The sequence below is a fragment of the Dermacentor silvarum genome, chromosome 3, assembly GCF_013339745.2.
Source record: "Dermacentor silvarum isolate Dsil-2018 chromosome 3, BIME_Dsil_1.4, whole genome shotgun sequence".
Lineage (NCBI taxonomy): Eukaryota > Metazoa > Arthropoda > Arachnida > Ixodida > Ixodidae > Dermacentor > Dermacentor silvarum.
The window spans coordinates 112,337,478-112,409,566 of NC_051156.1; the positions used below are offsets into that span (position 1 = coordinate 112,337,478).

General features: G+C 47.1%; 1 protein-coding gene and 1 pseudogene across 1 annotated transcript; both read left to right on the forward strand.

Annotated features, from left to right (window-relative positions):
* The first annotated feature begins 3,979 nt into the window (after positions 1–3,979).
* On the forward strand, positions 3,980–29,405 carry LOC119445699 (techylectin-5A-like). The gene is made up of 6 exons (XM_037709977.2): positions 3,980–4,152; positions 6,260–6,464; positions 9,248–9,390; positions 10,251–10,356; positions 24,880–25,047; positions 28,415–29,405. The coding sequence occupies exons 2-6, from the start codon at positions 6,314–6,316 to the stop codon at positions 28,729–28,731; spliced, it is 885 nt and encodes a 294-aa protein (XP_037565905.1). The 5' UTR covers positions 3,980–4,152; positions 6,260–6,313; the 3' UTR covers positions 28,732–29,405.
* A 6,983-nt stretch (positions 29,406–36,388) lies between these two features.
* Positions 36,389–59,756, forward strand: LOC119443975 (techylectin-5A-like; annotated as a pseudogene).
* The last annotated feature ends 12,333 nt before the right edge of the window (positions 59,757–72,089 follow it).

Below are 72,089 nucleotides of genomic sequence, written 5' to 3' on the forward strand. Positions count from 1 at the left end.
CCGACCTTGTAGAGACAGAACGGTGTCTGTCGTCTCTACTTTGTCCGGTCTGAAGTGTTGTACGATTCCTTTCTAAGTATATTGCCAGGAGTTAGTTCCAGAAAGCTCTTTCCGTATTCATTGTCTCAGCGATGCCTGTGCCCAGTTCCGTATCTTGAGCATTTTATTATAAAATTCTCGTGCAGAGCCCGTCACGTACAACAGTCATGACATATTTACGCTCCTCTGTCTCCCAGAAAAATGTGGAAGCCTATGAATCCTTTTTTATTCGGCTTTAAAATAAGATTACGTGAATCCAGGCTAAATAAAAGCGAAAGAAACAAGCGCGACATAATGAAGAATTTAATAAGTGCTTCTAAATATCAAAAATTTCATTCAGGATGTGTTTGCCCTTGTTTTTTTGCTCAGGCAATAACATTTTGAATTGTTGCAGATAGTTTATTAGGTTTTCTTAAGCTTAACGACTTAGTCTACACATTGTAGTAGTTATTGCACTGGCGTCCACCCGCGCTGATGCCATTTTTTCCCTTTCATTTTAGAATTACTCATAATTATAACACCAACCACAGCAGTGATCACAAAACACTGCCATTCGTAAGCAATTGTGAATATTTTTTTCCGTACGGATCATAGACTTATTTAGGTAGTGAAATCCAACCAAACGTATTCTATAAAATGTTTGTTGCCTACTGCTGTGAATTACGCCTCCAGAAATAAACGTGGCATAAATAATTATACCAAAGGTCCTCTGCTTTAAAGATGTAGGACAATGTCAACAGCGAAACAAAGGTTGCATCGTGTACGCTTAATACTATAGGGTGGTGCTCAGGGAAAGACCGTGTTGCGGCCACTTGCTCGAACGTACATGCATTTTGCGAAAACTGCAGCGCAAATTATAAAAAAAATACTCTGGAGGCACTGCTTGGTCTTTTCTATTAGCGAGAACGATTTACTGTTAGCCAAGTGACAAGAAAATAAGAATCTGCGCAATTTACGCTTCCAGATACACATTTACAGAATGGAATCAATGAATGTTTGTGAGCACGACAACCGCTAATTCAACAAGCATTACAACAAACATCACAGTCAGTCCAAAGAACAATATTGTATATATCAATCAATGAATCAATCAGTCAGTCAATCAATGAATATATTTATTTATTTATTTATTTATTTCAGTTCTAATAGAAAGTGAGGGAGACAAAATGTACACCGTCACAGAGCCGCTTGACACACCTAGGTACCATAATAAAAACAGCATATATATGCTAACAACGTCTAGAGGTATAAGCATGAGGCTGTAATGCTATTTTAGGTAAGCATTGGCGCAACGGGAAGGCGTTTGGGGTTCGGGTCGAGTAAGGTGGCCATCTTTGTCGAAGCGTAAACCAAATCGCGGGAAACCTATAATTTCTCGCAAATGTGCTGAATATTAAAGCTTCAATAGTTGAGTTTGCACAATAACATATTTAGCTTGCTTGCAAGCTCAAGTACTTACTTGAGACGAAGGCGAGTGCATGAACAGCTGCTAGAAGGATAAGTGTGTTGGCAGCTACCATGTTAGAAATGAACTCCGCGGAAGAGCGCAGCGTACGGTGTGCCGCTTCCGGCGTAGCCACGCTAGCCAGCCCAGCCTGCGCAGCACGCATTTGAGATCTCAACGGATCGAAGCTATGTATACAGTCTCACGAACCGGCTGCCCTGGCAACCTGTAGTTATAGCTGCGCTCCTTTATCTGGTACGCTGATAATCCTCTAACTGGGTGTTATCTGCATGATATAGGTTTCCATATGCGCAAGCGAGAGCAAACACTCAATGCTTTATTGCGTCCTTGCCGCCGGAAATAGGCAACTGATATAGACGAAATCGTCGATGGCGACTAATGTATAGTACTGCTTCTATCCTTCAAAATAGAACATCCGTTTTTCATAAGAAACTAAACGCATATGAAAATTCCGAAGTGATACCGTTAGGTTTAGTGATCGACGAAAGACCAGAATTATTAGTAAACAGTCACACCGCGTTTTCAATACGACCTTCGTGGTGTTTCTCGCTATTATACAAAACACAGCAGCATACGACGACGAAAAGCAGGCGATTAATTAGAAGCAACTGCTTGCGCATGTTTTAGATTACCGCCAGAGGAGCTTCAGCGTGAATTTTTAGACCAGCCTGCCATTATTTAACGTGTAATCCAAGGCACATACTCGTACATGGTCATGTTGCAATTTCATTGCGAGCGCAAAATTTGTCTAGTTTTCGTTTTAGTTTTATTATTAATGAGTAGTCGAAGCAGTTAACAAAGCTACATGCTTTAAACCCTCAAGTATTGTCTGTGGTGGGGCACACCTCAGTTTTGTTCTGCACATGATATCTCTTGACTTTACGACATATCTCTCAACAATGTGCCATCTAAGACACATTCGCTCCATGTCTGACTTGTCTGGTGCACCGTGCGGTAGATTCAAGGCAAAGAAAGTATTGTGTGGTGTCGTTGAGGAGAGTGAAAGCAGAAAAAAACGATGTGGACTGGAATGACGCTGAGTGACAGAATATGATGCACCAACTGACCCAACAGTCGACTATACCGAAGGAAGCATTCGTGAATTTGAGAATACATACACCATTTCACTTCGTGCTCGTCCTTACCTGTCAGGTCACATATATGTTTTGAGATGAAAGTCTAATTAAAAAAAAGTAATTCGGGAATAACAACACTTGCGCGTGGAGAATTGTGTACCGGTGTGCACAGACGTTGGGGGAATCCCAATGGTGCGATAATCATCTGTTAGGTTCTGTAGACAATAACGTGCTCTACACGTGATGGTTTCGCGAATTTGATACTAAACGCCAGAAATGACCAGCACAATTTAACGAGCAACGCTTTAGCCTTATTGCAGCTGGTATTCAAGGCAATTTTGTGTATTTTAGAATTCGAGAGAGGATGTTGTATTCCTTGCACAGGGAATATAGAGTCCACTCGAGACGGAACGAAAATTAGGTAAAAATAGCATAAAAGAGCGGACCACTGCGATGAGTGCACCTTGTGACGTGTATTCAAGTCAGAAGTCATGAAATCAGTATCCGCCAAAATAAACTACAAGAGGGATAAAAGAGAGAGGGGCAGCGAATCGCAGGGAGGTTTACCAGACGCACGTCAAAATTTACATAAACCCCGCTGGTAATCACCATGCCACGCGCAAGTGCGACTACTGAAACAGTAATACCTCTTTAAAGATCATATCTATAAGTTATATCAGTGTAAACAAGCTAACAAAAATATCAGCGGCACTGTCCTGACTATAATTTTGCCCTTCCAGTTACAGTTAGCGGCATCGTTGGCCCCTACTCATATGCCCGTCAACTTTCCGTGGATGAAGCGCTTTTAAAACTCCACGAAGCGGCGTTACTTGTATATACACTTGAGGAATGGGAACTCAGTTTCGCACATTTTCAGTAGTTACTTATTGAAAACCAGTGGCCATTTCACTGAAACAAGGCGTATGTTTGAGCGCGAGAAATCGTTGGCCCCCCTTTGAGTTCCGTTGAAGCGCACTCTCCCAAAATTTCCTTTCCTTCAACAGCAAAGAGACCGCCTAGCCGCTCGAATTCGCTATAGCAGTGGTTTCATCGTGCGCGGTCCGCCTTCTTCCGCCGCTGCGTTATACGTAGAGCTCGGCAATGAACTCAGCGCGCGGCCTTAACGACCTATGCTTTCCTCATAACCGCGCAATCTGCCGGCCTTTCCCCGGTGGTCAGACGTCTTTACGGTCCTTGCGACCCCTCGGCGAAACCCCCGGGGCGCAGCACCCCGCCTGTCGATGCCCGAGTGTTGTGCGGACGGGCGTCAACAGATGACTTGGCTAGAGAATGAACCCCCGCGTATATGTTTGCCAGCTTCTCTCTCCCTTGAATATGATACGCGAAAGCGTGTGTCGACGGGCGGTTTTTCCGCGAATGCGCGCGCTCTAGGGGGATGCGTGCTGTACGCGCTTTGGAAGGGCATCACTTGCTTTTGGCGGGAAAGTTGTTCACACGTGCCGGAGAGAGGAGAACGATCGCGTCTTGGGCGGTCTGCTGCGGCCTCGGAGGAGCGTCAAATTCGAAGTCGGGTGTGTTGGCGCAGGTTCAAGACCGACCTATTTATTTCGGGTAAGTCCTTTTCTTTTTTATTTTATTTTTTGGAATTGCGGTTTTGTTATCTCAAGAAAAAAATTGCCTGCAGAACAGTACTTTTTATCCTAAGCCTTTGTTCGATTCCCCCGCGATGAGTCTGCTGTGGGGCAGGAAGAGAATTTGATGACGAAAGGCTTGAAAAAACCCTCTCGTCAATATTATACATTATTCTCGTTCAGAATAACGTTCGTTCAGAATAACGCGGCCTTCAGACCGAGCATGCTTATGAAAGTGGGACGGCTTAGCAAACGAATATCATTTGAGACAAGGCTGCAAACGTAGGCGGAGCACTGAGTGAAATGAAAAAAAAAAAACGGTTTAACTGCGTAATTGAGAGAACACATAAACGCTCCTATTAAATTACCAGTTAACCTGTTCCAGCAAAGGAGCTATAAGCGCTTGTGTATAGCAAGTAATTCGAGTAAATAACCCTTTTAAACAGATACCAAGTTACAGGAATATTTCCCTAAGAGCGTCCTGTGTTGCCAGTTTCAACTGCAGCGCCTCGCTATTATCCAAGTTCTCGTAACAGTACGCATCCTTCTGTAGGTCTGAATTAAGATAGAAAACAAACACAGAGGTGGCGACGGCAGCGGAGTCAAGGGACTAGGTATATATTTTCCGCTTTGGAGGTAAAAGAGCGGAGGAAAAACTCACTGCTCAGGCGGCCAAATACCAGCTTTGAATAGCGACTGACAACGTTGTAGTTGATGACTTCGCGTGTTGACCCGGTTTGTTTTTTACTGTACTATGGCGTGGGAAAAAAACTGTAATGTTCATCTTTTTTTCGGTAGGCAAACGCTTCGTGCGCTGACCTCATATCCTTCGTGCAGTACGAGCATCAGGATAGGTGCTTAAATGACGATTTCCAATCTTAACGCATCTGATATGATAAGGGTATCTGATTACGCGTTGTTTCTTTAAGGAATATTTTGTCGAGTGGCTATATTATGTGTGGTAAAGGCACAATATTCTGCTCAGAAAGCGGTGGTTATTCCTCGCGCGAAAATTAATTATTTTGGCTCACACGGACAGGCAGACAGTTTCTAGTAGACTTGACTGTTTCCATATCATAAATTTTTTTTCATGTGGCATAACCTGTTCACGTTGTTTATTCACTTACTAATATACAATGTTTTTGCCTGCGCAGCGGGACGGTTTTCTCACTGAGGTGTTGAAATACAGGAAATATATAAAAAGCAATCCATTAAAAAAAAGGAACTTGCCCCGCGATGCGTTAGTGTCTTGGTGGCAACGTTAGTGAGGGATAAATGGCTTCTCCCCTGTAGCTATCGTGGAGTGGCATAACCTCTACAGCAGTACAATCTATGTATTATGTAGTGAACTAGTATTTTGTAGTAGAGTGGAATAAAGTGCAACACGGTACAAGAAAATTATATAATACCGCTGCATGTTAATACCACTGCAGTATGCAAGAGTACGTTGATCCCGACCAAGTGGTCACAGGCCACTAGAATCATAACAATGGAACTTCGGGCCGCGTAAAATGAATAATAGCTCACATGACAAGCATTATGAAGTCATGAGGGACGACTTATACTTACCCTCGAAAATCGAAGGATATAATGTCTGCGTTCCACAAGGTTTAGCGTTAGAGGTTAAAAATTGAAGGAAGACAAAGACACAAAGAGGAAGTAAGGACCATAAACAAAACATTATATGTCAATGGTAGTGCTAGAAATGTACACAAGAATCGCGAAAAGAAGTCAGCGTCGTTAATTAAGCAACAAACGGGACATAATCAAGAAACAGAATTCAAGCGCAATCAGCGACTGACAATTTTGCTTGCGATGCGCAACAATCACTTCCTTGTTATCGACATGATAGCACTCAAGATTCTTGTACCAGCCGCTGCTGCTCTTGTTGGAGCGTAGATTGCGGATTTTTTTGTATCAGCGATAATGCTGCCGATTATTATTTTTTTTCATTAGAGTAGTGCTGGTGTCGCTTTTCTGTCATTACCTACGCATAGATAAGCTGCTATAATGGAGTGTCGCCAACTTTATCGAGCTGTTTCTTATTTCTGCTCTATATTGTTATTGTGCTTTACGCTGCCTTACAGGGGCCGATCGTACCTTTCACGAGTTCTTATTTCGGACAGAAAGGTTCAGCAACAATGAGCTGGAAAATTTCGTGCCTTTCCTTCGCCGTCAGCTGCGTGGTTTTATGCACGACGCGTGTATCAGACGCTACTACGGTGCCGTCTTCGATTGTGCAAGCTGAGGTGCGCGTCAACGAGCTCGTCAAGATTCTCTCCGACATCAAAAGTAAGCATATACGTGTTTCAACTCGTACGGGAAACTCCGCGGAAATGGACACTTTCTTCGTCTGAGAAACATCGATTGTGATTCTTGCACTATAGCTTTAGTGATCGCGCAAAGGTGCAACAAAAGGAAGGCGCCTGAACATGAGAAGCTTCCTTAAAGGAATACATGACAAAACGATACTTGTGTTTGAGGCTCTGAGATTTACAATGAGCCAGACAAACAGTATGCGTTTTCTTTTTTTTTTGTTGATCGTCATGGTGGAGAGAGAGAGAGAGATAAATGAGATGCGAAAGGCAGGGAGGTTAACCGGAAGGTAGATATCCAGTGTGCTGCACTACACTGGGGAAGTGATAAGCGGAGACAGAAAGATAATAAAAAATGCACACACACAAACACAAAGGAACTCAGGAGCGTCACAGTCGTTCAAACAGGTCGCTTGACCGGCGGAACTTCAGTAGCGCTCTCGTCACCTTCTTGTGTGAAGACCGTATCAGCCTGCATTCTAAGATCGTCTGCTCAGAAAGCGACCGGTCGTCGAGGCGTACCAACTCCGTTACGAGCGACTGTCTCTGGAGCTGTAGTGGGGACAATGACACAGGATATGTTGGACTGTTTCCTCGCTGCCGCAAGTATCACAGTCAGCACTGTCAGCCATTCCGATGCGACAAGCAAAAAAAAAAATCATTAAGGATACTCCAAGCCACAGTCGGCAGAGAGCACTTGTCTCGATTCGAGGAAGTCCAGATGGAATGCGTAGTCGCAGGGATGGGTCCAGGCGGTGCAGTCGAGTATGTTGGAAATCAGGTGTGTTCCACATGGCTCATGTGGAATCATGCGCGATTATGCGAAGCTTTGTTGCTGCATCGGCTCTTGATAACGGGATGGGTTCCTTCACAGCATTTTTGTGAGCCCTCCTCGAAGCTTCATCGGCCTGTTCGTTGCCCATGATGCCGCAGTAGCCTGGGAGCCACTGAAAAGTAATATCATGTCCTTTTTCTACTGGTTCGTGATATATCTGCCTTATTTCAAGCACAAGTTGGTCTTGTGGTCCACAACGCAGAGCGCATAGTAGACAATGCAGGGCTCCCTTTGAATCTGTAAATATGCTCCATCTTCGTGGTAAGTCTTCGTGAATCATGTGAAGTGCGCAGCGAAGTGCGGCAAGCTCCGCAGCAGTCGACGTTGTCCGGTGAGAAGTTTAAACTGAAGGGTCTGGGTTTTTGCGGGGAAGATCACAGCCTCTGTAGATCTGTCAAGAGTTGTCGAGGCCACCAGTGTAAATGTAAAAATGGTCGTTCTATTTCTCGTGCAGCATGAGTAGAGATAGCTGCTTGAGAGCTGGGGACGAGAGTCCTGCTTTCGTTCGAATCCCTGGTACCAAGAGTCGAACTTGTGGACGAACCAAACACCAAGGAGGTGATAGCAGCCTCCCGGCAGGCGTATAATCTCGAGGGAGACATGTCATGGTAAGCCGATATCGCCTGGCAAAAGGAGGAATTGGGTTGGTCTTTCGGCAGCGTGGCGAGGTGATAGAAAGGGGAGTGGGCAATGTGCCTGATATGTGCTCTGAGCACTTCCAATGCCATATGTGTTGTCACTGGGTAATCTTGAGCTATTGCAATTGTTTCTGCTGCGGATGTGCAGCGTGGCAATCCAAGACGAACCCTTAATGCCTGCCTGAGCACTCTCGATTGTGCGGATGCTGCTTCTGTAGGTATTGCTCAGTACACGTAAGCTGTACCTCAGATATCTGAGAAACAGCGCCCTGGAGAGTTGTAACATTGCGTGTACTGACGCCTCCCACGTTTTACCTCCAAGAAATTCGAAAACGTGTGAAATGGCCGTTAGTGGTTTCGTCAGGTAGGCCACATGGGGACTCCAGCTGAGGTCTTGAACAATGTTCAGCCCTATGAATCTATGCGTCCTGGCGTAACAGACGTGTTCCCCATTGATGGGTATGGCGTAAGAGGTCATTGACTTCCGCGTGAACGTGACGAGCACACATTTCTCAGGTGAAATCTGGAGACCTTGTTCGCGGAGATACCTGACGTCTACACGCAGTTGTCATCGGCGTGCATTGATATCTGGACAGCATTTGGTATGCGTTCCAGGAGACCGACAAGAACTAGGTTGAATAGTGTGGGGCTCAAGACGCCACCTTGGGGGAACACTACGTGCAGTGTTGAGACGTCGGACCGTACTCGGTCTGCGTCATGGAGGCTTGGTGACTATGGTGTTTCGCTGCTAAGCATGGGGTGGCGGCCACGGCTGCTGCATTTTGATGGCGGTTAAATACAAAAGTCTTAGCGTAGCGTGCACTGTGTGCACGTGCAAGAACCCTAGTTGTTCAGAAATAATCTTGAGCCTCCCGCTATGGCGTGCCTCAAAATAGGATCGTTGTGTTGGCACGTAATACCCCCGAATTAATAGAATATTTTCGCCTTGTCATCACTTAAAAAATATTTCCCATCTTGTATGCACCCTTTCTTTTCTTTTTCTTTTCTTTAATTTTTTCTTTATGCTACATCACCTGGCACGGAAAGTCTGTTCGATGGTGCAGGAGCAAGGCAGCTAAGTAGCTATGAAACCAAGCAAACAGCATAAGCAGCTGAGAAACCTCATCGTGACATTCTACTGGCATAAACTGTTTAAAAATTGGTGTCTAGTTCATATCTTAAGTGATTTTTCAGGTGTTGCTTGCTATAAAAGACACTTTTGAATCAGCCCAGAGCTTCAGTGCCACGTCCAGCATTGTAAGCTTCTTTATTGACGCTTTTTCGCAGACAGTATACGGCCACAGAATTGTGCCGACCATCTGCACGGCGGTCAGACGACGACTGGTCTCTACAACATCTTCCTGCGGGCGGATGACCTCACAGGGAAGGTGGTTTACTGTGACATGGAGACAGACGGAGGAGGTTGGACGGTGTGTGCACCAATTTAGTTTCCTTTTTGGGAGGAAGCTGCTACAAGTGGAAATGTTAAAACACAAGGCTTTTCATTAAATTTATCAGGTATAAAAGGCCTCTGTTTAAACGTCAAATGATGTTCATTTTGTTGACCAATTTCACGTGCGACTGGAATATTCTTGAATGTCTTTGTCCTTTGCTGATACTCTACGTGCGACAGGAATTCTCTTTAATTTCTTTGTCTTTTGCTGATACTCTACATCGTAACAATTTTTCTGGAATACGAATGCTAAGATTGCGGCTCTTATGTGTCCATATTTGCGCTCCACTAGCAGTGATATAGCTTAAGCAGTGCTTGTCATGCCGAAAGCGTTGAAATGCGCAAGCGATTTCAAACGGTACCATTACGTGTCTCAACCTATCGACCATGAAGAGAATTAGCACCTCATTCATCATACTGGCATTTTTACCCACCATTTGTTACGATTCTGAAGGAATATATGGCTACAGTCAGCCTATAACCAAGTATGCTTGAGGTATTCATAGGGATGTGTATTGTTTTTTCTATCTTTGTGGGAGAATAAAACTGAACAGAGAGAAAGTACAGGCCTCGGCTGATGCCTTTTTTCTCTGTTTTTATTTTTTTTGGGGGGGGCACAATGTTCCAAAAGTAGTGAATTATTGTTAGTAGTGAATTTCTTGGACTATACTCTGATTGAGAATAAGTGGGCCACTTGACTACGCCACGCGCCAGTGTATGCGGAGAACAAACAATGACGTTCGGGAATTGCCATGTTCTTAAAAGAGCTTGGCATCCAAAACCTAATGTTCGAAGTTGCAGCCTTCCTATTCTCTACTAACCTTGCACTTTACGCAGGTGATTCAGCGGCGCGGCCAATTCGGGAACAGCGCCTACTACTTCTACCGAAACTGGACAGAATACGCCACAGGCTTTGGTGATCCAACCAAGGAATACTGGATTGGTAAGGATGCACAAACGTTCATTCCCACGCACTCGCTTTAGATAGCCTCATTTATTCTTTTGTAATATTGTCACCCAGCTAGTAAAGCTAGAATAATTGGCCAGCAGCAGATAGGCAAAAAAAAACACGTCAGCCTTTAATAATGGCTGGACCTCGGAGAGCGCGCGCGCAACCACGAACTTCGTCGTTCTCGCCTCAAGGGGCCAGTGTCACCACGTGCCAACTTATTTCGCGTCATTGCTCCCCTCTCAAAAGCGACCGACCCGGTCGCTTCAAGGGCATGGGGCGAGCAATATGGGCAAGAGTGCCAACATGGAAAGAAAAAAAAGCATACAGGACAGTACACAATGCTGAAGCAGTTTGTGAGGGTTGCTTATCCCTCGCGTGCGTAGTACGGCTTCATCCGTACTACGTGGACGACTTCAGCACGGGGACGGCGTCGGTTCGAACTAGGATCAGAGCTTTGAGGCACCACCTCATAGTTCACATCACTGAGGCGGCGTACAACTTCGTAGGGGCCGAAATAGCGGCGCAACAATTTCTCCGAAAGCCCACGGTGTCGGATAGGTGTCCACACCCACACGCGGTCGCCTGGTGAGTACTGGACGTTCCGTCGGGTCCGGTTGTAACGGCAGGCGTCTGTATTCTGCTGGGTGCGGATGCGATTCCGAGCAAGCTGGCGAGCTTCCTCTGCTTTCTCGACGAACTCTTCAGTGGTGTCATTCCTTGTGGTTCCGTGGTCTACCGGGAGCATGGCGTCTAAGGGGGTTGTAACGCGACGTCCGTAAACGAGCTCGAATGGTGTAAACTCGGTGGTCTCCTGCACAGCGGTATTGTAAGCAAACGTCACGTATGGCAAAATTGCATCCCATGTCTTGTGTTCCACATCAATGTACATGGATAGCATGTCGGCCAATGTTCTGTTCAGGCGCTCTGTTAAGCCGTTAGTCTGGGGATGATAGGCTGTGGTCCTTCGGTGGTCAGTATGCGTCAGCGTGACGACTTGTTGCAACAACTCCGCTGTAAACGCTGCACCGCGATCAGTAATGAGCACAGCGGGTGCACCGTGACGAAGCACGATGTTGTGGACGAAGAAGCTGGCGACTTCAGCAGCAGTTCCCCACGGCACAGCTTTTGTTTCCGCATAGCGAGTTAAATAATCGGTTGCCACGATTATCCACTTGTTTTGCAAGGAAGACGTGGGGAACGGACCAAGAAGGTCCATTCCGACTTGCTGGAACGGCGCCGGAGGCGGATCCAAAGGCTGAAGAAGGCCGGCAGGCTTGACGGGTGGGACTTTACGCCTCTGACAGTCACGGCACGTTCGCACATAGCGCTGAACCGACGAAAATAGGTGTGGCCAATAGTATTTCTGCCGTATGCGCGCTAATGTCCTCGCGAAGCCTAAGTGGCCGGCACAGGGATCGTCGTGACACGCCTGTAAAACTTGCTCGCGCAGCGCCGTCGGAACGACGAGAAGGAACGTTTCTTGGCTGTTCTCGAAATTTTTCTTGTACAGCACATCGTTCCGCAGGCAGTACGATGTCAATCCTCGTGAAAGTGGGCGTGGGACAACAACGTCAGCTCCCTCGAGATATCGGATGACTGGAAGCAGTTCAGAGTCTGCACGTTGGTAGTCAGCCATGCGCACCACGTCGACGACACCAAGAAACGGCCCCCGCAGGGGCGTCTGCGTCAGCAGGCGTTTGGTGAGTTGCGCCACCACGTACCCCAGCACACGAGGGTTGGACCCTCCCGCGTCTAACCGTGCGCGGCTGAGCCGTGTCCGGGGAAAAGGGGATCCTGGGGGTTGATCCGATGCCGAGTGCTTGGACCTTTATGGCCCCTAGGCAGAGGCAACACACCTCTTTGGCCTCTGCTTCACGTAGACGGCACCCCCGGACTGACCCACCCGAGGGAAATCGGTAGTTGCCTTTTCCTGTCTCTCTCTCCAATCTTCGTCTTTTCCTCTCACTTTCAATCTCTCCTGTCTTCTTCTCTCTTCCATTTTCTTCCAACATTCCTGGCAGCAAGGGTTAACCTTGTGTGTCATAACCACCCTTGGTTATACGTATTTGGTTATAGCGGGAACGTACAGCTGGCGTTTCTGGGGCTTGTGTCTACAGGTCCTACAGCGTCCCCTCCTTGGGCTCCATGGTGGGTGGCTGGCGTTCCTGCCGAAAGATCATTATTTTTCATGGCTTTTTCTTTCCCCGCGTTACCCGATCGCCCCCTTAAGCGTGGGCGCACCGAAGACTTATTCAAATTTTTTGGCCGCCAAACTGAAAACTTTCCTCGGTTCCACGTTGTCCACTGTGAAAAACCCGAAAAGACGGTGAGAATGATCTCACCTTTCCTAGTTTCAAAATGTCTAACGGAAACATTTGGCGCAGGCTACAAAGCATCAAAGATGGCTAGCGGCGATCTCCTATTGGAACTCCGCGATAAGAACCAACATGACAAGCTCCATAACCTAGCCTCATTTGGGGACATCCCAGTGACAATTACCCCACACCGCACGATGAACACCACCCGTGGAGTGGTCTCCGATGACGACCTGATGCATCTGGAAGAAACTGAACTATTAGAAGGCTGGAGCGAGCAAAACGTAATCAATGTGAAGAGAATCATGCTACGGCGCGATGGAAAAGAGATGAAAACAAAGCATCTAATACTTACATTTGGTTCAAGTGTGCTTCCTGAAACTATTGAGGCAGGGTACGTGAAACTCCGGGTAAGACCATATGTTCCGAACCCTCTGCGATGTTTTAAGTGCCAGCGATTCGGCCACAGTTCGCAGAACTGCCGAGGTCGACAAACGTGTGCGAAATGTAGTGCCAATGAACACCTCGCTGAATCATGTGAAAACGTCCTCCACTGTGTGAACTGTGACGGGGACCACGCCGCGTACTCGCGGTCGTGCCCATCATGGAAAAAAGAAAAAGAAATTGTCGCAATCAAAGTAAAGAAAACATCTCATTCAAGGAGGCACGAAGGCGGGTATTATCCCTGCCCAAGAACACTTTTGCCGAAGTGGCGCGTCAGGGGGCAGCGCCACAACGGCTTCCGGCGGCTGTCCGGCCCACACGCAGTGAGCCGCCAGCGACGCCATCCGCCCCCTCGGCGGCTGCAGCTAGCGCTGCTCCGCCATCTCAGAACAAGGGGCCATCGACCTCCGGGCTGGTGGCCTCAAGGGTCTCGTCCCACGAGACGAGGCCGTCACGACACACCAACCGCTCGCAAGAGCGCGTGTCCAGCGCCTCGCAAGAGGCGATGGACACAACAACCGGCCAGACGGCGCCGCCAGCGCCTAAGGAGCGGCGGGAATCTCTCGACCGCTCCAGAAAAGAGAAACCTCGCGTCACGGCGCCTGGAAAGGGCACCGTGAGCTAGTCCTCATCTTCTGAACACACAGCACAAACTCCTTTTCAATATGAACACGCAAATATTACAATGGAACGTTAGGGGTCTCCTTCATAACCTTGATGATGTCAAAGAGCTCCTTCTTAAATATAGTCCGAGGGTGCTGTGTGTCCAGGAGACGCATCTCAAAGCAGAGAACACAAACTTTTTAAGGCACCATGCCATCTTTCGCAAGGACCGCGACGACGCTACTGCCTCGTCGGGCGGTGTCGCTATAATAGTAGATAAAGGTGTTGCCTGTCGGCAATTGAACCTCCGAACTTCCCTTGAGGCAGTTGCTGTCCGAGCAATACTGTTCGGTAAGCTAGTCACAATTAGTTCGATTTACGTCCCTCCTTGTTATCAACTTTCCAAGACACAGTTTCAAAGCTTCATTGATGAACTTCCTCCGCCATACATAGTTGTCGGTGATGTGAACGCTCATAGCCCCTTATGGGGCGACTCTCGTTTAGATGCGCGAGGACGCCTTATAGAAAATTTTCTGTTTTCTTCAGGTGCATCTATACTTAACAAGAAAGAGCCAACTTATTACAGCGTTACACATAACACATACTCAGCCATTGATTTAAGTATAGTATCGAGTACTCTAATTCCGTATCTTGAGTGGTCTGTTCTCAGGAACCCGTTTGGGAGCGACCATTTCCCAGTTATGCTAAACTTAACAAAACAAGATACATGCTTGCCACACTTTCCTCGATGGAACATGGACTCGGCCGACTGGGAAATGTTCCGAGAGCTTACGTATTTAGGCGGAGATGAAATTGCTGTTTTTAATGTAGAAGACGCTGTTGCATACCTAACAGCTTTCATTATTAGCGCTGCAGCTAAATGTATTAGGCAAACTAGCGGATTAGGTAATAAGCGTCGCATCCCATGGTGGAACGACGAATGTCGGAAAGCGCGCAAAAATCAAAACAAAGCTTGGAGATTGCTTTGCAATTCTCCAACTGCTGAAAACCTCATTAATTTCAAACAGATAAAATCACAAGGTAGGAGAACACGTCGACGTGCAAAGAGGGAAAGTTGGGATAGGTACATCACCAGTATAAATTCATACACCGATGAAAGAAAAGTCTGGAATCGGGTAAATAAACTAACAGGTCGGGAGTCGCATCCCCTACCCTTAGTAAGTACACAAGGTGATAGCCTCGAAGATCAGGCGGATTGTCTAGGCGAACATTTTGAATATGTGTCAAGTGCATCGCACTATACCGAAACATTCCTGAGAATCAAAGAACGCGAAGAGCGGCGGCCCCTAAATCGCAAAGGCTCATCGAGTGAGGCCTACAATTCTCCATTTACTTTAGCTGAGCTTCAAGCATCTCTCGCTTGTTGCAACAACTCAGCGCCAGGTTGGGATCGTATCATGTACGAAATGATTAGGTACTTACACCCCGAAACACTGAAAACACTCTTGTCTCTTTTTAATGCCATGTGGACGGCTGGCTGTATTCCGTCTTCATGGAAGGAAGCCATAATCATCCCCATACTTAAACAAGGCAAAGACCCGTCCTTGGCCAGCAGCTACAGGCCAATAGCTCTAACAAGCTGCCTGTGCAAGCTGTATGAAAAAATGATAAACCGGCGCCTAATATGCTTCCTAGAAAATAACAAAATTTTGGACACCTTCCAGTGTGGTTTTCGAGAAGGTATGTCTACTACAGACCACCTTGTCCGGATTGAGGCATATATTAGAGATGCTTTCATACATAAGCAGTTCTGTCTGTCTGTATTTCTAGACCTAGAGAAAGCTTACGACACCACATGGCGGTTTGGAATTCTCCGAGATCTTTCCGCAATGGGTGTTCGTGGCAATATGCTCAACACAATCGAAAGTTACCTCACTAATCGCACATTTCGCGTAAGGGTGGGCAGAGCTTTGTCTAGGTCATTCACACAAGAAACTGGTGTGCCGCAGGGCGGTGTGCTTAGCTGCACACTATTTATTGTAAAAATGAATTCCCTGCGTACAGTCATCCCACGCACAATGTTTTATTCGGTTTATGTCGATGATGTGCAGATAGCCTTTAAGTCATGTAATATTGCCATCTGCGAACGACAGGTACAGCTGGGAATTAACAGATTGTCCAAATGGGCGGAGGAGAATGGTTTTAATGTTAACGCTCAGAAAAGCACTTGCATACTCTTTACAAACAAGAGAGGCGTAACGCCCGTCCCAAGTATACAAATCAAAGGAGATGCGCTCTCTTTGAGCAGCGAGCATAAGTTTTTAGGAATCATTTTAGATTCCAAGCTTACATTTATTCCTCATATTAAATATCTGAGGACAAAATGCCTGAAGACAATGAACGTTCTAAAACTTCTGTCCCGCACAACATGGGGCAGTGATCGAAAATGTTTGCTTAACTTGTATAGGAGTCTTGTCCTCTCCCGGCTTGACTACGGGTCTATAATTTATAATTCTGCAACGCCAAGTGCATTAAAAATACTTGATCCCGTTCACCATCTGGGTATCCGCCTCGCGACCGGTGCCTTCCGAACAAGTCCGATCCAAAGCCTCTATGTAGAGTCTAACCAGTGGTCACTCCATCTGCAGCGTTCATATCGCAGTTTCACATATTTTCTGAAAGTACAAGCAAACAATGAACATCCTTCTTATTCAACCATAAATGACGTTACCGCTGCCACACTCTTCCATAATCGACCTGCAGCGAGAAAGCCATTCTCCTTGCGTGTGAGGAACCTCAGTGAGGAAATGGGTGTTCCGCTGCTTGATCATCGTCCTATGGCTCCAGTGAAACTGTTACCGCCGTGGCAGTGGCAACTCATAGATTGCGATACATCGTTTGTAGAGGTCACTAAACACGCACCAGAGGCACACATTAAAATGCATTTCTTAGAGCTTCAATACAAGTACTCGTGTAGAGAGCTTTACACTGATGCCTCCAAGTCACATGCCGGGGTGTCTTATGCAGCCGTTGGCCCATCCTTCTCGGAATCCGGTGTACTCCACCCGGAAACGAGTATTTTTACGGCTGAGGCCCATGCACTGTTGTCGGCTGTGAAGCATATAAGGAAATCAAAACTTCAAAAGGCAATTATATTTACGGACTCCCTAAGCGTCGTAAAAGCATTGATGTCACTCGGTAAACAAAAAAATCCTGTACTTACTGAGCTCTATTCCGTTCTCTGTGAAGCGTATTTATGTAACCAGCATGTCATTATATGCTGGGTGCCTGGCCATAGAAGCATTGAGGGTAATGTGCTAGCTGACCGAATGGCTACGTCAATAACATCACACGCTATTAACCCTACAGCTGCTGTCCCTGTAACAGATCTGAAACCTTTCCTGCGAAAGAAACTGCGAAGCCACTGGCAACGCTTGTGGGATGCTGAAACAAGTAATAAGCTTCACTTGATTAAACCACAGTTAGGTTTCTGGCCCCCCGTAACGAAAACACGGCGAACTGACGTCCTATTCAGTCGGTTGAGAATAGGACACACGTACGGAACCCACAGTTTTTTGTTGACAGGTGATGAACCACCAACCTGTGGTAGATGTGGTGAGAGGCTGACCGTCCTCCATGTCCTCCTGGAGTGCCGGGAAGCCGAAACAGAGAGAAGGAAACATTTTCCTCTTGCATACCGATACCATATCCCTATCCATCCCAATATGTTTCTTGGCAAAGAACCGATTTTTAATACCAAAGCAGTCCTAGGTTTCTTGAATGACGTGGTACTACATGTAATTAGCCCTAGATATTCGTAGCACATCCTCCCGCCAGAGGGTGATTGCGATAGTGTTTAGTATAGCACATGCCTCCAGGCCTTTAAGTTCAAGGGTTCTGTTGAGGCAATAGTGCTTCATGCCAATTTTCGCATCGGCCATATTTTGGAAATAGTAATATTTATTTGCAATGCATATTCAATGTTCATAGCACACGCCATTAGTCATTCCAATAATCTTATTACCTGTAGATTTTATGCACTTTACAGCGACAATTTTAGGCCCCTTAACAGCCACGTCATATCCACCACTCGTAATCCATCGCATCAATTTAAACTCATTAACACTGGCCCGGCGCTCTTTGGCCATTATTGGCCCTTGCGCCGTTAAACCCCATAAATCATCATCATCACCAAGAAACGGCAAATCTAGCTCCAAGTCGGAGGATGTCAAGGGAATAGGAGAACGTGACAAGCAGTCAGCGTCGCTATGCTTACGGCCCGATCTGTAGACAACAGTCATGTCGTATTCCTGGAGGCGGAGGCTCCAACGAGCGAGGCGACCTGATGGGTCTCGTAGATTGGCAAGCCAGCAGAGCGAATGGTGGTCACTGATCGCTCGAAATGGCCGGCCGTATAAGTAAGGTCGGAACTTGCTGATGGCCCACACGACTGCTAAACATTCTTTTTCGGTGGTTGAATAATTAGCTTCTGCTTTTGTGAGGCTACGGCTCGCGTACGCAATTACACGTTCTGCGCCGTCTTGCCATTGAACCAGAATAGCCCCGAGTCCTACGTTGCTTGCGTCTGTGTGAATTTCAGTTGCCGCGGTGTCATCAAAATGCGCCAGCACTGGAGCGGATTGAAGGCGTTTGCGCAATTCGGTGAAGGCCTGCTCTTGGTCTTCCGTCCATGCAAAGAACACATCTTGTCACGTCAGTCTCGTGAGAGGTTCTGCAATCCTCGAGAAGCCTTCAACGAAACGGCGGTAGTAAGCGCAGAGGCCCAGGAAGCGCTGAACAGCCTTCTTGTCTTTAGGGTGAGGAAACTCTGCAACGGCAGCGAGCTTTTCTGGGTCTGGTCGTACTCCTTCGGAGCTGACCACGTGGCCTAAAAACTTGAGTTCCCGGAAGCGAAAGTAACATTTTTCAGGCTTGATGGTGAGGTTTGCCTTGTGTATTGCGGTAAGGACACTTCGTAGTCGAGTGAGATGTTCATCGAACGTGCTGGAAAACACAACAACGTCGTCTAGGTACACTAGACACGTCTGCCACTTTAATCCGACGAGTACAGTGTCCATCATTCGTTGAAACGTAGCAGGAGCCGAACAGAGACAGAAAGGCAGGACTTTAAATTCGTATAGCCCGTCGGGAGTCACGAAGGCGGTTTTTTCACGGTCACGCTCGTCCACTTCGATTTGCCAGTACCCTGACTTTAGGTCTAACGAAGTAAAGAACTCAGCATGACGCAGACGGTCCAAAGCGTCATCGATCCGTGGCAGGGGGTAAACGTCGCGTTTGGTGACTCGGTTAAGCCGTCTGTAGTCAACGCAGAAGCGGAGCGTGTTGTCTTTCTTTTTTACTAGTACGACAGGCGACGCCCACAGACTTGTCAACGGCTGGATGACGTCATCATTGAGCATTTCTTCAACTGGACGCTTAATCGCCTCCCGCTCCATAGGTGACACGCGGTATGGGTGCTGACGAACAGGCCGCGCCGACTCCTCTGTAACTATCCCGTGTTGCGTAATGGAGGTGCGCTGGACTTTAGATTCTGTGGAAAAACAGCCAGAGAATTCTGTCACTAGGCCCAGTAGCTGATCCTTCTGTGCATCTGCTAAGTCAGCATTAATGTGGACGCGGGTACTCAGGCTGGCGTGAGTTGTTGCATCCGGTGAAGTCACTTGTAACGTGCCGACGTCGGAGAAGTCAGCAATGTCGTTCAGAAAGGCCACAGCTGTACCTTGAGGGACGTGCTGATACTCATGGCTGAAGTTTGTCAACAAAACTTGCGAGCACTTATTTTGTATTCGAACAAGGCCCCGGGCGATGCAGATGTGTCTTTCGAGCAACAGCGGGATATTTGCCTCGGCAATACCCTCATAGTCGTCGAATGCGTCGCAGGTTACGAGGGTCAATACGCTGCTCCTTGGCGGCACCGTGATGTTCTCGTCGACAATCCTCAAGGCGTTGACATACGTGTCGTCAGTGCTGCTCCCTGCTAAGGCCTGCGCCGTTGAAAACGTTACCAGGGACTTCTGTAAGTTTATCACGGCTCCATTAGCCTGCAGAAAGTCCATTCCCAGAATTAGGTCCCTCGAACAGCTTGGGAGGATAACGAAATCTCCGAGGTACGTAAACCCACGAATGCTCACTCGCGCTGTGCATCTTCCTACCGGGGTTAGCAGATGGCCTCCTGCAGTGCGAATCTGCGACCCAGTCGACTCGGTAGAAACTTTCTTCAGCTTGCAGGCAAGGTCCATGCTCATAACTGATGTGTCCGCTCCAGTGTCGATTAACGCTGTTATTTCTTCGTCGTCTACGGTGACGGGAATGTTCGACGTTATTACCTCTCGTACGGTGTTTGACTGCGTCTGTACGTCTGCGTTGTTCTGCTTCGTCGTTGTCGTCGTAGTGGAGGATCTTGCGCACAGTCGACGTCAGCGGCCTCACCTCCGGAGGTCGCTGAACTCAGTTTTCCCGAGCCGCCGGGCTAGGCGAGCGGCGTCTGAGAGCGCCGCGAGAGAAGGCTTGGCTTGGTGATGGTGACCTGTAACGAGCAGGAGACGACGAACGGGGCTCGTGCCATCGTTGATCACCATTGCGACGATTCGCCACGAAACTCTCTATTTCCGGCGGCCGCTCACCAGGTCGTGGACGAGGTGCATTTGGGGCGAATCCTCGGAGCCCCACATGACGATAAGGACACATTCTGTAGATGTGCCCGGCTTCGCCACAATGGTAACAAAGGGGCTTGTAGTCTGCGGTGCGCCAGACGTCGCTCTTCCTAGTTCTTGCTTCGGCGATGTGCGGTGTGCTGCGAGGCCTGAAGCTAACGTCCAATTGCTGAGCGGGGTGTACCATGCTATACGCACTTGAGGGTGGCGGACGGCGTACTGCTTCTGCGTAACTCATTTCAGGACGCCGTCTCTGCTGTGGTTCCTCGTACTGTTCAGGAACATGGACGGCCTGTCGGACCTCGGCGCGCACCATTTCCGCAATCGAAAGTTGTCCCACAGAGGCAGCGGTCGTCTGCATCTTCTGCAGTTCCTCCTTGATGACAGCCCTGTTGAGTTCACGCAAGGCGCCGACGTCGTTGCCGAGGGTAACAGCAGAGAGCTCCCTTGAAATCGCGGCGTCGCGGTTGTATTGCCTGGCCCGTTGTTGAAGGGCCTTTTCCATGGTGGTGGCGTCGTCGTGGAACTCTGCCACTGTCGTCGGCGGATTTCGAATGACGCCAGCAAAGATTTCCTCTTTGACGCCGCGCATTAGGTGGCGCACCTTCTTTGCTTCCGTCATAGAGGGGTCCGCACGTCTGAAGAGCCGATTCATGTCTTTTACGTACGCCGTCACTCGCTCATTCGGGCCTTGGATTCTCGATTCCATTGCTAACTCCGCCCTCTCCTTCCTGTCCGCCCTGGCGAAGGCATTGAGGAACTGCCGACGAAATTCTTCGCATGACGTCAGTGTCGCCTCATGGTTCTCAAACCATAATTTAGCGGAATCTTCAAGAGCGAAGTACACGTATCGAAGCTTACGCTCGTGGGTCCAGTCGTTGACGTTGGCGACCCGGTCAAAATGGTCAAGCCAGTCGTTGGCGTCCTCTGAAGCACTCCCGTGGAAATGATTCGGCGTCCGGATCTGATTGACGACCACGTGCGATGCTGGAGTAGAGGTAGGAGGTGGTTGGTTCGTCATTCTACTTCGTTCGGGTAGCAGACCGTGCTGTGGCTGGAGTCCCTGGAGACGTCGGCTGGTACGTACGTGCACAGGGGTAAGCTCGGCCGAACTACTCGCCGGGCTTTGGTGCGGGGTACGCTCCGGAGATCTTAACATCGACCGTACCCAGCACCTCCACCAGAAATGTCACCCAGCTAGTAAAGCTAGAATAATTGGCCAGCAGCAGATAGGCAAAAAAAAACACGTCAGCCTTTAATAATGGCTGGACCTCGGAGAGCGCGCGCGCAACCACGAACTTCGTCGTTCTCGCCTCAAGGGGCCAGTGTCACCACGTGCCAACTTATTTCGCGTCAATATATATTTCCCCTGAATCTCAGTATATTATCTACAGGGTGTATAATCGACCTATCCGTGAACATTTATCATAGTATTTTTTTTATCACTAGCTTTCAGCATTAGAAATATGTTGGCTTTATCTAAGCTGACGAGCCGGTTTTCAGCTGGTGTCACCAAGTCTCGAGTGAACGAAGTCCGGATTAGAGAAGGGGTGGGTCCCGGAGCCGTCAGCCTGTACACGCAACAAAGTTGAACATAATATTTTAATTCAACCATTCCGTGATTTACAACAAGAAATGTATATGTATAGGTTGCTGACTATCACCACTACCAATACAGACAGTGGTACAGCGAACTGTGGAAGTCCACAACAAGACTAGTACCACAATAAAAACTAAACCACCTTTATATTTTTGAAAATGCAACAGAACACAAAGAAGAAGTATGTGCAAACTAGCTGGCAGGCATTACAAAAAGGAAATCTGCCCACTCCGGTTAGGTAAAGTCTAGACACGGGCACATATACTCCAAATTCGAGACGTTCAGCGACCATGTTCTGAGCGCCTTTTACAGAATATTTGCCAGCGGCCCAAGTACTTGCCTTGATACGAATGACCACAGAAAAAGCTGTCAGGCATTACGGTGGCATATCATGTCATTTATAGGAAGAAGAAACAAACACTATGACGCTCAAAAAGACCATCTAAAATTCATTTGGAAAGAAAACTTTACAGAATAAACATTATGATGCATTTCGGTCAACTCGGTCTCTACTTGACGAGTCGTAACGCAGACAAGAAATAGTACCTCACCTGACTGGACAGGTATGTGCCAAATAGCAATATTTACTCAGCCGATAAGCGTCGTCTAACAGCTGAAACTGATATACATGTGGAAGAGAAAATACATTAACTGTCGCCAAATGTGCGAGCTGGAGAGGGAAAAGTACATTTTCGTCAGTATAATCGCAACAGTAGTAAATAATGATATTGTCGATTGTTCAAGATTGGCAAATGAAAATAAGGGTTGAACCATTCAAAGCAGCGTGAAAAATGAATATGCTTAAAAGAGATGCATTAGATATTGGGTTAAAAAGCGCAAGCAGTATGGAGAAGACGTGGAGCAGGGGCCCTACAAGGCAGAGCTATTCCAATCTATCTTTATTGAAATCTCCTGGCGTAAAATCTACGTAACCGACGAAGCAAGCATCGAGCGGCGACCCGCAGCGTTGAAACGTTCCCTCGTTTATAGCAAGTCACTTTTGTTTGGCTGCAAGCGAATAGCATTGACCGCCCCAACAGGTTTCCCTTATTTAAATGACTTTAATGGCGTGAGCCCCTAGACTTTAGTAGGTTAACGGCACATCCTTCTACCACACCCAGAGGAGCAACTGACGACGCGTCCGAAACGCACGGGACGCAGCGTGCGTTAGTACACGAACAATGAATGGCTCATATATCCCCTTATGCAATAGCTCATACCCTCGTAACCGCGGCTTCCCCCTTACGAACGACAAAGAGTGAAATTTTACTCTAGAACTATATGAGCGGCAACGAAGCCAGCTGTGGAAGAAGACTACGACGACGAAGGCGAAAGCAATGGCACGAGCGCGTTCGCCGAGGGGCGCCAACGAGCCAGCTGTGGAAGAAGACGATGACGGTCGAACCATTGCTGATGATGATAGTTAATCATCATAATGATGAGACAGACCTGACGGTTAATTGGCCCTTTCCTTAACTAAACGTATGCTCCTATATCATATCTATCCTATACAACTAATAACTTAAACAATTACCTCCTTCTAGATGGGTTTTTATTCTCAAGGTTTTGGAGACACCTCTACTTCCGGTGGCCTTAGGCCGACTTCCGGTGTGCTCCTTGAGAAGCATAACGTCGCTTGATGCTAGCGCCATAAATGTAGAGGGTTTGCGTTGGGTGAAACTAGAGCAATGAAAGTAGATAACTTGATGAGGAGGGTGGTGCTGGCGTTTGCGATCTACACGCTCCTCTTTGGTTAGCTTTAGAAGGGTGGTAGAAAATGGCGGCGGCGTGCACCGTATAAGCGAAATTGCCACTAAAACAGTTATTTAACCAAGAAAAATTCGCAAAGCGATGCCGTGTTCGTGCTGAGTGGGCCCGCCATGGTTATGCTTCCAGGCAAATTAATTTTAATATGTGCAAATAAATCCGACCTCCCCGCAGCTCTAAGTAGCCAATGCTCGAGCGATCGGCGGGCCGCCATTTTCTATTAATTTCGGAACGGAACAATCTCAGGGCCGGTATTTTGTAGCGATGCCTTTCCGGTGCTAATGCCTTCTCGCGCTTATCGCACATTGTCAGTGGTCAGAGCGACGGTCCGCTCGCGTTATCAACGGGATCCGCCGGCCGTGAGCGGTGGATGATAAAACTAGTATAGAATAAGTCATAAGGCATCACTACAAAATACCGGCCCAGGCTACTCCGAAAAAAAAGATCCTTTTCTTCGGCATTCATGAATCTTTAATGCGTTCACAGCACTTAGTTATCGCGGTTTCGTGACGTCGCATGACAGATAGGTGAAGTGTGCGCAGCCGGAAACCTTTTGGCCAACAGCAGGGCGTTGACGGCAAAAAAGGAGTACAATCGTAACTAATTGCCTCTGTTTAGTTCAGTTTATTCATGCATAATCAGTGTGTTGACGCCTTATCCCATCAGGAGTTTTGGCGGTTTTACTGACATCGCATGAGCGACAAGCGAAGTGGGGGTGGCCACAAAAAGGTTTGGCCAATCGTGGCAAACTGATTGCAGGAATGGCACAGAACAGCTTTACGTTATAGCGCCTAAGCACGCTCACGGTCAACTGCTGTAGTTGAGGAAAAAGTGTATGGCCTGTTCATGCGCTGTAAGCTGTCCTGCCATAATCTTTTTTCACTTTTAAAAATTTATTTGATATAGTCAACTAACTCACCCAACACAACATGTTCCTAACACATGTTTTTATCCCCTCGTGCAATTTGTTTCACTTGTATTTATATTGCACATTGCATTTGGCCCATCCTTATCCCTTCCGTGTTGACATTAATAAATTTCTGCTCACATAATTAGAACAACGTCGCAATCCGTCTTCTAGACAGGGAGGGCAACATAGCCTACAGGGGCAGTTTAGAGAAATTCTAATTTTCGACGTTCGAATTTACAGGTAACAAGGCGTTGCACTCCCTGACATCTGATAGCGACGACATAGAACTGAGGGTCGTCCTGAGGAACGATACGGGCGAGACCGTTTCGATCGACTACGACAATTTTCGGGTCGGCTCGGAAGAGGAGCACTTCAAGCTGGAATTGGGAAACCTCCTCGGTCCACCTGGTATGTATAACAATCTAGGGGAAGCACAGAGTTCTAGTGCTGAGGGTAGTGTTCCGTAGTGTTGCTCGGTATGCTTCTGTAAAACTTATTTTTACGTTATTCTTAAAAGTAGATCAGGAAACGTCACTAGCTCATGATGCAAAACTGCCTTGGGACAAGACGATTAGGCTCAAAATGTAAGCTCATTCTTAGGACCGCACTTTAAAGACATGCGTTCTTCGCTTACATCAACCGAATATAAGGACAAGTGAGCACTCTACACATGGGAAATGCGTCTATATACATTTTTTATGGGCACGCACATTTTGCAGGTGTTCCTAAATAATAGAAATCCGAGGATTTATAAACTAAAATCCACAAGCGCTTGTTTATTCAGGGTCTTTGCTTATTTTAATGTACATGCTAGTTTGAACAATTAACTGCAAGTCAACTTAATTTCAACGCACAAGCATTAAAAAGCTGTGCTTTAAAAAGTTGTAGCCGTCCTTTAAGAACCACCGCTCACTGAATTTTGACAGCGAACATGACTTATATGCAATCAGCCAGCAATTTATTGTTATGATGGTTAAGATTTATTAACCCGGCTCTTAATATCTGTAATGATCTATTTCTGAGGTGTTTAGAACTGAGACATTATTGCAACTGCAGGAAGGGCGGAATAATCTGCTGTTGCATACACGCAAGCTTTCAGGAGTTCACCACTTATTTCGTTTGCTACATTGAACGATTGTTTTAAAAGAATTGCTGTGAGAGATAGAGCTATTCCACCTTTCAGGTGGGCCCGTGGAGAGAAAAAGTAACCTGCATAAGAAATCGTAATGCCGCGACATCTAATAAGAGCGTTTGGACCTCCATCCCACCTTGCGAAAGTAGACGTACAGAGAAGTTGTTGCCGACGCTACCCAAGCGCCATCACCACAACGCGTCACACCATCGTTATCAATGTGGCGTCGACGACCTCCTTCACGGCCTTTCCGTTGCTGCTTCGACGCCGCGCGGCATGTTCTCGGCCTTCATACGATTGCGTGTAACCCGCTTTCACGAAGTGCACGTCACTGTAATTTTCAACAATCTTGCCCTGATGCCGATTACGGTCGTAGTACACTCTGCGCGACCCATGCAACCGACAGAGCGCCCACTCATCAAGGACAGATACATCGTGTGTGCACGTTCGTCACGCGCGCACGTAGGTGTGCCGGAGTGCAGCGTGCATCCTCATTCTAGTAGACACTCCGCCTGGCGCAAGTGCGTTGTTCAACTAATTCACTTTCTCAAAGTAAAGTGCGTCACAAAATTCATCACAGAGTAGGACTTACGCACAGCCTTCAGAAATGATAGCACCGGATTCTTATTTGAACATGTGAGAAAACATAATTCTGTTACGCGGAAACTCCTAATTGCAGAAGCTCTGGAGACGAGAATTTTTCTTTGTCGACGTGACGTTGTACAGGCACGGACACAGTAAGTTTGCCAGCGTAGCCATATACAGCTTCGCTGTAATATTTACTTATATTTTATTACTTATTAATCAACAATAAGGCACGTGTTGTAAAGCTAGTTCGAGGCATGCGGAATTAATATCCCGTCCGCTAAACTGAAATACGATGTCTGGCTGCACTTTCGTGATACTGGCACCAAAATTCCACTAAAGACTGCATTGGTAGCCCAGATAGGATGGTCCCAAATTACTGAAGGGAGGAGGCCTTTAGAAAACCATCGACTACAACGCCAACGTATTTCGTAGCATATTTTATAGGCGGATAACTCGAAAGAGGTACCATTCTTATGATTTCTCCAAATGCCCAAACAAATAAACAGCTGATCTGCTTCAATTTCGCAATTGCAACAGGCGCCCTAGACTGATAATCATCATCATCATCACCATCATCAGCCTATATTCATGTCCACTGCAGGACGAAGGATATGACGATTTGTTGCAGAAGTAATGTCTGTCTGTTCAGGTAATCAGGTAAAGTCTGTTCAGGTACAGTCAGCATATAACTTTTCTATATCTATTGAATCTAAAGGAATGACAGTCTACATCCAGCATTGTTATTCTAGGGCACTTCTGCGGATCCAAAAGGTGCCGCCATAGTCACTAGAAGATGTTGTTGTTGTGAGTCAGTTTATAAATAATATTCAAGATCACTAAGGGCTACGCTTGGTATCGTTCAGTCCTCTAAATACATAGTTTCCCAAGCCTCTTAGGCTCGATTGCCAAAAGGCATACAAATACTAGTAGGTCACATTTCGTGCGACCAAACAGCATCATCCTATAACCGCATACTACTAGTCACCAACAAGCAGCCCTTCTTTCGATGCGGTATATTCTGATTTAATAAAGGTTCTTAGAGTGATGGAATATGTGTATAAATAGTATTACGCTTAACAGGAAGAATTAGCTCGGGCCCAACTCCGATTCCATGTATTCAAATACATGTAAAACGCTTAAATAATTTTTGAGAAAACCACCGGACCAACTTTTTATGAAATACGTTGCATTTCAGAGAAAAAGGTAAATTCTAGGCACTGTATAAAGCAAAATTTTGATTTGCATCGTGATTTTTATTTGTAAATGTTGACGAAAATTGGTGTGTGTGAAGAAAAAATGAAACCGCGAAGTTTACAAATTTGTAGCTCTGCACCAAAAACAGGTTTCCCCATTCTGTAAATTGAATACATTAGAGCGTCTGAAGCAAACAACTTTGGTGCATTATTTACAGTTTATGTGGATTTGCTACGATGTTCCCAAACGTTTTGCATAAGTGCGATTCACAAGTTGGTCGCATACTTTACAGTGTTTAAAATTTATCAATTTTGTCCATGTTATGTGTAATATTAGGTACCGTTGATGTAATTGTTATATGGCTTTTCATTGCTGAGTTACCGAGTTGTAATTTTCATAGTTTCGTTTTTCTAAATATTGCAGTTTCCAAGAATATGCATTCGCAAATGAATAGCCTTATTAAAAATACGCTTCAAGTGTCACTAGACCTTAACGTTTTTAAAATTTAACAAACCTCATCAAATTCAGTGCTGGGGTTGCCGAGAATTAGCAAGTGTGTACGCTTTAGAGATACCTTTGAGTTAACTTAACTCGTACGAATTTTACGGAATGATTTATTGTTTGAATACGGAGAATAAAGATGTGCTAGCTGGTACTACATTGTCAGTCCTGGAGCGTCGCTTCTTTGTCTGACATGTGATAAACCGTAAACCAACGCTAAATTGCAAAGAGATTGCTAAAAAAGAAAGAAACATCGCTTTAGGCACATATAAAACCTCAAGTTTAGCAATTACTGACAACGCAGCTTTCTCCTAAGGTGAGCGCGTCAGTTTGCCTCAATTTTTACGTTGCAACACGCAGGCTGGGATTCTCTCAGGGATGGCCACAACTGCGCTTTCACCACTTTCGACCAGGACCACGACAACGCTCCGGACAACTGCGCCATAACATTCCGCGGTGCTTGGTGGTACAACAAATGCCACGCGGCCAACCTGAACGGACTCAACATGAACGGCTGGCACGATAGCTTTGCCAATGGCATCGAGTGGAGTCTGCGTGGAACTCCCGGTCCCCTGTACCACTATTCGTACCCCAGCGTCACTATGATGATACGTCCCGCAGGAACGCAAATACAGAGGCGAACTAACTTCCTTGAGAGAGACGAAGGAGACGCTTAGCGTGAGTTGTTGACAGGAATTTCGAATTCCCACTGACGCGCCGGTCGGCGAGCGAGCACTTCGAGCTAATAGAGCGATTTACCTGAGCGTTGTTTGCGGTCTGCTCCGCTTAGATATCCGACTCTCAGCCGTTACTGATGCTGTTTTTTGAGAGACTGTCTTGGTATATCCGGGAAAGTAATCTCTGACACCTAATGTAACATTACCCTACGCGCCTTCCCCCTTTCCCTTTCATCCGAAGGACTTGGGTCATGGGGCGATCGCATTGCTAAAGAAAATAAACATCTTTACCGCCACCACCATCGAGCGCTACAAAAAAATTCGCTCATTTCACGTTTTCGACGGCTGCAGAGTCAAGCTTCACTCGCCATTTCGTTTCCCGGAGACTTGAGCTACGCAATATAAGTTGGTTGCGATACAACAATTGAGAAAACCAAGTGGACGCCCCGTAACGCTCAGCTAAAATGACTGGACAGGGGAGCAAGGGCGGCATACCGCTTTGCGCTGCAGCATCAGCGTTGTGAGCATGCGTGGTATAGTCCCCGCTGAATGACTGTTTACAAATTATTAGAATACATCACGCTTATAAGCGAAGCTGAGAGTGAGCGCTCAGTTATATCTGTCCAATAACTGCACGTTTAATTAAAAACGAAATTATAGGGTACCGTTGTGTTTGTGCATCACTTGTTGGAAGCAATCTACACCTAACGTACCTTTGTTATGTTTACAACCGACATTAATTGTGGCAGCGCAATAAGAATGTTGTACCACGGCCGCTGGATAAAAAAAAAGTGACCGTGGTTATACGGCGGCCGTGGTTGTACGAAGGGAGCCCCAAAAAATTGAAAGTACATTAAAGCATGAGACCGGGAAGAGGCCGGGGTTGCACTTGGATGTTAAATGTGCAGAGGCAAAGCCAGAAAAAACAAAACGAATCCGACGGACAACGAACAGCTGCAACACCAAGGTCGGCAGACAGGTTTCAAGTCATTGACATATGCGAGTGTTGTTTTTCCACAGCTACACAGAACTGTGTAATCTCGTATAAGACATGATGTAGAGCACGCTCTTTAAAACAGCCATCACGCTTCATAACGTGCTCTTCACAACTGGGGTGTACAAAAATGTAATCGAGATTCAGCACATTATTGCATAGCAATCTACCCACTGACTGACAAAAGGAACAAAGTTGTCTGGTCACTTCTTAACGCAGACTACAGGACGCTGATATATCTGCGGCGATGCTATATTTAAAGACCTCAACGTGACATTTGAAGGTCAACTGGAGCTGGATAGCGTGAATCCGCCTTTGCCAGAAAAATTTTGAGATGAAGTAATTACGGGAATAAATTATTGCGTAAATATCGAAACATTGAACTCGCAATGATTGAGCTATAAATATGACAACTGACGCACGTCCGCACATTGAGCAGGACATGATTCAAGGCGTGTCTGTCACAATAATTGGGAGCCTAATTAAACTACATTGCAATTTCCGCCAGTAATTTTGAAGGCAAGTGTATTAACTTGAAGTATATTACTTTCTATGGTTCTTTATTAATTTTTGAAACTGGTACGTTGCCTGACGAGAGAACATGCGCTCAAAACCATCCACTTTAAATCCATGCCATAATTATGTGCAGTCACAGGAATAGTAAAAATTCATTGAATACACTTTTATTAGGATATTGCACACTGTCATTTCTTGTTCCACATTTTTCAGCCTTCTCAAGTAAAGGTGCATTAGCCTAGCTCGTATAGAAGATGTTTGACACATGTGTGAAGTGAGAAAAACGCCTAGCAAGTGCTTCGGGAGTGTCTGAGGCATATTTTTTGTATGAGGGATTTCTGGAAGAGACTAATACGTCTAAACAATGTGAAAACTTTCACGTTTGAAAATTTTGTCTCCCTGTAGTTGCGGCTTGCGCTTTCAATACTGTAGTAATCAAAGTTGGTGGTTAGGACGTTGGTGCCCCTTTGTACTGATTCCGCGGCAGCAATTCGTCTTTCTGATTCACTTGATGCAAAAGAAAACGAAGGTACAGATGGCTCCTCCTGCAGTAAAGGCACCTCGTGAAAACGAGCAACACACTGAGACGGTCATGGTCTGAGACGTCAGAATCGGCTAAGAGCCTGTGCAGTCCTTATTTTTCAATTTATGCGGGTTAATGGTAGTTTATACTTGCGGCTTCACCATTAATACACCCACCATAGCCAATCGGTGTCATTGCAATACGCTCGGTTAGCTTTGATTCGTTGTCCTAGCCCAGTTCATTTTCTACATGTATGTTTCTTAGTCATTTTCGGAGGCTAAATTTTCCACAATAAACCAATTTTTTATGTCAGCCCCATCCAGTAACCTCGATTAAAGTACATTGGTGTTGCAACATTTAACGCTTACATCTTCCAGCACTCTGCCCTAAAAAGGAAATATATCATCCAACTCAAAGGGTCAAGGTGAGATCCGTGGGTCGCATTCCCAAATCAGCTCGTACGGCTGAGCTCCTTGCAACTGCATTTTTCTGAAAGTCTTCTGAAGGGACCGGCTAAAGGCTGTCTAGTTTGCACAACAGGTAAGAGCGTATTTATAAAGCGAGGTACACCAAGGAAGAAGACTCATGTGCTTGCTGCGGTAAAGCTAGGGAAACGATGGAACATGCTTTATTGGAATGTGAAGAAATCTACCCAGCTGCAAGTCTAGGCTCCTCAGACCTTGAAGCCCTTGGGTTCATGGATAGCAGGGGGAACCTAAACATGCCCGCTATAGAGATTAGTAAGAGGCGGTTAGAGGTTTTGTGTCACCCCGCCGGGGTGGCTCAGTCAGCTAAGGCGTTCCGGCTGTAGAGCACGAGGTCGCGGGATTGAATCCCGGCCGCGGCGGCCGCATTTCGATGGAGGCGAAATGCAAAAACGCCCGTGTATTTGCGTTGTAGTGCACGTTAAAGAACCCAGGCATTTAAAATTATTCCGGAGCCCTATACTTACGGCATGCCTCATAATCAGAACTGCTATTGGCACGTAAAACCCCAGAAAGAAGATTAAGAGGTTTTGTGTCAGGAAAAGTAGGGAGACCACAAACAACGGAGACGTACAGAAACACAGTTCCAAGTAATGGCTGAAACATTTGGTGCTTGGAATTCTTTCTATTTGTGTGTTTTCTCAAAAATGTAGGTAGGACATTAGACAAAATAATAACAAGAGCTTGGTGGCGCTACCCACCACCCCGTTTCAAAGGTGACGCTCATAGCATTCATCCATCCATTGTTCATGTACACTTTTCTCGAAGGGGAGCATAACAAGCTGTACTGCCAGCGCTTGATAGCCAATTGTCGGCAATGACTGACAGGTTAACACTGCGTGCTGTAACAACACCGGGTGCATTAACTTTACTTTGTACTTCGTGAACAGCATCTAGGTGCACGCCAAAAGGGGCCCCGCGAAGCGAAATTTGAATTACTTCTTGAAAAGCATGCCAAGCAACTGTGCCAAATGTTATGATGAACGGTCGGCATCTTAAAATAGGATCTTGCGAAGAAATTTGAGCAAGAACAACGTAGCGATTGCAGCAATCACTTTTTCAAAAATTTGCAAGCACTAAACAAGAATAATTAGGTTCCTATATAATAAAACATCACTGGGCCTTGGGGCGGCGTATCGGAGCTTGGGGCGGCGTATCGGAGCTTGGGGCGGCGTATCTTAGGTCTTATGGGGTCTGAATACAGGGCGTCCCATCTAACTTAAGCCAGGCTGCAGGAGCTTGATGTGGGCGAGTTGGTGTAACACACTTGAAGAAAAACTGCGCAAAAGAGACTAGGACGAAAAGAAGACAGGCACAACAGACAGGCGTCTTCTTTTCGTCCTAGCCTGTTTTGCGCTGCTTTTCTTCAAGTAAGCTAGACTATTCAACGAAAAAAAAGAGATTAGGCAAACATGGTGCAAGGATACTATTATAAGACCTACGGTGATCCGTCGTCAGACCTCTGATGACGCCAACACCATAGGTCTTAAAACCGTGCCCTGCACCGTATTCTTTCTATCTTTCTTTTCGTTCAAGAGCTTGGCTAAAGTTATCTGGGACAGCCTGTATTACTCCTCCACAGAATAATGTGTTATTCTTTAGGTAAAAAGTGTTTATAAAATATCTGTAAATAACGCCGCTGCTAAATTAAAAGTGACCATGACTAGTTCAATTATGTCAGTGAACGTGGCTAGAGCAGTTTAAGGCGATCTTTTTTTTTTTAATGCGAAGTGAAGAGCTGATGAAAAATCAAACTTAGAGAAGGGATCTGCCAAGTATTCAAAATTATTATCTTAAACATTACAAAAATAAAAGGATCCAAGTAGAGCGTTAGTTGGACGTCAGTTGTTTTTAAATTACTTTTAAGTACAATTATTTCTGGTAGATATGAAACCTCTGGAGAGACACCAGTCTTGTTTATACAGTTTATGATGTATGATGGCAGTGAACACGTACATCATCTTTAGTTAAGATTAGTTAAAGTAAACTGAAACTATGGGCTCCTACCCTTAAGTTTCTTGATGCTAACGTCTAAATGCCGGTACAGGATAAAAGAAATACCTATGATGGATCACGAGGATGTGAGTGATGTGGTGCAACCCAAAATGATGTCAATTGTATTTTATCATGGCCTACCTAAAAGCGTTTGCGTTCGATTCCACCCAGATACAAATGTACCAAACTTTCTTTTCGACGCCATGTATTTACGGTGTTTACAGGAACCTCCCTGAGATAATTTGACGTCAGTCGTAGCATTTCTTGACTTGTTTTTACTCTTTCCACCGTTGGCCATATTTGTCCAACCATCGCTTGATAACGCCGAATTTTGTGCCTCATAGGATATACAGGGTTTTTAAGCGAACACTTTCAAAATTTTTAAATGTTGGCTGTGGCAGATAGCACAATTCTAGTTCACGAGCTGGACTACTTTAAGAGGTGGACATTACTTGCACAGAGAAGTGAAAAGCATAATCGAATAAGTAACACAAAATGCACTAATCAAGATTTTAACTAATTACCTTATGGCTCCTATTGCAATTTACAAATTCTAGCCGTGAAGTTCAGAAGGCTGATCCACTTGGAACGAATTCTCAGCATGACACCAGTTTCGAGATATTTCCGAACTTTGACGCAGAAATGTATTGGCGTTCAAGTTGCTTTCTTGAAACTGGTGTCTCGAAACTGGTGTCATCCTGAGAAATCGTACCAAGTAGATCCGCCTTGCAAACTCTGCGGCTCGAATTTGTAAATGGTAATATGGATCGTAAGGTAAATAATTAAAAACTTAATTATTGCACGTCTTAAATGGTCGATTATGTGTTTCAATTTTTTGTGCAAGTATTGTCCACTGCTTCGAGTAGACTAGCTCATGAGCTAGAGATGTGCTACCTGCCACTGGCAGCCTTTACACATTTTTGAACGTGTTCGCTGAAGCACCCGGTATAATACTTTTGCAATAGTAAACGTAGTACTGGGTCACAGGGGACGTAAAAAGCCAAGCAGACGCTTCCGAAGAGAACAGAAGCGCTCGGGGCACCTCTGCGACGCACTCAGCTATTTAACGGTGGTAGTTACGGTGTACTTTTTTCTAAAGTTATGCTATTAGTGGAAGCGGCGACTTTGTACTCATAAAAATTATTTAGGGCAGGAGGAGTGCGTCCCCTTGAACCTCGTCATCGTATACTACCAGTTGATTTTACTTACCAGCGATACCAAGCTAGGCTAACCAATGGCGAGCAGTTTCTTGCGAAAGAGACATTTCCTGAATATTACACTCAATTTGGTCAGGATTATTAACTTACATGAGAACGACTGCACTAATACCACACACAATTAGGTGTAGTTTAACACTTAGATGCTTCGATGTCGTCAACATTTTCGTGAAATTCTATTGGTAGTTCTTGTTGATCAAATCAGGTATCTTTGATTACGTGAATAGTGCTTTAAATCATTACCCCAGTGCAAGACCACGATGTCGATGAAATAATAATTTTCAACAACCACTAGTGAGAAACTTGTGTCGGACATAAAATACTCTCGTTCATTTGTGAATGGATAGCCCCAGTTTCCCTAGCGTCCATTGAAGGAGAGCTTCCGAGGCGTGGCGTAAACGACGCGAACGAAATTCGGCACTCACTAATAGAGCAACCCCAATAAAGAACTCTCATATCCACGAATAATAAAAAAGGAAGCAGGATAACATTGATTATTGAAAGGATAACATTTATCCTTAGAACTCACGAACTGCCCCTCAGTGGGATTCTTCGAAAATGGTACCCATATTTTCATATACTTTTTGTCCCGAACAGTCTACTCTATCCACTTGACCAGGAGAGCAAATTACTCGTGAGGACTGCTTCGTGCCCAGTATACGAGCTATATCACCAGTATGGTTATTGAAAAGCATGCCAATGTGCCGTTCATAATGGCTTCATGTATTTCTTTGTGTGTGTGTGTGTGTAAAATCAGTTCTGTAGTTTTCTACTTTGAACAGTCACATCACATGGTGGTTTGGGGGTGAATAGACTGCCGATATAGGTGCATGACAGATATAGGCATAAGGTAAAATTCGCGGTTACATCTATTTGAGGAAGGCACCGTCAAACCACATCGCTATTCGAGGCATGACTACCCGAATATACATGAGCAGGCATACCTTACAAGAAATACAAGTTTGGCATAGTACTGGGCCTCCACGTATAGAGTTGTAAGTGAAAGAGCGCTTGTTTAAGACGATTGTTTCGTCGGCGCATAAAACGAAAACGATATTCGCTCATTTCTTTCCATTGCTATGGGTGGCGTCCAAGCTTTGTTTGACAGCAGTCTCAGTATAAAGAACTGAAATGAGCTGCACGGAGTTTAAGCGTTCATATTACCAGGGAAATTTTCATGACAGTGTGCCACTAAATACGACTCTCTGTAGTCTGCATGCAATAGTGGATGTCTGAGCTACAGTAACCAAATATTTAGAGCAATTGAAAATTTACGTGACTTCAGCTTGAACATGATCACCAAGGGAGTAATGAGCGCAAATTACCATGAAAGGAAATGAGTTCAATATGTTCGAACACTATTTCCCTGTAATAATCAGGCGCCGAGGTGCAATCAGATGACATGAGCAAACGCATGTTCTACTAGTACATTCCGTGAAGATGACACCCTCGTTAGGCCAACGCCCGTCACACATGAGTGGCAGCACGCCAAACGTGACCTCAGTTGACACAGACGTTCGCATCCGAACGAAGACTGGTTTTTCCCGCCGATGGTACATAAGAAAACACGCACAAAGAATGCACAAATCCACGTTCCGTCGTCAGCAACGAACACGAGATGTTACCCTAGCTGAAACTAGGAGAGAGGAGAACGCGTGCCCCTGCATGTCGGTCTGGGGCTCCTATCTCCATCTCCCAGCGCGAAGCGCTCACGAAGAACGATAAGTAATGCCCAGTGAGATTTTAAGAAGAGAATCATTGCAAAGAAAGAGGCATACGGCTGAAATATAAGAAGAAAGACTTGTCCGACGAGCACCCGTCGTAATTTATTTCGTTTCAAGGTTTCACTCGGCGTAACACGTAATCTTGCGGCGCGGGAGTGCAACACACTTTCCCAGCATCCAGTTTCCACGCGCTGTCAGTGCAGGCGTCTGTTCCTCTTTGGCTGAGGAAAGCACGGGCCAAGTTTCTCGTGTCGTTTGCAAACACGTAAAAATGCTCGCGTTGCCTTGCGGAATGTGATACGTACGCAGGTTTACTGGCGCGTCCGCGTACTGAGAAAACGTGTGCGCGAAGATAAATCTGCACACAATTCCCCTTCAGCGCTGACGTCTGCGGTGCTGCTCCGATAACCGTCAGCTGTGATAGCCGATTCGTACTCCACTTTGAAGGTTATTCCGTAAGTAGATAATCCTTTCCTTTTATTATTTGTCCTAACGCAAGTCCTGCTTCAGCATTTGTAATAACATATCATCTTCTAGGCTATTTTCACGACAGAACGCTTTGATTAACAGTTTTCCACGCTAAAATGCTTTCCAACTATAGGCAAACAGCAGACGTAAGCTTGATGCCGAGTCCCTCCTTCGACTATGAGTGTGACATGACCAAGCTTGTAATGATTTAGCGCTTAGTGGCCCTTTCCAATCAAGTCGAAATAATAATAAAAAATAGAAGTATATGTGGGTAGGTTTATATTGCTCTATTGCTCTCAGATGCTGCAGATCAGTGTCAGAAACATCAAAGGCTCAAAGGCAGTGAAATGCTTTAACATTTGATATCATACGATGCAGATCATGTTTTACTACTATCAAAATGTAAGTAGGTGTGTTCTAATATCGTAAATTTTCAATATAGATCAAATAAAATAGACTATGTGAATCGTGTTGTATTTGACGATTTACTATTCAAATTGTCGGCTATTCCTTAATGATAAAACATCCCGAAACGCGGTAAGTAAACCGTAAGTATGCTATACGTTTTCTATAATATAACGTAACGTCATCCTAGAAGGAGTAACATTAGTTGATCCATTCTACAGAAGGCAACACTGATGCAAAGAGAGGCGATTCCGAACAATTATACTGCAGTAAGTCCACCATTATTGCGTAGGCGCGCCAGTTCCTGACAGCTAGAGAGAAGAAAAATTACTTTTCCGTAATAGTTTCCACTCGTTAAATAATCATGTCTCATGTTAGGCAGCGTATAATTTTAGGCAAATACTATTTGGAGACATTTACAATATTTGCATTCGTAAAAACGATTTAGCGTGCTGTTAAAATTAAGTTCTGCAATTAATACAACACTCTATTAAATGCTGCTTATTTGTTTCATAGCTGTTGTCACGTTTGTGCAGTAGCTTGTGGCTGCCGACGATTTATTGCACACAAGGAAACATGACCATGTTAAGGGGCATAGCTTAGGCGTGGGAGTCAACAACTCGCCAGCATTCGATGAAAAACTCGCGCTCGTGCCATCACGTCCCGTCCATTCGCGGGCGCACTTCGTTGTCGTCGTCTTCTAGCGCGACATGTCAATTCTTCCTCCCTTAGACGAAGTCCTCCATAGCGGTCTGGAGGGCGCCTAAGTTCAGGTGGTCGCAGTTTCCAGGTGGTTCCGGCTTGTGACATCGAGGTTGACGGTTGCAAGGAAGTATTGTCTTGCCTATCGAGCGAGTCAGGCCATAGAACCACAGAACTCGACGGTGTGTCTTTTGACGTGGTGCCTGAGAGATGGTCTGCTATGCTCCAATCTATCGGTGATTGGGTTGCTTGTCCGGTCTGGCTCGTCTTCTTCATGTGGTTGAGGTGACACCGCACCTTTCCTTGGTCGCTTTTTACCAGCCAGAATCGTGGCCCGACGCGGCAGTGTTTCGCCTTCAATGAAATCCGGCTTTTTCAAAAATTGATGGATGAGTTCTATCTCCCCTACAGCGAAGCGACTTGATTTCGGTAATGCCTCCTGGCTTTCAGAGATTTGTATCTCTGTCTCCAGCTTGAGCAGATCAAGAGGGCATAGAAGTTCTCGCCCGAACATGGATTTCGCAGGTGTCATCCCTGTGGCAGTGTGTATAGTTGTGTCTTGTCGATACAGGAATCTTGCAAGTCGGCACTGTATGGACTTGTCTGTATCCCTCAGAAGTGCTCTCCTTAGCTCTGCCACATAGCGTTCTGCCTGACCGTTTGTTGCAGAGTGGTACACTGGTGATGTTATAGCCTGAATGCCATTTGCTGTGTAGAACTGCTTTATCTCGGTGGAGATAAAGGCTTTTCCGTTGTCGGAGACGACATTTTGGGGAATGCCAAACGTTGCAAAGAGGCTTCGGAGCCCATCGATGTCAACCACGGATGTTGCTTGCCTCACGTGCTGAACTTCCACCCACTTTGTGTGTGCGTCCACAACAACCAAGTAGGTGCACCTGAGTAGTGGCCCCGCGAAGCCAACGTGCACCGTGTGCCATGGTGTCTGGGGACGGTCCCAGGCGGGAATAGGAGCTTTGGGTGGGCTCTTCTGCGTTGAACGGCATATTCCGGCACTGCCGCACCGTTTCTTCGATCACCTTGTTGATTCCGGGCCACCATACGTAGCTCCTTGCGCCCTTTTTCATGGCTACCATGCCTCGGTGACCAGCATGTAGAAGTGCCAGGACCTGAGATCGTGCTGAGTTTGGTATGATCACTCGTGACCCAAGTGTAATGCACTCACGATGAAATGCTAGTGCGGTCGCTCTTCGTCGGTGAGGAGCGAACTCCTCTGCATGGAGTTTTTCCACTCTGCCATCCTGCACTGCCTTGTATAAACTCTGCAGGACGCTGTCTTGTTTTGTCAGGCGTGCTATCTCTGTAGCAGTAAACAGAGGTCTCAACAGAGCTTCAAACAACAGTACGTCGCCTGGTGGCCAGGGTTCATCGAGACGTTCTGGTAATGGTAATCGGCTCAATGCATCTGCATTTTGATGCTTCTTGCCATGCCGGTAGACTGATGTTGTAGTCGTACGCCGATAACTTGATACACCATCTGGTCATCCAGTGGTGAGAGGACTTGAGCGGTTGGCTTCTGCTGTAGCTAGTATGCCGAGCAGCGGTTGATGCTCCGTGACGAAAGTCACCTTTCTTCCCGCAATATACTTGTCAGGATTGTGCGTTGCAAACACTACAGCGATGCCTTCTCTGTCCAGCTCAGCATAATTACGTTCCGCTGACCCTAGCGTCCGAGATGCGAAAGCGATTGGCGCCTCTCTATTCTGGTCATCACGTTGAGACAGAACAGCTCCTATGCCGTACGGTGAAAGCGTCACATGAGACGAGAAACTCCTTCTGTTCGTCGTAGTGTGCCAGTACGGTCTGACTGAGAAGCAATCTCTTAAGCTTATCGAATGCTTCTTGATGGTTGGTCTCCCATCTCCACGTGGCGTCCTTCTGCAGGAGCTGGTAGAGACAGCTGGCAATTGATGTCCTGTTCATCAAGAATCTGTTATAGAAAGCCAGCATTCCGAGAAATGATTGAAGTGATTGCTTGCAGTTTGGTGCTGGAACCTCTGTTATAACTCGGACTTTCTCTTCGTTGGTGTGGACGCCTGTCTCGTCGATTCGGTGTTCCCAGAAACGAAACTTGTCGCACTGCAAAACAGCACTTGTTTTCGTCCGAGCCGAAGGTTGTACTTGGCAACCTCTTCAGGTCTTCTTCACGTCTCTCGGCATGTTCCGTGGCGTCTTTCCCACTGATCATCATGTCATCTGAGTATGCGCAAACGCCTGTGATGCCAGATAGCATAGTCTCCGTGAAGCGTTGAAAAATGGCTGGAGCTGCAGAGATTCCGAAAGGCAACCGTTTGACCTGGTAAAGCCCTTTCAACGTGTTCACGGTCAATATCTCCGCGGTCTCTGGCGTAACGTGAAGTTGCTGGTAAGTCTGTGCCAAATGCAGAGTGCTGAAGACCTTGCCTCCCCTCAAGTGACTGAGGACATCATCTGTAGTGGGAAGTAGATAATCTGCCTTCTTCCATACTTGATTCCCTGTGCAATGGTAGTCGCCGCATATTCCCAACGAGCCGTTTTTCTTTCGAACAAGTACGAGAGGCGTTGCCCAATACGAATGCTGCGCAGGCTAGATTATGCCTTGACTTTGCAGTCGATCCAATTCAGCTTCTACAGCTGACTGCAGTGCAAAAAGAACCGCCCGGGCTCTTAGAAACTTTGGTTTCGCTCCTTCCACGAGTTCAAGCTGTACCTCAGGACCAACGCGTCCTGCGATGTTCTCGTCGAACGCAGACTGGTACTTGTCCAGAAGCTTGGAAACAAGTTCGTCGTGTGATCGTCATTGATGCCCGTGATCTGTATACCCAGATGACGAAGGAAGTTGCGTCCAAGGAGGTTACACCCTGCTCCCTTGATGACAACAAGCGGTAATGGCAGGGTCTTGTTCCTGTGCGTTACATCCACCGTTGACCATCCGAGAACACGAAGGGCCTGGCCTGACTAGGTGCGTAGGAGGATGTTGTCTGTCTCAAGCCGGGGTGGGTCATCTGTTCACGTGGACTTGAACTTGCATGGCTTCAGAACGGCGCAACAAGGAAGCCATGCATCCGTACCAACTGGCCCAATTGTCTTGAACTTGGCCTCACTGATGAGTGTGCAGGCTGCACATGAGTCAACTTCGAAGTCTAAGGACTTGCTATGTACGCGTAGCTGAGTCGTGGCCTTCTGCGTGCTGGACGCGTCGATTAACGTGTTGGGCTGGTAAAGTGCCGCGTCGGGTGAATCCTGTTGAGTCGTGACTGGTGCTGAGGCCGTTGTCGAAGTTCCTTGTCGGGGATATTCGATGTTACTGTTCTTGTTCGTTCTTGCCTCTTTCCGTTTTTTCAGGCACGCCTTTTCAATGTGTCCGCGTTTCTTGCAGTAGTTGCAGGAAGTTGTCTGGAACTTGCAAGTGTCCGGACTATGTTGCGCGTGACAACGCCAACAGCGTTATTTCTTATTTTGGAAAGAGGTACTCGAGTGACCTTGGTTTTCTGCCTTGGAGATGATTGTACAGGCTTCGTGAATCTCTTTAAATTCTGCTTTCACGTTTCTCTGGTCTTCGACGGCGTTCTCAGCTCGCAGTGCAATGTCAAAGGCTTGCTTTGATGTCAAGTCCTTTCCCGCGAGCAGCCGTTGCTGGACCTGCTCGTTCCGAAGACCGCAAACGAAACGATCACGCAGCATTACCTCAAGAGGCAGGATTGTTAGATTGGACGCAGTGTCAGCGCTTGTTCCAAAATTGCACTCTGCTGCTAGCCTCTTGGGCACTGGGACGTAATCACTGACTGTTTCATCGTGCCGTTGGTCACGTCGTTGGAAGCGCGCCCTGCAGAAGACTTCAGAAGGTTGAGGATCTAAATAGCCTTGAGCATCTCAACTATGTCATCGTAGCTCACTTGGGTGGGCTGCTTGGGCTGAAGGAGGGCGCAGACGATGTCGTAAGTCTGTTCTCCGCACAACGTTATCAGATGAGCACGTTTCTTGGAAGCGTCCGTAATGTCATTAGCCTCGAAGAAGAACAGTAGCCTCCCATACCGCGATCTCCAGGAGCCAGAGCTGCCACTGAATTCGGGTAGCCGACCAAAGTCAGGCGACGCCAGTGTCGTTCCGTTCCTTGATGTCGGTGAATTGCCGATGAGTCCAGAGTCTTCGTCGTCGTTAATTCTCACCTCTGTGCAGCAGGTTGTGGCTGTCGCCTGCTGCACAGAAGTGAAAGATGTCAATGCCATGGTGCACAAGGTACGATCACTTTTCAGTTGTTGCAAATGTTGTTGCTTAATCACAAATGTGTATTTGTGCGTAAGAAAGCATTTTGAGCGAGTAGGTCTTTAGTGATCTAGTTGTGCACATATTTGGAGAATCCGTTTGCTAAAGTGTCAAAGATAAGAAGTTAAATAGTCGATAAAGACAGGGTCAAGCGGAGCACGCCACTGTTGGCCGAGGGCTGAAGGGAAAAAGTACGGAAAATTGTTTATGCATTAGCACAGTCAAGGGTGGGAAGGAAGTAAAGTCATTTATTTGCCACATCTTTATTGCAGTCGTCGCGCGAATGTCGACGAATAGAAGCCTGGTGCGCGGATGTGGAGCGGCTCAGATTTTCTCCTCGCGTGACAACTTGCTTGTTCACGGGGAACATGACGCGGTGCAGTTTTGTCGTCTTCGGGCTGGCTCTGACGGCTCGCCATATAGCTACTCTATAGCGAGAAAGCCAGAGGATGCACTGGTGATCCCCACATGCGGTTTGTAGGTGACCACATCCTTGTGGCGAAACTTGCCGTTTGGTTGGTCGCGCGTTGGTTCTTATAGGAGCGGTAGTTATGACTTGCAGTCTGTTGAAAGCGAATGGGCTGGTGAAGATGTTCGGGAGGTCGTGGCTGTGAGTAGTGCAGCGGTCGGGTTGCACACGACATCCTTGCGCGAAGGGCAGGGGAGAATGCCTCTGCACCAGGTTAGGAGGCAGGCTTGATCGTCGCTTTTGCGTGGGATAATTAACCTTCGTAGATAAGTATGTTCACGCTCTTCACTACTATTCTAGTCCTCCTTGCGAGTACTGTTGTGAGTCGCCGACATCTACACGTGACACCGCATGTGTCGCTACAAGGGCGTCTGAAGCGAGCTTGCTGGTGCTTCGGCGATACCACGATTAAGGGGTCGTGGTCGAGCGTAGCGCTGGTGACAGCGTGTCAGTAAGGTGCGAGTGAGGCGTCTTCGGACGTGGCTCCTTTGTGGCACTGGGGCGTAGTGGTGGAAGCCGGTGCAAGTTGGGTGGTCGCAGTCGATTCTTACTGCTTGGTGAGTTCTGATGCTCTGATGCGGGTACGACACGAAAGACAGGACGAGGTGCCTGATACGAGAGACTATTGCAAGTCGTGTCTCGGCGCGTAGCATTGGGTGCCTAACTATTTTCGTTTTCTTCTCCGTGACTGCGAACCACTACTTGAGCGTACCACGCAGCGCAAGAAAATAGAACGTGTCGAAAATGCCGTAAAAGAATGAGAAACTGCGTACGCAACTTCACTGACAGCAACCTACAACACAGAACGCCCATACAAACTGCTTACAGGTGCTACAGCCGGTACAGAGGCCGCGAAGTCCTCGGTTTTCTGACGCCAGCAATGCACGCGACGGTTAACAGAAGTGGCAACAGCGCTCCCATAGGCGCTGCGCTCTGTTTCCACTACCCAAGGTATTCTAGCACACTGTAGTCGTGCTTCCAGTTGCTATTTCGCTCCATGCGCGCTACGCGACGGTGGGATTGCCAACCTGTTTGACGGGTCCGGTAACATGGTCGACGCGCACCCGCGCACCATAGTTGGCATGCGCCAGCGACCTGCGATGTCGGTCTGCTTTATGTGAGCTTAGCTATGCAGTCAGCTGGTCAACTCTGCGGGTGGGCAGCTCGTTAGCGTCAAGGAGACGGTCTAAGTGGCCGCTGTGCCCCAATGAGCCGAATGAAGGAGACGCACATGGTCTCTCAACGGCAGAGTCTATCAGCACACCGACGCCCCTTATCTTGTCGTTCATTTGTGCTAACGAGTCGAGGGATTCGGAGAAGCACAGGCTCAAGATCATGAGCACCTAGGGCTGCAGTCGCAGTAGGAAGAACTCGCCCAGGATTGATGTGTCCAGTGAAGCAGTGCGGTCCCTGATTCGATACGTCATGCGACGCAGGTGATCCGTCGGTTTGCTGACATGGCGTATCCTTCGTGGTTAGCGGCTGCTGAAACGGACGCTGTTCTGAATCAGTTGCGCGGCGTATGAGTTCCGCCTTACGATGATCGTATGGAGAGCGCAGAATATTCCTGACGACGGCAATAGCAGCAGGTGTGAGCGCGCCGATGACGTGGTCGTGTTCTCGGACGAAGCGGTTCGACATTGAGGAACCACACATTTGTCGGCGACAAAGTGGCTCCACATTGAGGAACCGCAATTCCGAGTCCGACTGCCAGAACACGGGTAAATTAAAGGGCCCCTAAACCAGCCACTGGTCGAAATTTATTTTTGGTGTTTCAGTTGTGCAAGAGTCTACAACGAACACGTAGCCGCGAGAATTTTTCGAAATGGCGCCGTAATAGCGAAGTTACACGAGTTTAATTATCAAAACATGGCCCTCACTCTTTTCGCCTTTTCCTTCGCTACTCTCCTCATCGAGCGTTTCTTCAAATGTCACGTGACATACGTCACCGCCAACGCGCTTCTCAAAACGCTGCCCACTTCCGCCTAAGGCAATTCCACGCTAGCGGCAAATATACCAACGGCGAACCGACATCCAGTGCCGTGGAACGTCTGCCGGACGAGAGATGTCCAAATTAGACGGTCGTTCGGCCGACGCACCGCCCGCTGCACGATCAACGGGCCAATCGACGACCGCGAAGGCAGCGCGCCTCCGCCACCGGCGACGAAAATATCGGCTGCAGCTTCTGTTCCAAGCAAAATAATTTTTCCTAGATGAAGTGATGCATAAATTGTACATTTTGCGAAGAACGACATCCACTGTCAAACGGTAACATGAACGAGAGCTCCGATACTTGTCGAGCTCAGCTGCAGTGCACGGCTACCGACGGGAGACGACCGGCTCCGCTGTGCTCGCATCGCAGCCGACAGCGCCGCTAATATGAGCGCATTTTCTTCTTTATGCACAACTATTGCGAATAGAATGGTAAGAAAATATTGCGGCTTGTGAGCGCCGGTAATTCATTCCGAAGTGCCGTCCGTTTCAGCTTTGAAGTGAACCGGAAAAGGCCTAGCGACGACCTCGGCGCGTCGAGCGATCGGTGATGGTGGCGGTGAGGCTGCCGCACAAATGGGTCCCGGTCTCATCCTCTTTGCGGCAAAGAAATCTCGCCGTTCGCGAGGAAAACCGCCATCGAATGGCGGCCCGCGAATGGCAAACGGCATGCAGGAGAGTTACCGTGTCGGTAATGGGGACGTGGACGCGGCGCTTCTCGGCTACGCGCTGTTGCTGCGCTGCCGGCCCGTGTTCATGCGAAGCGTGCCACTATAGACCCTATGTTGCGCGCACGTCTGGAAAGGCCAACACTGTCGCACTCTCTTCGCGCAGCTAATCAGACAGCTTAGCACGACAGTGTTGGAACGCGAACAATTTGGTACTTGCGTTGCGGCCTGTTATTAGCGATTCGCAAGGGCGCGTGCACAAGCAAGCAACACGACGAGAAAGAGCAGGGAGCGCGCGTACCTGCTAGCAGACAAACCGGAAGTCATAGGTTCTTGTTTGACCAATGCGCATCGTCATCGCCGCTGGCATCATCAGATGCACCCTGCCGACATCGTGACGAGCACTGGGGATACCGGAAAGGCCAGGAGAGGAGGACTGCATTGTTTTTTTTTTTATTTTGTGACGTAGCGCTGCAGCGTTTGGTACCGTTGATCGTGACGGCATTCAAATCGATGCACGTGTTTACTTGAAATGTTCAAAAAGATATCTGAGGTGGTTTGGGGCCCCTTAAGAGCAGCGACGACAAGCTCGGCTGCCATGGTGTGCAGCATCGCGACGTTGTTGGGGTCACTCTCCATGTCGTACAGGAGTGGGGAGGCCTCGAGGCGTGATCAGGTTGCCACCGACAAGAAGACCCGAGAATGTCTGGTGCGAGCTTCAGGAGGGGTGGAAGGGGGTGGCCCCTTGGCGTGCATTGTCTGGGAGTGACCATTTATGGGTTGCATCCTTCAGAACTCTGCGCTTCGAGAAACGTCCGAGATCCCCATTTGTGGGAATGCGTGTAGTGACCTGCTTCCAACACATTTATTGCAGTGGTCACCCGAATGTAGGCAGCCACGAGACTGGTGTGTTGATGTCAAGATGCCCAGATGTTATCGCGTGATACCTGGCTCGAGCCCGAGGAGCATGCCATGGCGCAGATTCATCGATTTCGGGCTGGCTTTGATGGCTCGTCATTCAGGAATAGCAATTTAAATGTTTGGCATACTCCGCTAGTAGATTGAGCATATATATGTATCTGCAACAAAGGAAATACTCCAACGACTCTTGGTTAAGGCCGATGGTATTTTCATTGTGTGTGCAGGTAATAACAAGCACTATTTATTTTCATCTTTATCTATGGGCTATTCTCACCAAGATAGGTGTGCGTAAAGATGTACCATCTGGAAGTCAGTTGCTCTCTTGCCACCTGAATGGCGATTTAGTTACTCTGGCTGAACCAAATACGTTCTCTCACAGTTTCAAAGTACCACGTACGTCAGTCAAGATGGTAAGATACCTTGCCTTCCTGTTCGTGTTCGTCACCACCTCAGCCATCGCCGTGCAATCAGCAGCAGTTGTGAGGCTATCCATCGAGCAAGCGGAGGAACGCGTACGGGAGCTCAGTCGCCTCCTGCACGACATTAAAAGTAAGAAAGACTCATTTACACTCGTAGCGTTGGTCAAGTGTGCATAAATCAGTCAGTCTAGGCGTTGATCACCAAAGTGTATTGTATCGCTATAGTAGCTGTAACGATGATTGTCATTAACGTTTACTTACTAAGGATGTCTTACTGGGCCTATAGCGAATAACCGCAAAATAACCGCGGCGTGGCTTATCGACCTATAACTTATCGTCTTACCCTCATATTCTCATCCTGTGGAACCAAACATAAACATGGAATGTGAAGAAAACTGATGCTTACCGAAATTTTGATCCGCCATGAATACACGGCTCAAGAAGAACACGCAGATACCTGCCATGTCTCTCCCTTAAACTATAGATATTGTTGCACTGCGCATTACGCGAAGAATGAAGGAGGTACTATGTTCATATGCGTTCAGAAAATAATACTAGTGCAACCAAGATTATTGGACTCGTCGAGCGACAGCACGAAACGTAGCAGGCGGCAACGATAGCTCAGCTGGATCGGCAAACTGGCCGCGCGACATGCGATGGTGACGGTGCTTTCTAGCGTTCCAAACTTCTCCTGGCTCCGAGACATCCGATTACGACGAGACATTCCAGTGCTTTCTTCCTGTTGACTAAAGAAACATTGAGAATTTATTTCTTCGATCAGGAAGCAATCAAAAGCTTTCGCATGCAACACGTGTAACTCTGCAATACCCTGAGGAAACACCAAATGTTTTCATGTGGTTGGAGAATTCATTGTGAACATTATTTTATTTTTGTTTGGCAAGTATAATTTAGCCGATGATCTGCGAAAGCAATTGGGATAGCGGTGGCTAGTTTTCACATTTTGTGTACTAGTGAGCAAGTATTTTGCCTAAATAGTCAGTCATCCTAAAAAAAATTGGTTTCTAAGTAATCGGCAAAAATTTCTCTCCTGCAGGTACAATTCAACCTCGGCACTGCAACGACCTTTTGCATGCTGGTCAGACGAAGAGTGGCGTTTACACAGTATTCATAAGGCAGCGGGACCGTCGGGACAGACCGTCTACTGTGACATGACAACAGATGGCGGGGGTTGGACGGTGAGGTCACTTCCCCTAAAGATAGCATTTTGTACGCAAAATGCTAATGACACGAATCGAATCAGTGTCCCTTCATTTTACTTTTTTCCGTCCCAAATGCAGTCCGCCTTGCAGAAGCTATACTGGTAGTGGGTTTAAATGTGAGTACATTTAGAGACTCTGCGAACTATTGCATAATACAGCGAAAGTACAAATACGAAAATCGCCGTGCATTGTTTGCGGAGTGGCAGCACTTGTTGATTGAACATTAAATATATGCGAAGAAATATCTTCGACGCTGCGTACCTTCAATTCTATCGACAATTGACTTTCTGTTACATATGGCAACTTTCACGCTACTTTAAATTTGTTCTGCTTTGAAGCATTTAGTTTAATGAAATACTCAGCCCGTCTTAGCAATGTCTTTAATAGATGTACCGCAGTCAAGTACGTGCATAATAATACCTCACAAACGCTCACAACAAAAAGTTTTACACACAGATATTTCTCTCATAGCAATTCTTCTGCACGGTTCGCTGTGCGGTAAATATCAGTTTGTTAAGCAGTGGCTCTTTCCATTCGCTTGCAGGTATTTTGTTCTACCATACGTCAACTATACATTCACTTTATCGCCATCTCCCTGCGTCTGGCATGGCAGCTAGTGGTAATTACAAGTGCCTCGTCATGTTGGAAGTATCACAACTCTTACTTAAACGCCTTACTAGCAATCGAGATAGAATGACACATCGCACGCATATAATCATTCACGTTTGTTTAAAAAATGCACCGCTTGACGTCGATGTGTTTGAAAGATGCCAACGGGACTTGAAGAATTAGTTCAAGCAACAAACAACTGTAGCTTTATTATCACGCACATAATGAAACAACTATCACCTATCGTTTATTGTATGGCGCGTACTTTACATCAATCCATGAGCAGATATCTTATTTCAGGTAATCCAAAGGCGAGGACAGTTTGGAAACAGCGTGTACCACTTCTACCGAAACTGGACAGAATATGCCATGGGCTTCGGTGATCCGGCTGAAGAGTATTGGATAGGTAAGGCGGCCCACCTAAGTCACCTCGTAAATGTGACGTTGGCCCTCTAAACAAGTCCAAACCAAATATTGTGTAGTATTGATAAAATAAATCAGCAGCGCTTCCCCTGTCGAGAAAATGGAGGTAAGCAAAGCTTGACGTTTGTGCACCTGGCCTACTACTTCTTCCTTCCCTTTGCTACTACTTTTCCTTCCATTTCATACTACTTCTGCTTCCCTTATCTTCTACTTTTCCTGCCATTGGCCTACTACCTTTCCTTCCCTATCGCAATACTTGTCCTTCCCTTTCCTTCTACTTCCCTTTCCATACCCCTTTAATCAAAGGCTAATACCCCCGTAAACGCGGCCTCCCCATTACGACAACAGACGAGAAGTGAACGCTGGAACGATGAGCGGCAACGGCCATAGGCTGTGGCAGAAGACGATGACAATGAACGTGGGAACATTGCATGGAGGAAAGAAACGAAACATTTCTTCCTCCATGCAATAGTGGTACAAGCGCGTGCCGAGCACAAGCACGAGCGCGAACCGAGGGGCACCAACGAGCCAGCTGTGGAATGAAGATGACGCTCGAGCGAATGTTGATGATGATACCGCGTACGCGTACACCTACCCCGACACACATGAGCCTATAAAGCTTCGCTTTATAGGCTCACTTGCTTCGCTTTATAGGCTCACTTGTGTCGGGGTCGGTGTACGCGTACGCGGTACCTGTGCTTTATCTGTGCCATATATGAAAATAGAATCGTTCAAAGCAAAGCTTCCTCACAACCGCGGCTAATCGCTACACAGCCATAGGTCATCCTTACACGGCCATAGTCAGGAGGAGGAATGAACGTTGATTGCTAGAAACAGCGAGAAAGTGTTCTTTCTTCGCCCTAGGTGGGCGGCTCTCTCAGTCCAGAAAGCCGTTGGCTAATGCCGCAGCCCGGGCCCGGTCCACCAGACTTCGCTGATCCTCCAGGCTCTGTGCTGTTAACATTGCCTCCCACGTTTCTTCGGTGGCTTCTATCGTTTCTGAGGCATCGTCTTGACTGTTTTTCTCGCGGTGTGGGCACACCAACACCATGTGTTGTAGGGTGTCTGGTACATCACAATATCGGCATAGGTATGAGAATTTAGTGGGATGCACCAGGTGCATGATAATTCCATGGACATACGTATTTGTTTGTAGTCTGCGGAGGGCGGTGGCTTCTTGCTTGCTTAATTTTGAATGTGGTAAAGGATATTGTCTTCTTTCGAGTCGGTAATGCTGCAGTATTACGGCGTAGTTGATGGGAATGTCCTCCACCCTCGTCGATTTCCGGATCCCGTGTGGCAGGAAATCCCGGCTGGTATGCTCTCGGGAGGCAGCATGTGCTGCTTCGTTTCCTGCCAGGTGTTCGTAGCCTGGGGTCCATACGACGTAGGTTTCGGGTAATTCTTGCCGTCTTGATAGCTCTTTTAGAATTTTCACGGCTGCATAGTCAGATAAAGATTAATTATACTTGGAATTTGGTGCACACTTTATTGCTCCCTCAGGCAATGTCATTGCACCTGAGGCTACTATATATATATATATATATATATATATATATATATATATATATATATATATATCTGTGTGTATGTGTTCTTTTTCGATTTTGGCTGCATCAAGTTTTTCGACATTTCCTGTTGCAGATGCCACAATTCTAACTCTTGATCTAAAATACCCGATCAGGTGACCATTGCAACCCGCCGCCGGGGTTGCTAAGTGGCTATGGTGTTGGGCTGCTGAGCACGAGGTAGAGGCATCGAATCCCGGCCACGGCGGCCGAATTTCAAATTTGGCACCTAAAAACCCATATTTTAATTTCGCCGGCCATTGCTTATACGAGAAGTCAAAATGCTTAATTGAATAATTCACGTATTTACACTGCTAAACTATTTAATTCCTACTTTAGGGCACATATTTCTGTCTACAGGTTGTAGCTAGTGAGCTTGCCACACATATCGACTTACAAAGAACTCTGAGGATGGCACCGCTTTCGAGATAGGCGCCTTGAAACTAACGGTAAAGGCGCGCTGTTCTTCCACTTGCCTTTTTGAAAACGCTGTTTAATCGCAAAAAGGTAACTAGAATGCTAGTGTACTTTGGCGGACACTGAATATTGTTATTGCGAAACCAGTGTAGTCCTGAAAATATGTTTCGAGGGGATATGCCTTTCATACTCTCAGCTAGAATTCGTAGATTGTAATATGTGATGTACAGTAACGTATTCATTTAAAAGTTAATTGGAGTAATTATGGCAGTAACGAATTAAGCGCTTTGAATACTCGTTGAAGTCATTATAATCAGCCTATAGTTATGTTCTCTGCAGGAAGAATGCCTCTCTCTGCGATCTCCAATTACCCCTGTCTTTCGCTAGCTGATTCCAATTTGCACCTGCAAATTTCCATACTTCGTCACCCCACCTAGTTTTCTGCCGTCCTCGACTGCGCTTCCCTTCTCTTGGTATCCATTCTGATCCACCGGTTATCCATCCTACGCATCACATGGACTGCCGAGCTCCAATGTTTCCTCTTAATGTCAACTAGAATATCGGCTATCCCCGTTTGCTGTCTGATCCACGCCGCTCTCTTCCTGCCTCTTTACGTTAGGCCTAACATTTTTCGTTCCACCGCTCTTTGTACGCTCCTTAACTTGTTCTCGAGGTTGTTTGTTATCTGTGCCATATGTGGAAATAGAATCGTTCAAAGCAAAGCTTCCTCACAACCGCGGCTAATCGCTACACAGCCATAGCTCATCCTTACACGGCCATAGTCAGATAAAGATTAATTATACTTGGAATTTGGTTCACACTTTATTGCTCTCTCAGGCAATGTCATTACACCTGAGCCTACTATATATATATATATATATATATCAATCCAAGTTTCTGCCCCATGTGTTAGCACTGGTGGAATGCAATGATTGTACACTTTTCTTTTCAACGACAGTAGTAAGCTCCCAGTCAGGATTTCGTAATGCCTGCCCTATGCACTCCAACCCAATTGTATTCTTCTGTAAATTTCCTTCTCATGATCAGTGCCCCCTGTGAGTAATTGAACTAGATAAACGTACGCCTTTACAGACTCTAGAGTCTAGGTGACGATCTTGAATTCATGTTCCCTTGCCAGGCTTATTGAACATTATCTTTGTCTTCTGCATATTAATCTTCAACCCCACGCTTCTATTTTCTCGGTTAAGGACCTCAATCATTTGTTGTAATTCGTCCTCATTGTTGCTGACTAGGACAATGTCATTTGCAAACCGAAGGTTGCTGAAATTGCTGCTCACTCCTAAGCCTTCCCCGCCTAAGAGCTTGAATACTTGTTCTTAGCATGTGGTAAATAGCATTGGAGAGATTGTGTCTTCTCGCCTGACCACTTTCTTGATAGGTAACTCTCTACTTTTCTTGTGGAGAACCAAGGTAGCTGTGGAATCCTTGTAGATATTTGTCAAGATATTCACGTATGCATCCTGTACTCCTTACGCAATGCCTCTATGACTGATCGTATCTGTACTCAATCTCTCTACTGAAGGTGGAAAAAAAAGGAAGCTGCAGCAACCCGGAAGCCTGACATGCATTCAGTGATCTTTGAATGTTAAAGCGTCCTCCAAATTTTGCACAGGCACACGCCTCGAGCAACAGCAAACAATTAATAAAATAATAATAAATCTCCTAGGGCCTCCATATTTTGATATAAGACAGTCTATTTTGCACCGGTAAAAATGGTTTCCCAGCAATGCATTCGTGTTTATAAGTGAAGCCGACTATATGGATATCGGGGTAAACTTGGTCTTTGTAAGCTGGCTTTCCCATGTCGAGGGTTTCCCACGTTGAGGGTTGAGGCACGAAGAAAAATGCGATGCCATCGGGTCCCTATAACGCTATTGCGTTCCACTCTTAAAGCGGAAGCTTAAGCGTCCTCCAATTTTTCTTTTCAGTCTGTCACTTTACGACCAGCCGCCACCGACAACGACCGCACGTGACGTCACTCTAATAACCCGATAAAACTAACCTGCCGAGGATGACGAGGCCGCCTTTGACGAAGAAAGGTCTTCTTATCGAAACGTTGGCCAGCCTTTCTGAGACACCTTATCCCTGTTTATAACTGCTTTCTACTAGAGGAACTTTCGAAAACGTTAGTGTTGCTAAAAAAAAGAACGCCCTGTATGTCATTCGTGCAAAGAAAACATGGACTGTTATTCTGGACTTATGTTGTTTCTTAGAGTGTAGTACACGCTATTTCTTCGTCTGACTTCAAGCCGAAATTTGCCCTGTCGAGTTCAAAAAGTGTGTATAATTGAGGATAGCAATGTGGACAACACAGAACAGAAGTAGGGAGTCAGAGCACGGGTAATGAATATTTTTGTCGTAAGTGCACATATATTTTGGACATTGCCATTTCGAAACATTGTTGAACTTCACCGCAACACACCAACTTAACTCAATGGGAAGCATTTGTACAAAAATATATTTCAAAAGATTGGCCAAGTTTCAACCAGTTTCAACTACCACCGTAGAGAAAGTGCTTCGTTCTAGTAACATACGCATTTACGGCACTATCGTATCACTGCGGCTGCTTTAGAGCAATATTTTCGCCGGCATCAAAACACTCCCATAACGCAGCACTAAGCACCGACTAAGTGTCCTAAATGTGTATGTTATTAGAAGGAAGTACCCTTGCGACGTTGCTAACTGAAACCTTTTTGAAACTAGGTGGATCTTTTGCAATAAATTGTTTTAAGTTACAGCCCATTGAGTTAGGTTGGCGTGCTGTGACGAAGCTCCCTCCATTGTCGAAGGGGCAACGTCCAAAAGTTCTCGGTATGCAAGTCGCGAAGACGCCGCCACGTCAGTGTCAAATCCGGCATATCCGGGTGTCTAGGTGAAATGAATAAACACGTGCAAAAATTCCTGATGATGAAATATTGTCAGTATAAGTGCGCAATCAGGACGACGAACGACGCCCTGCTGTTGTACTAAACGAGCCAATTGAACGGTCAAAATAAAGCGGGTGGATAAATGTACTGGAAGTAACTCATACAAAACCACATTGCCCAAGCAATGAAATGTGCAGACGTAATGTCAACGTGTCATATATGTCAGTAGTTGTAGGTGCTGATGAAAACGGCACAACGTTATAGAGGCACAGCAAAGGGGCAATTCTTGCAGAAACCATCTCAAGATCACTGTTCGCATTAATGCTATTATCATTCTGGCAATGTAGCAGCACATCGTATCACCACCTCTGAAATGCGTCATGTATGCGAGTGTACTGCAGCCGGACTTCTGTATTCGCGTTTCCTTTGTGGAGATGGGTTTGCACAAGGCTTACCTTACGAGCGACGGTCAGGGAAGGGCACGACGCTCCTCCACTCCGCCACGCACATAGCTACGGCAGGGTTCGTCGACTCTCCGACATGGCGCAGGGAAGGCTCCGGAGTCAGATCGCCCACAAACACGGGTTTATTCACCCAAGATACAGCACAGTGCGACAGTAACGCCACTTACGGGCCAAGGCTCACCGCAAGACCGATCGAGTACGCGCGCCCGCTATGTAAGGCTAACCGGGTAGCGATCCGCCAAGCGCGAGAACGAGCAGTCGCGTCAACAAAGGTCTCATGTAACCACCTCGTTGCGGGCCTGTGAGCACTCAGCGGACGAGAGCTCGGGTGGGGAGGGTGCCCGGGGGCCGCCACTCGGGAGGCCAATCAGGGTGCGGCCCAGTGACGTGTTCTCGCGGGGCAAGTTTAATGCCTAGGGGGGGGGGGGGGGAGAGAAGCACGGTTAGCGCGGGAAAGTAGGTCCGGCGCGCTAGCCGTGTCCGCCATGTTGCCTTTACGGCTGGCGGTTCCCGGAGATCGAGCCAAGCGCCACGCGAGAGCGGGGGGACGAGGCGCAGGGAATGCACCTCGATTTCCACACCTTCTGGACAGGCTGCATCACCTAGCGGTGCAGCCGTGATGCCCGCGCGTGATGCGTGTCTCAACGTATATAGCGCAGTTTAATTCCGCCCAGCAGCAGCTATATTTCAATTATTTTTTGTTATTGATGAGCGTCACATCACCAGTGAGACAAAATGTCGTAAAATATGCCTTTTGACGAGCGACCCATAACCATTGGCACATAAGCAATCACCCAAGTTGGCGTGAATCAGGTACACTCCCCGTGTCAGATATCCAGTAACCCATGTTGGTCCCTCGAATACCGCAGAGTGAAGTTTCTAATCAATGCTAACATCATTTATACTGCGCTTAGTTGTAGCGCATATCCGCTGCCTATTCTCGACATGATAAGACCGAAGACGTTCACGTCGGATACGTAAATTCACAATCCGTAAAATATTTATTGCCTAATTAGTTTTGCAATGTAGAGAAACGAAGCAAAATTTTTGTTTATATTGCTTCAAATAATCTGGACCGGTACGCGTAGCACACCAATCTTTCAACCTATCATCATCTGTAACATTCAGAGAAAGTGTGACAGGCTTGTGTTCGTTAACGCGCAATGAGGTATATTTTGTTTGTTTCCTAGCCTTTCGATATAAATATGGACTTAGATATATCTGCGCAAGCTTAACGTTTAGGCATAAAGTTACCTGACTTGCAGTCTGGGTCTCTGTTTTTGTGTTGTTGAATTAGATTTAGCAACCATGAAAGCCGATGCGTGGAAGAGCATTGTAGACCTGGGAGATAGTAAAAAAAAGAAAGGTAGATTGCTAAACTAGAAAATAATCGCAAAATAATAGCGTTCGCTCCCCTACACCGCTCTCATGTCTCCATTGCGTCGATGACATGAGTGCTTCCCTTATTTTGGTCATCAACCTGCTCGGTAATGGCTGACACCATGGCTGATCTAGCGCTCAGGGAAGCTACTGCCGTCAGCGCAATAAAGAGTGCTTCTCACCTCTCCACTCCTCCCTACAATAGCTCTCATAAAATTTGTTTAAGTGCGTTTTGCGTGACTACAGTTGCCGTAGACATCGTAGTTTTACCACGGCAGTATTTAGTAGAAATTATTCAGAAAAAGATGTCATGCCCTGGGAACCAATACAGAAACGAGCATTCTAAAGTTCATAAGTACACACATACGCACGCAAGCACGCACGCATACACGCACACACATACGAACAGACCTCATTTGTGATAATATGCATTGATTTCATTGAACAGTCATGAAACTTCAGTTCTGTTTGTTGAATTTATGTGCACTCTGCGATTTGACATCGTGCGCACAGAACCTCAAAACGTCTTGTTTGTAGGAAACAATGCTCTGCACGCGTTGACGTCCGGCGATGAAGAGATGTCTCTTCGGGTAGTGCTGAAGAATAGCACAGAAGATAGGTGTTTCTGTCGACTATGAGAGTGTTCGCATTGACGACGAAGACAGCCTATACAAGCTGCACGTGGGAAAGATGGTAGGCCCAGAAGGTAGGTCTCCTACATTTACCGCTTGTTCCAAACTGTAAGTCAGACCGTAAGAGCTAAAAGCAGGGGCCATCGGGATAGCTCTACAAATGTCTGTAATTACACGTTCAACATTCACCAGACGACCGGCACGATTCTCCAAGGTTCTTAACCGGAACAAATATTACCCATACGCCTAATTAATCGCTTCCAGAAATTACTATGTTCGAGTGACTGCCACAAAGGCACTGCTGTATCAACCACTACAATTATATCACAGTGGCAGCATGTTTTCACCATCAATTTATTTAGCTTATTTGATTCCACTGCATCACGGTTTCCACCGACGACGACCTACAGTTACCCTTTGCTTGCGTCAACAATTCTGTTTGGCACCCATTGTATCAACCTAATTTACTGAGTATATGGTTCTGATCTATGTATTATGTGCCCTGCCCTACTGTTCTTGTTATTATAACGTCTGGCATTAATTTCCAGTAGGCGGTTTCTCTCTAAATCTTACTGCCAGCTTTCACTCTCAACAATGGCTAGATCACAAGTACACATTCTGCAGCAAACTGCTACTGCGTTTTAGAGAAATCATCCAGGAGCTGCGAAGAATAGCCAGAAGTTGTTGCTCACAGAAAGATATGTAGTCTCCCCTGGGCAGTCCGCAATATAAGCACAGAATAAATGGCTGCTGCAGAATGTTTGTACATATTTAGGCCTCCGAGTTAAACGTATACTGTTCATAATATATTCTCCAACGGTAAAGCAGCGTTACCCATTTGCCATTCAAATCACTGTCTGCAAAATATTTTAAGGTAAGAACATCAGTACTGATGCATATTTGGGCTAGCACTTCCAATATTTTGCATTTCTTTGAGATACCTGACGAACACAGATCTGATAACAAGAAAAATAAAAGTATGCAGTTGGTACCAAATATGTGCAAGGTTGCCTTGCATATATAGCCGGAAAATTGTATCCATTTACGATATCATCGTCTTGTGTAATGTCCTTTATAGAACTGTACGATGATCGCTTGAACGCAGACCACTATTGAAATAGCGTTGCCGTCATTTTTGTAAGCACTCAAGCTCATTTCTTAAGTACCTTTACTTCTGCATTAAGCCGCAGAATTTGTGGCGATTATAAGCCGTGGAGCCAAGATGTGTTGGTGCATAATATATATCTTTTTATTATGGCTTTAAATCCAAATTTTTATTAACCAGTCCTGTTCGATCCTCACAGGCTGGGACGCAATGGTTCAAGGCAACTGTCAAAACTTCTCCACCTTTGACCGCGACAACGATTCGGGTCCTGGCAACTGTGCGGTCTTGTACCGGGGAGGTTGGTGGTACAGCCAGTGCCACGCGTCGAACCTTAACGGCCTCAACCTGAATGGACCGCATGAGAGCTACGCAGATGGGATCGAGTGGAGTGTGCGAGGCCACCCAGGTCGCCTCTACCATTATTCCTATCCCGAAGTTCAAATGATGATTCGGCCAAGCTGGGTCATTGCTTGATCGCCGAAACCAACTGCTGTCACTTCCTTCCTCTTAATTTTACACGGCGCCCATCGGAGAAGAAATATCTGGCGTTGTACAGCAGCTAGAGGAATGAGCAAACTTGATAAGAGTTTTGTGAAGTCCCTGATAGAGCGTAATGAACACTTACGATGGGCTTCAGTGCATCTGTTACTGTGTTGGGCACAACAATACGTAGCCTAACAGTGCACTGGAAGCGGTTCCGTTGGTAAATTTGAAGGAAAGCGCATGAAGCCAATTTGCTACTCTAAGCGTAATAGCATTCTGCATAACTACCCAAAATAAGATTAGTTCATACCATTTTAATGCCTCGATGTCGTTAAAGTTTCTGTATGATCCCATGGGAATCAATAGAGCAGCGGCCAAAAAATATCTCTAACAGTAGTTTTCCAGATATATTTGAACAGGCATCGAACATAAGTCAAGGTAACCCCCTTGTTACATTAGAGAATGTTAAAACCCAATATACGCGTAGGAGAACGTCGAATCGTGTGGATGCAGACTAGCGCCAACTTCTACAAGCGACTTCATTTAGTATGGAGCAAAGCATGTTCGCATATAATTCGTGAACTTAAGGAAGCCGTAAAACCCATGGAAGTGTTGCAGTTCATTAACACCCGCAGAATGCTAGGGCTGGTCCGTAAACACACACGTGTTGCCTTGGTTGCCCTCCTGCTGTCCACATCTGTGTCAAACCAATATCCAACTTTGTTAAAGCTGGCGTTAGGCCGCAGCTAGTTTTCTTAATCATGCATCAAAGGCCTTTCACGTACGAATGCTCTTATTGGTTCATTGACTTACTGTAGCAGACAAATTATACAAAGGACAGAATTAGCAACAATGGCAAGCGTGAACTTCCGACAAATTATATATGATTCTTGTGCACTTGTGCGTCGCATATGTCAGGTGTGCTCTGCACAATGGCAATGAAGCACAAACTAGGTCATACCTGTGCGTTGCTGAGTTAACCGTTCTTCCAGGGGAACATTATCATCATTCTGCTAGGAGCGTCCAATTTCTCGGTAACAAAGCCGTTGGATTTCAAGTGCCATGAAACTTATGTTCCTGAAGGGAAACAATTTGCACGAAAAGCATGCAATGAAGACGAGAAAGACAATAAGATGAGTGCTCGTACTGATGAATGCCGTCTTCATTCTTCTCAGTGGTCATGTTTTACATGGATGACTTTCACTTTTACTGATTTCATAATCATTATCATGACGATCAGCATCAGCCTAATTTTCGAACATTACAAGAGCGAATGCCTCTCCCAGTGACCTCCAATCAAATCCGTCTTCCGTCAGCTGTCTTTGCATACATTATGGCAAAAAAACTTTCTAATTTACCTCCCGACCTGTTTGCCTTTCGTCCGTTACTGTGTTTGTCATCTGTTTGCACCCTTTCTGTTGATCTAGAAAACCATCTAGTTATGTATTTTGCGTGACTTGTATTGTTCCTACTAAACCATATAATCTACTATCCCATTTTACTTTCTCATGCACAACGCTATGTTCTGGTCTTTTAACGTGATGCCTAACTATTTTGTTCCAAGGCTCACTGCGCGGTTACTAACTTATTCTCTAGCTTCGTTATTCTCTTGCATATTTCTACCCCTTGCATTAGTATCTATTGAATGCATTTTTTAATGAACGCAATGCACACCTAACTTTCAAGGTTAACGATAAATGAAGACAAGGCAGAAATAACAGAAGCTTGTCTCGCTATTAGAAGGATTTTTGATATGCGTGCGATAACAGAAAAGAATAAACTGCACTGGTATTTTGCTGTTGACTACCGCTGAAAACATTTACACTTTTTGATATATTTTTGAGAATTTATTTTACCTACATCCTCTCTATGACGGTATCCGTTGGGTATTTCCTCTCAATGAAGGTCTGAACTGGAGGTACGCAGCACATAAAGCAAATAAATATTTGTGGTTAGAAACTCCTAAGCAGTGACTGATTTCCTTTTCCTTTAGTTTTCCTGGTACATGTCAGCCTCAAAACTCAAACAAAGAAATTATTCAGGTAAATTACATTCTCAAAAGACAACTGCAGCTTCGTAACTCCTATGTATAATGAAGGTGTACACTCACAATTACTGATTGAAAAAATAAGGCGTCAGTTCAACTGATCGAGATATAATTACTCGAAAGGGTGGCAGCCGGCGACATGCGGCTGCGCAGAGTGACTTTCGACATGGCTCTGAGGCGGAAAATAAACAAAATATAAAGAAGTGAAAGCGCGCGCTATTGTCGTCCCATCGGAGATACAGAGGAGAGAGAAGTGACGTTGATCAAAGGATGGCGGTCCTGTTCTTGTATAGGGACTTTAGGCAAAGATAGAGTTACTGTATATGCTCCTTACGGGAGCAGAGTCGCGCATAGGTCCATCATTATGTTCCTGCTCTGCAGTGAAGCCACTCTTCGCGCGCGCAGTCGGCAAATGCCGCGCGGTGTTTCATTTTCTTTTTTTCTCTGCTGGTCGTGAGCTACATGCGAGAATTGTTCGCCAGCGCTGAGCAAGATGGCACTTTTCAATGCAGGCTATGCTCGAACCATTGGCGTAGCCGGAGAGTTTTAGTTTGTATGTACATACAGGGTGTTCAAAATTAAGCTTTACGGAATTTTAAGAAATCGCCTGTGGCAGGTAGCCTAATTGTTATCATTGAGCTGGATTATTCGATGAGGCAGACATTAGTAGCCCGGGAAGTCGAAACAGATATTGAACAATTAACAAAAATTCACTAAATAACTTCTTAGTTACCTTACAACACATATTGCAATTTACGAATTGTAGCCATTGAGTTAGCAAGACGCATCCACTTGAAATGAATTGTAGAATGACACCAGTTGGAGATATGCGCCATCACAACGTGTACGGATCAACACCGTCGCAGATGTTGATTTTTTCTTCGTAGCGAGCACGCGTCGGGCCCACCATCTCGGCAAAATATCATGTGCAGAACTCCTTCCGCCTGGCAGTCTCCGTCAGTCGCAAAATCAAAGCCGAAAGACTGCACAGGTGGCGCTCAAACATTCGCGCGCCTCGGTTGCAGTGCTACAACATGGAGGACGACCGCTAGCACATGGCGCTGTGACGTCACGTGAAAACTATGTATAGGGAGTTTCCAGCCCCTGGTTCCGTCACGTTGCCAGCTTTTGACAGTGGTTGTGTGCGGTCACACAAACAACGCGCACAACTGTTGTCGATGGCGGCTGGCGTTGTGCCCGCGTTTAGCCCGCGTTTGCACCAAACGCGTGCGGCTGTTGGTGACGTGTTTATGAAGAACTGAGCCAACCTTTGCCGTACACCCTATGGCGGTGTAACTTAGCGACCATTATGTCATTGTCCCTGTGGTAATCAAATAAATGAAAACCGCCGGTTCATATATATTTCTCATTATTTATTAGTTCAAATAACCAATTACACCATCACATCTTAATAGTCACAATTGGAAATACATAATTCCCACCATAGTGCAGCTTCTCTAGTCTTCCATCTCCCCCCAGTGGAAGGACTGACAGTTTTTTTTTTCATTGTAGTGTCCAAAAATTGGTTAGCTCTGCTGTATCTTTCCTTGATGCAACTGCTTGTGGTGCAGCAAGACGTTTTGCTTCAAATAAAGTCTGGGCAGCGTTGCGTCCCGAATCGGCCGAGCGCATTCTTTGATTGTTTCCCATCGAGGCAGGCCCTTTCATCAGCGTCGCCCAGACGGCGACAGTCCCCGACACCGACGTTGACGGGTAAACAAGCACCCCAAAACGGCAGTGCGCATCGTTTGTGTGTTTCCCCCGATGCCACCTCCTTCATCAGCGCCGCCTGCCGGCGACGCAGCGTGACACTGGCTGGAACGCGATGACAAAGAATTTCACGAAGCGACCACAACCGCCACCTTTCGTGGAAGCGGGGACCAGCGCGATAGGTCACTCTCCCGACCCTGGCGAGACGAACGTCCTTCAAAGACAGAAACCAAGGATACGACTTTCGTAGGAGTGTGAATCCCCTGTTTCCAGATTGCCTCGTCCTTGCTTCTCAGGTGCAACATCAGAGGCGGAGTTATGTAAACACTACGACCCCTCTGATTGGCTGCACCAAGGTCATCAGATTCCCTAGTCGGGTTAACTAGGGAAGACCAATGCTTTATAAGAATACACCTTCAGTGCAGTGGGGTGTCCTGACGTGTTCTGATATGTGCTCAGACATGTAGTGAGCTGATACTTTCTAAGTGTTCCCCGATGGAGTGGGCTTCCATATTTGGAGCCACTCTAATTATGTAGAATAAACCCTTTTTTCCCTCGCAGTTTCTCCCGGACGTACTCATCCCTCTGGCTGAAGGATCACCGGCCCAAACGCTACCCCGAGTCCCAACAGCAGTCAAGGCATTCGTGTCGTGTAGCTTGCTGTAAATGTACCAGTTGCATAAAAAATGTACATACCAGAGAAGCGAATGCAGTCAACATAGACTGTAGTTTATATACACTTCAGCTGCAATGCTTAAGCAGAAAGTATATATTGTGACGTCTCGGTTGGGACGACGTTTATTACGCCCGGGAGCTAGAGCACTGCACGGCCTCGGGCTTACCCGAAAGCCCGGACCCGGCCCGGCCCACGGGCCGGGCCGGGCCGGGCAGAACAGTTTTGTAGCGTTAGCTACACTGGCCTAGCCAAGCCCGTTTCGCGCGGCACATCAAGAGCCGTACTGCGCATGCGCAAGGATCAGTGATGTCACATGGCTTGCGCACCACAGCCACCGGAGCCGGCACCTCTCGTGCACTCCGCCGCCGCCGCGCGCGACTCACCGCCGCTGGTCTGCGCATTCCAGAGGAGTGACGTCGTAGCCGTGGTAGACGCACTGGCGCCGGCGCGCTCTCGCTGTGCAGTCGCCGTCTGACACTGCCCTGGAGCCGCTGCGCTTCTGACTGGCGTTTGCCAGTGTGGTATAGCCATGGAGAAGGAGAGCGCAAGTGCTGCTCAACAGCGCAGAAGAACGGAGAAGCTTGAGTCATCGGATCCCGAAGTAGTTGCCTGGCAATTAGCGGTTGAGCGTAGGAGGAATGAATACATGTGCCACATAAAACGTATAACGCGTGTGTGTCATTGGAGCAGCAGTAAGCATGACAATCAAGCTAATCCTTGACAATCTAGACAACCAAGAAAGCTAAGAATAATCAGCTGAACCTTTGCTAACGCTACGTATATCCTGGCATAGCCGAGCTAAGCCACTGCAACTTCTTTTTCACGGGCTCAGGCCGGGCTCGGGCACGGCATGTGCTTTTTGACCCGGGCGGGCTCGGGTTTTTTTGACGCGGGCCCGGGTCGGGCTCGGGCTTTCTGATGGTGTGCATGTAACGTGCAGCGAGTTATTCTCGGGCGTCTCAACTCTGAAAAACACGTATTTTTCGATATCGGGCCGGGTTCGGGCCGGTTTCGAGTCGGGCTCGGGGCGGGCTCGGGCCTAAGGTAAAGGGGTGGCGGGCCGGGCCGGGCGGGTAACGTAGATTATTTCCGGGCCCGGGGCGGGCCCGGGTCTCGCCATAAAAGTTTTGATCGGGCCGTGCAGTGCTCTACTTCCGGGAGCTCATCAGCGAACCAGCGCAGCACACAGGCGATGATGATGATCACATATACAGGCGAAGAGGAGGATAGGTAAAAGTGTGAGGATGATAATGATAACATACAGATAAGGAAGATGTGCGTAATAAACGCCCACACTAATTTCCCCCCGACGTGAAAGCGGCCATCCTGGCCGGCCGTCAACGTGTCGAGGCACGCCGCGTGAAGGGCAATATTGCGGCAACGGCGGTCTGTGGGGGCGTCAAGAGGAGTGACGCGATAGTTGACAGGCGAAGTCTGTCCAAGGACTATGTACGGCCCCGTTAACCGTGGCTGGAATTTTTCGCATAAACCAGGGCTGCGAACAGGAGTCAGGAGCAGGACCTCGTCACCAGGTCGAAAAGATACAACGCGATGGCATTCGTCGTAAATATTTTCCGGTCTTGTTGTCTGGCCTCTCTTTTCAGACGAGCAAGTTGGCGACAGTGGTCGAGCCGGGAAATTTACTCTTCGCACGATGATAGAGATGTATTAGCCTTGGAGTTGAAGAATGAAACGTCCAGAAAGAAAGTTGGGAAGCGTCCATAAACGAGGTAAAATGGCGAGTAGCCACTTGTGCGCTGCACGGCCGTGTTATAGGCGAAAGGGACGAATGGTAAAAGAACATCCCAGTTTTTGTGGTCTGGTTGAATATAAGCGGCCATCATGTCGGCAAGGGTGCGATGAAACCGCTCGGTCAGGCCGTTAGTCTGGGGGTGATAGCTAAAAGCTGTCTTGTAGGCAGTGCCGGAGGCTCGAAGAACTTCGTTTAGCAGTTGGGAAAGGAACGCCTTTCCACGTTCACTGAGAAGTACACGAGGGGCACCATGGCGTACATTAATGGCTTCAAGAACGAAGTGAGCTACTTTCGAAGCAAAGCCAGTAAGCACAGAAGCTGTCTCAGCGTAGCGCGTCAGATGGTCGACGGCAGTCACTATCCATCGATTGCCAGCAGTAGCGACCGGAAGGGGCCCGTAAAGGTCGATTCCAACAACCTCGAACGGGGCTGCAGGGCACGGAAGCGGCTGTAATTGGCCGACAGGAGCAGATGTTGGGAGTTTGCGACGCTGGCAGGGAGAGCAGGAACCGACGTATCTGGCGACGCTAGCAGAAAGGCCATGCCAATGAAAACGACTTCGAATGCGGTCATAGGTTTTATGGAAGCCAAGGTTGCCAGCTGTCAAATCATCGTGAAAGGCGTTGAGGACACGAATTCGGAGAGAGCGTGGCAGAGCTGGCACCCAGCGGCACCCGTCAGGATGGTAAATACGGCGATACAGCACGCCATCGTCCAGCTTAAAATTCGCGAGCTGGCGACGGAGGCGCGCGTTAGGTTTACGAGAAGCCCCAGAAAGGTGATCAGTGAAGCGTTGACAGTACAGGTCCGCCAGCTGACGAGAGGCAAGTGGCTGATCATCGTCGAAAGGCAGTTGGTACATTGAGGCCAGGGAGGAAACGGGATCAGTGTCGGTCGAACTGGTGACGTGCGAAGCGATTGCAGAAGCGTCGAGTGGGGCTGTAGGAAGCGGGCAGCGAGAAAGAGCGTCGGCGTCTTGGTATTTCTTTCCGGACTTGTATATGATTTCGAAATCATACTCTTGGAGGCGTAAAATCCAACGACCCAGGCGTCCAGACAAGTTCTTGAGCGTGGAAAGCCAGCATGAAGCGTGGTGGTCCGTAACGATGGTGAAATGACGGCCGTGGAGATAAGGCCAAAATTTCTGTGTCGACCACACAATAGCCAGGCAGTCTTACTCAGTGATCGTATAGTTCTTTTCGGAAGCGCTGAGTACACGGCTGGCGTATGCAATGACTCTCTCTCGCGAAGAGTTGTTGCGTTGCAGAAGAACAGCCGCTATACCGGGCCCACAAGCGTGTGTGTTTAGAAGAGTCGATGAGGCCTCATCAAAATGGCAAAGCACAGGTGCAGAGGTGAGGGTGTCCTTCAAGCGTGCAAATGCTAATTCGCATTCCTGGGACCACAGAAAGGTCACACCGGAAGCTAGTAGCTTGTGTAATGGAGCTGCGATGGAGGAAAAGTTCTGGATAAAGCGACGGAAATAAGAGGCGAGGCCAAGGAAACTGCGCAAGTCTTTGGGTCTGTCAGGACGAGGAAAACGAAGAACTGCAGCAGTCTTGTCAGGGTCCGGCTGAATGCCATCCCTGCTCACGACATGACCCAGTATCTTAATGGCTTTGCTGGCGAAACGTCATTTCTTGGTGTTCAGCTGAAGACCAGCACGGGCGAGGCACGTCAGAACTTCATCCAAGCGATGCAGGTGCTGATCAAAGGTCGATGAAAAAATGACAATGTCGTCAAGATAACAAAAGCAGGTCTTCCATTTCAGGCCACGCAGCAAAGTGTCAAGCATGCGCTCAAAAGTCGCGGGCGCGTTGCAGAGCCCGAGAGGCATTACGTTGAACTCGTACAGTCCATCCGGGGTTGCGAACGCCGTTTTTTTTTCTTTACCGTCTTCGGGCATGAGAATTTGCAGTAACCGGAACGCAGATCCAGGCAGGAAAGTATTCCGCACCTTGGAGGGTATCAAGGGCGTCGTCAATGCGGGGCATAGGGTAGACGTCTTTTCGAGTTATCTTATTAAGCCCCCGATAATCGACGCAAAAGCGCACGGAGCCATCTTCTTTTGCGGACCAAGACAACAGGAGACGACCAAGAACTAGCCGAGGGTCGAATGACCTTGCGTTCCAGCATGTCGGCGACGTTTTCATCGATGATTTTCCGCTCGGCTACAGGCGCACGGTATGGGCGGCGCCGCACGATAGATGTGTCGTCTGCCAGAATGCGATGCTCTAGCAACGGTTGTTTGGCCCAACGTCGACGAATAGACATCGAAAGAATTAGCCTGCTTTTTCAACAAAGCCAGCAGCTGTTGTGTCTGCGCGGGTTTCAAGTCGGTGCTGATGACTGCTGTAAGGGTGGAGGCTGAAGAAGAAACGCCAGGAGACGGGTCCCCAGAGACTGGTGTAAGTGGCAAGACGCAGACAGGCTCCAGATCGGCGAGGCATGCAACGGTTGTGCCTTGCGGTAGTAGATTTTTTTCTGGTGTTCCGTTAGTGGCAGTGACAAATGCAGATCCATTGTGGAATCGAACAACTCCCGATGTAAATGCTATGCCTTTAGTAAGGCAATGGGAAGAAGGGAACACCAAGACGTCACCATGGTCAATGGCGTTGGATAGGAAGGTAACAAGTTGGTTTTGTCCTGGGAGTAGTTCCGTATCTGCCGCAGTGGTCAGGTGAAACGGCGTGTGGGTTTCTTCGTCAAGCAAGTGTTCGGTGTCGGTAAGGTGTACCACACGCTGCCTACAACAAATAGCAGCAGAAGCAGAAAATAGAAAATCCCATCCCAAAATCAGCTGGTGAGAGCACGGGTATAGCACAGCAAACTGTATGTGATGGAGAATGTCATCAATAAGTACACGCGCAGTACAGAAGGCAGAAGGTCGAATAGTGTTCCCTTCGGCTGCAACCAGCGTGGGACCTTCGTAAGGCGTCATAACTTTCTTTAGACGGGAACACAAATGAGCATTTATAACAGACAAAGCGGCACCAGTATCCACTAAAGTATCCACGGGCACTCCTTCAACATACGCACGAATCATATTGGATAGGTACGCTGGAGGAATTTCAGTCTTATGTGTGTATGCAGTTTTTCCTCCGGAAACTGCATCGCTTAGTTTTTCGAGCGAACGGTAAGGTAAGTCAGGCAGGCCGAAGTGGTGACGATGAGCGGCGGAAGGGCGATGGGGAATGGCGTCTGGCTGAACGGTAAGCGCCACGTGCTTGAGGTGATGCAGGCGGAGATGGAGAGCGATGCGAAGGTGTAGAGTAACGCCGCCCTTGGTAAGAAGCCCCACTATAAAAATCGCGCTCACACATATCGTAGCCCCGACACTCGTCTTGCTGGCACTTGTGGCAAAAACGTGATATGTGGTCGCGATAGCCGCAATAATAGCACGTAGGACGAGACGAACGCCAAGGGGGGTAATAGGGGGTGTTCGGTGTACCGTGGGAAAGTGAGGTCAGATGGGCCGATGAAAGCTCTGGCGGTGACGACGGGAAGTGAACCGTGGGCGCAGTAGCAACCGACGCGTAAGTTGGTAGCGGCAACGGAGAAGTGACGTGGCCGAGAGGCTTGGCAGCAACTTGCGCGTATGTCGGTCGTGCGGTAGTGGGTAATGCGTGAGGGACAGGAGCTTGTACTGGCACAGCGCAGGTCAAGGACGCCAGTTCTTCCCTGATAACGTCACGCAATGACCCACCAAAAGGTTGGCTGGGACACGACGAAGGTGAGGGTAACCCCATAGATTGCAACTCTTCGCGTATGAGCGCGCGAATCAGTGTTCGTAGATCGTGGTCCACCGTAGAATGGGCGCCGTCAATGTCGGGCTGTAGGCAGACAGACTCGAGCTCATCGAGGCGCTGACAAGTGGTGACGACGTCAGCGACGGTAGCGGGATTCTTAGTCGCGAGGGCATTGAAGGCAAGAGTTCCAATGCCTTTTAGAACGTGACGTACCCTGTCCGGCTCCGACATTGAAGAATTCACACGTCGGAAGAGTGCAAGGACGTTCTAGATGTACGAGGTGTACGACTCGCCCAGGTGTTGTTTGCGAGCATCGAGGCTTTTCTTGGCGAGAGTGGGCCGAACGGCCGGTGTGCCGAACACTTCACGAAGCTGGTGCTTGAAAAGAGTCCAGTTGGTCAAGTCGGTCTCGTGGTTAAAGAACCACGTCTTCGCCCCACCATAGAGATAGAAGGAGAAATGGCGGAGTTTATTAACATCATCCCAGTGATTGGCGGAACTGACTCGCTCATAATCGTCCAGCCAGTCTTCGACATCCTCTCCGCGAAGACCAGCGAAGAGATGGGGGTCACGCTGGGGGCTGTTGATGATAAAGGAAGGAGGCACTTGCGATGTCGGAATGGTGGCAATAGGGGCGCCAGGCTGCACGTCCTGTGGCATGCTAGCTGACGGCGGGCACAAGCGGCGACCTGAACGAAGCTCCAGGAGGCAGACCGGACGGCCAGAGGACGTAGGACCGAAGAGCACACTCCACCACTTGTGACGTCTCGGTTGGGACGACGTTTATTAGGCCTGGGAGCTCGTCAGCGAACCAGCGCAGCACACAGGCGATGATGATGATCACATATACAGGCGAAGAGGAGGATAGGTAAAAGTGTGAGGATGATGACGATAACATACAGATGAGGAAGATGTGCGTAATAAACGCCCACAATGTGTATGAATCAGATGATTGTGCTGATACTTAGCAACAACAAGGTAAGAGAACATGACTAATTCAATGTTTACCTTTTACTGAAAGACTAGTTGCTGTAGTCCTGCTGGAGATGAGAAGAGGTCTGCTGCCTAGAACACTGCACGGGCCCGGGCCGACCCGAAAGCCCCCGCCCGGCTTCGCCTGCAGGCCAGGCCGGGCCCTCTGAAGCGTTTGTCGGCGGACTCGGGCGGACTCGGGCTTGAACCAACGGGCCTGGGCCAGACTCGAGTTCGCTCAATGAAGGGCCTAAGTAGGCCTTCAAGTACACGTGATCATAATGCATTGCATGGTTCAATGCACTCTGTGCCAAGCTGAAGTGACACGTGCAAGACGACTGTCATCATCATCATCATCATCATCAGCCTATATTTATCTCCACTGCAGGACGAAGACCTATCCGTGCGATCTCCAATTAACCCTGTCTTGCGCTAGCTGATTCCAACTTGCGCCTGCAAATTTCCTAACTTCATCACCTCACCTAGTTTTCTGCCGTCCTCGACTGCGCTTCCCTACTCTTGGTATCCATTCTGTAACTCTGTTGATGCATCGGTTATCCATCCTACGTATTACATGGCCTGCTCAGCTCCATTTTCCCCGCTTAATGTCAACTAGAATATCGGTTCCGTTTGCTCTGTGATCCACACCGCTCTCTTGACTGTATATATTATCAGATGACTGCATATCTTCTCAAAGAAAATAGTGAAAAAGATGAAGTTCTCATTTTGAACAGCGGGGCTGTTTCAGCCGGACGTAATGTGTCTGCTGAATTCAAAAAAGTGGGCCGATCCTCGCAGCAATGCAGAAAGGGTCCAAGAGCAATGGCACATATACCTGTGAACTAGCAATGCTGAGCCTGGATAAGTCTAGCGAAGAATGGTGGCTATTTAAACGTAGTCATCGATAGGCAATTGATAGCCAATGTGTAGCAAGACGATAATCGATGAATAATCAATGAATTCCGCAAAATGCTGGGGATTATTTGGTCGTGCTTAACCTAGCTCAAATACGTGGCCAATACTTTACGATAGTCAATCGATAGCCAATCAACACCTAATCGATAGTCGATCATTAATCAATAAATTCCGGAAAATGACGGGTATGACTTGCTAGTGCTTAGCCTAGCCCAAACACGTGGCCAATATCTTGCGATAGACAATCGATAGCCAATCAATAGCTAATCGGTAACCAATCAATAATAAATAATTTCCGGGAAACGGTGGGGTTGACTAGGTAGTGCTTAGCCTAGCCCAAAAGCCAGGACTAGTGAGGTGCCCATCAGCGCCTCTGTCTCTTTAGCATTGCGCCGCCAGTGCAAGCCACGCTAAACTTTTTCTTTTCGACAAAATCGAACATTGCTTCCGCGTAAGGAAGAATAAATCATACAAAGAACCGCTCCTCAAACCATTTGCATGTTACCACTTTTGCGATTGCACTATTACCAGTTACGATACTATTGCATTATTTTAGCGCTAAGGCCAGTTACCTTTTCGCTTAACTCCTAAAACAGCGTTTTCATCAAAAAGTCAACTGCAACGCCCGTGCATTTAGTCGGACAGTTTGAAAATTCATATCTCGAAACTCGTTCAGTCTTGAGAATTCGTTCCAAGTGGATACACCTTGCGAACTCAGCGGCTATAATTCGTAGATTGAAAGATGGGCCGTAAAATAATTAATGAAAAAAATTATTAGCGTAATTATGTTGATCATTTAATTGGGCGTTTTGACAATACATTCCATCATCCATGTTAGAATTAGCTTGGAACTATGTAAAACAATTAGCCTCCTTAGAGCGTCGTCGCATTAATGCGAACACAAGAAATCCTGAGAAATGGCAAATTCCATACTTCAGAATACTCTATAAGCATCAGTCGGTAATACATAACCTACCATTCACTTTGAACAAATAAAAAAAAATGTCGGTATATTAGTAAGAAAGAATGGGCTCATACTTTGTTCGCTTGCAATGTATCTGATGTGACTATTATTCTGCCCTTGTGTATGGTTTGGAGTAAATAATGTACAACCTGTTTCGTTTTCTTAACAAATGTTAATCTTGCAAAATTCAGTCTCATGAAATATTGTATAGCTGGTCTGGCGTTGCTTCGTATAGCTAGTATTGCTATTGTAGTGTTGTTTAAAATTCATTCTGTACCTCCACGTGTTGACCCGACACAAACACCATCTTTTGTCATCGCTCCCTGCCACACAGCCAGGTAGCAGCTTTTCAAGGATTCTATCGCGTCATCAGGATATTCTACGGTCAAGATTCTGTCCCGAATGTATTCCGATAATAACCCCGTGAGTTCTGCCTAAACCGTTTGTTACTCTGCAGATTCCCGGAATTACAAATTGGCGTAATTATGTTAATTCTTTAATTAGGCGTTTTGAATTCTCGTGGAAGTAATGCCGGCCTTATCGAGTAGTTTAGATCAAGGATTATAATTGTGCTATCTGCCACAGGCAATTTTTAAAAATTTGGGTCATATAAAATGAAATACCCAGCATATCTGCATGCTAAATGACATCGTAGAACCATATCGTACAAATCAAGGTAAGTGCATGCGCACCAGTGGAAGAATAGCAGCACAGGCAATGGGCCGGATTACTGATGTTCCCTTGGGAGAAACAAAAATTTCGGTCTTTTATTTCTAATGTACTGCAGCTGATTAAACCTCGAGAAGGTGAGGCTGACAGATACGGCACAATCTGTAGTAAAAAAAGAATTTTTTCATCGAGGCCGCTGGTCTGGTCATTCACACGCGGACCCTAGCTAAGCTTAGTAATGAAAGCCCGACCCCGGGCCGGGCCCGCGCTCAGTAACACAGGCCCAGCTCGGGCCCGGGCCGGAAATTCAGGCCCATGCAGTGTGCTGTACTTCTGCCTGCCATGAGCCATCTCTCTCAAATTACCGAAATATTGGTGCCTTCAAAGTGTCAAAGTGAGGGGATTTTTCTCTCCGCTTTTTACTATCTGCATCATGGCGATCCACTTAGCTGTGTAGGTGATCACTGTTATCTACATTAGAGTGCAAGTTGACAAGCACCTTTTGAATGTTACAACACGTCTGACTAAGTGCAGCTGTGGCGATATGTGAAGGGGTTAATATACGGAGTGTCCCAACTATGATGCACCAATATATTTAAAAATGCATATGCCACCTTATCACTTAAAGGCACTGAGAAAATTTTCAATGCGAATGCATTTCTTAGTCGGGGCATGTCAGGCGTCTGTCGGTGTCCGCGCGCCGGCAGGTGTTATCTCTCCGCTCTCACTCCCTCTCCCATAGCAACAGCTGCGGGCGCGCACGCTTATCCTCGCCCCTAGCAACCGGAGCAAGTGGCGCGGGCGGAGTAGCAACACCCTCTAGAGGGTGTTGGGAGTAGCGGAGAGTGAGTGGAGAGTGAGTGGAGAGGAGGAGCACGCTGTGACGTGTGAGGGAGCTCGCATCGCGGGAACTCGGCGGAGCTCCCGCGTGTGTGGAGAGAGTGTAGGAGAGG

Coding starts and splice junctions, on each gene's coding strand:
- LOC119445699 (XM_037709977.2), top strand. CDS start 6,314: ATGAGCTGGAAAATTTCGTGCCTTTCCTTCGCCGTCAGCTGCGTGGTT. Junction 9,391..10,250: donor CAGACGGAGGAGGTTGGACG/GTGTGTGCACCA, acceptor CACTTTACGCAG/GTGATTCAGCGGCGCGGCCA. Junction 10,357..24,879: donor AACCAAGGAATACTGGATTG/GTAAGGATGCAC, acceptor TCGAATTTACAG/GTAACAAGGCGTTGCACTCC.